At 41.9% G+C, this 60948-nt stretch overlaps 3 protein-coding genes across 4 annotated transcripts; 2 read left to right on the forward strand and 1 right to left on the reverse strand.

Moving 5' to 3' along the window:
- Positions 1 to 13206: 13206 nt before the first annotated feature.
- On the forward strand, positions 13207 to 13764 carry LOC139044963 (tripartite motif-containing protein 75-like). The gene has a single exon (XM_070506559.1). The coding sequence runs from the start codon at positions 13207 to 13209 to the stop codon at positions 13762 to 13764; it is 558 nt and encodes a 185-aa protein (XP_070362660.1).
- A 486-nt stretch (positions 13765 to 14250) lies between these two features.
- Positions 14251 to 14887, forward strand: LOC139044962 (tripartite motif-containing protein 75-like). Its single transcript, XM_070506558.1, is given in 2 exon segments — positions 14251 to 14564; positions 14566 to 14887. Coding segments are annotated over 2 exon segments (615 nt in total). The 3' UTR covers positions 14867 to 14887.
- A 14532-nt stretch (positions 14888 to 29419) lies between these two features.
- TMEM192 (transmembrane protein 192) lies at positions 29420 to 60534 on the reverse strand. 2 transcript variants are annotated; one of them, XM_014851452.3, is made up of 6 exons: positions 60402 to 60534; positions 52774 to 52920; positions 47868 to 48132; positions 41499 to 41633; positions 34772 to 34874; positions 29420 to 34460 (listed from the first exon to the last, which is right to left on the reverse strand). In XM_014851452.3, exons 1-6 carry the CDS (start codon positions 60426 to 60428, stop codon positions 34322 to 34324), a joined length of 816 nt encoding a protein of 271 aa, XP_014706938.3. In that variant the 5' UTR covers positions 60429 to 60534; the 3' UTR covers positions 29420 to 34321. The 2 variants fall into 2 exon arrangements, with proteins under 2 accessions (XP_014706938.3, XP_014706939.3); XM_014851453.3 differs by lacking the exon at positions 41499 to 41633 and having other exon boundaries at positions 31720 to 34460.
- Between the last annotated feature and the right edge of the window lie 414 nt (positions 60535 to 60948).

Genomic DNA, 60948 nt, shown 5'->3' on the forward strand with positions numbered 1-60948 from the left:
ACGTGGCCTTAAGGGCTAGAAGCCAAGTTCAAGTTTGGTCAAGTCTCCGAGTGCAAGTATTTGAATGGAGTGTTCACGCCAAGAGTTTTTGCAATTCTCACCATATAGAAAAAAATGTCTGGACACACATCCTTCAAAACATGAGTATTTCTGGGTGATGGAAGTATGCTTCACTTTTGTGTGTCTCTGTTTAGGTATTTTTAAACTATGATATTATTGTAGCAATAATATCAAGTCCAGATACTTTCTTTTTATTTATGAAGCACCTTACATACATTCTTATTTCTTCCTGGACGTGCTTATTTTTTTAATTATAAGAAATTTCAAACATATACATCAGTAAAGAGACTAGGACAATAAACTCCCATAAATCTCTCATTTTCAACAGTTATCCCCATGTGGCCAATCTTGTTTTACCTGCCACGCTGGTCCTGCTTCCCTCCCTTCACTTAGATTATTTTGAAGCTAATCATATCATTTGAAGACGTCATGTCATTTATTCCAAAGATACTGTACTTCAGTATCTATCTCTAAAAGATGTCTTTTTAAAAATAACAATAATATGACAATCACCCTTAAAAAGTTAAATGTAATTCCGAGATCATCAAATATCCCTTCTATTTCCAAATTTCCCAGGCTGTCTCATATGTTTTCGTTTTTATAGTTGATTTATATAAATCAGGGTCCAAACAAGATCTACTCATTGACGTATTTTTTTACTTAATATTCGTAAGTAATTCCAGGGAGAAATGTGATCAAGTATGTGTCCATGCTCTCATATTACAGATGAGAAAAACAAGATTCAAGGAGATTATAAGTAACTTGCCCTGGGTCGACGAGCTGCTATTTGGCAGGGCATGACTGCAATCATTTAGAATCTGAAAACGATATTAGTGACCTGTAGTGAGACACAGGTCGGGGAATCTTCAACAGACAGATGGTGGTGTAAGTCTGGAGCGGGGGCGGCGGGGGGGGGGGGGGGGGGGGGGACACCACACAGGGAGTAGGTGTGGCCTGAGGAGATGACAAGGACATATCCCTCTGCTCTTCTCTAAGGCTCATTACTTGCCACTTCCCGCTATTTATTTGTTCTTTCCCCAGAAAATATTAAATATTAAGTATACTCTATTAGAATCCCCACATTTATTATATTGTAACTTTATTAGAGTTCATAGAATTGAAAACATTCAAATTCATTCTTAAGACAGTAAAGCTCATCTTGTCTGGTATTAAAACCCCTTGAGGGGAAAAACTCCCGCAGGCCTGATCATTTTCCTTAATCTATACTTGGGCCATAAAACTAAACCAAGGTAGCCAACAGGTGGGAGGGGACAGAACTGAGATCCAATTACCCACCCTCAGAGATGCAAATTAAGCCCCCAAATCCATTCTTTCACTTTGATTTCATGCTCTAGACTAATTACCTTTAAGAATTATAATCACTATTTCTCTTTCACATCTCCCACCAGAGGCGTCCTGGCTTTTACCCCCACCACTCCACCAAAATTGCCCCCACTAATTCATCAGTTATCTGGTATCTGAGTCCACTGAATATTTTCTAAGTTCCTTTAATGTTGTCTTGATTCCTCAGGTATGTGATGGTGCCAACCACCTCTGACTGCTTTTCAATCTCTTGGCAGATGGCTCTTCCTCTGCCTGCCCCTTAGGACACCTTGCTTCCTAAGGATCTGCCCTTGGCCCGTGGTCCCCACATTTCTGCCTCCACAAGATCCACATGAAGACAAGCACAGTCCCCAAAGTCACATTCTTCTATGACGACACTGTGATTCTGAAGGAGCAGGGGTAGCATTAGAGTCAGGAAACCCAAGGCAGGGGTACCCAGGTGTCCCCCATGAGAGTGTGTCAGCAACTGTGGACATTGTTCGAAGGGAAGACAACAGGAATTGCTAAGGGATTGGATGGGGAGTAAAGGTATGAGAGAAATCAGAAATGCCTCCTACGTTTTTGCCTTAGCTATTAGGAGAATGGAGTGTCCCTGGATTGAGAGGGGGAAGACTGGGGGAGGAGTAAGAGTTATAGAGAAATCGAGATTTCTCTTTTGGACTGGTGAATCTGGAGATGCCGGTTGAAAATGCAGGTGGAGGCCTCCATTAGATGTTGCATACAGAAAACTGATGGTCAGGAAAGAGGCCGGGCTGGAGAAAAACTTTGAGCCCTCAGCACAAATGTGTCTTAAATAGAGCTAAGAAGGGATGAGCCCCCCCTAGGGAGAACAGTTAAAGAAAGAAAAGAGGGCTCTCCAGAAAACTCCTAAGAAAATACAAATTAACAAATAGAGAAATTCTTAAACTCACTGGTAATCAGAGAAAAGAGGGTTAAATTGAGATATATTGCCTATCAGATTAACAAAAGTTAAAATGCCCCTTAATAATCAGTTGGCAAGGATTGTGAGGGAATCATACACCATCAGTGGAATGTTAATAGACACGGACTTTCTTTTTATACTTTAAAAAAATGGAGGCATAGTAGGAGGACAAAATGAACTTGATTTTTTTTTAACAGCAAGTTCAATCTTATAAATAAGACTTGTTCAAGTGTGTCATTTTGTGGACACGTAGTGTTGCTACCAGAGAGAATTCTTCCTCCTTAAGACTTGATTTAATCTTGTTCCTCAGTCAGACCACGTTATCATCATTTCATGCAAAACCACTCTTGTTTTTCAAAAAATTTCCCCCTGCTTTCTTGATCCTCTCTCCCATTCTTCCACCCTTGAGCACGCACTTGAAAGCTTTCCACTTTTCTTTGAGAATAGATGTATTCTTGTAAAATATTAAGTACTACTTCGTGTGTGTAAGTCTGCTTGATTTACTAATATGTTCATTTTATCTGTATATACCATGGAGGAACTCATTTAATTTATCTGATGTTGAGCTTTGTTTTTTAGTTACTGGTATTCACTTTAAAAAAACAGTATTATATTTGCTTTTACTGTACCACATGAATGGTATTAATACCTTATTTTTCAGTAACTTGTTTTTTTTTTTTTTTTCCTGAGGAAGATTAGCCCTGAGCTAACATCTGCTGCCAATCCTCCTCTTTTTGCTGAGGAAGCCTGGCCCTGAGCTAACATCTGTGCCCATCTTCCTCTACTTTATATGTGGGAACGCCTACCACAGCATGGCTTGCGAAGCAGTGCCATGTCCACACCCAGGATCCGAACCGGCGAACCTCGGGCCACCGAGAAGAAGAACATGTGAACTTAACCTCTGTGCCACCAGGCTGGCCCCTCAGTAATTGGTTTTTATCTTGCAATTTACTGATATTCACCAATACTAATATCATTATACTGTATTCACATGAATACAAAAATATGTTTTCAGCTACAAAATCTTTTTTCCCCTCAATTTAATCTTTTTAAAATCTTGTCATGAAAATTTAAAAGCTTATACAAAGTGGAGAGAATAGCATAATGAACCTTCATGCAACCATCACTCAGAGTCATTATATTACAACTGAAGAATCACTTTCGAATTATGTTCTATGTATATCAGATAAAAAAGACTTAGATTGTTTCTCAAGAATTGCCTTATAAAATCAGTTTGCATCTGTGAAGCAGTGCTTGTTTCATATCCACACCCTCAGTGCTAACCTTCTGTAGGGAAGCTTTTTCAACAGGTGACCCACCTGGCAGGCTCTGAGTTGAAATTTCTTTCATTTTCTGGACGTAAAAAATATGCAAATGAAAACAGAAACTGTCTTACAGGGAGTCTGCCCCGTGGTGTAGGGGTTAAGTTAGCACGCTCCGCTTCCGTGGACCAGGGTTCACAGGTTCAGATCCTGGGCATAGACCTATACACCACTCATTAAGCTACACTGTGGCAGTGTCCCACATACAAAGCAGAGGAACGTGGGCACAGATGTTAGCTCAGGGCTAATCTTCCCCAGCAAGAAGAGGAAGATTGTGTGGGGACCTGGAATTGGCCACCCCAAAATATGTCTCTTTGGCTCAGGATAATTTAAGGCTGATTGCTTTTGATAAACTGGGACAGGGAAGGATGCTCTGAGGAATGGAACTTGCCCTTCGTTAGGACACATTTACATTTGTAAGGTAAATCTCTATCTGTAAAAGGTGCCTCCCTCTCTGTACCAGGAAGAAGAAAGGAGATGACCTTCTCTCTAGAAACTCTTAATCAATACCAAAGGCAAGGACTTAAATCTGCATTTTCTTGTGCCTGTTTCTGGTAACGTGCTGTAGCTGACTTCCCTCCCCTCCCAACGTTGTCATTTCTTTAAGGATTAAGCATCTTTCCTTAGGGAAGGAACTGATTGCTGAGCTCACCTGTGACCACCCGGCTCAAGACAATATAGACTTGCCTCCGGCTACGCCCTCTGAGACAGCAGACCACTACCTGCTGTGTCCATCAAGCGCTGTGCCAACAGGGCAATCTTGTGACTATTGTGGGAGGGACATTTCAATCACATGTGAAACACCCTGTTTGGGGGTATATAACCACTATGTGCACCCCACTTCTTCGGTGCCCTTTCTTCCTTCAGGAAGAAAGGCCCCCGGCCATGGTTCCTCATAAAGCTTTGTTTAATTTTCTCTTGCTATTCTGTCTCATGTGAATTTAATTCGTTCTCTGGCCAGACGAACCCGCATTTGGGAAGAGGAAATGTCTTCCTCCCCTACATTGGTAATGGATGTTAACTCAGAGGCCAATCTTCCTCACCCACCCCCAAACAAAAAAACCTGTCTTAGTTATTATGAGGGAGACTCCAAAGTTCTTACATCAAGGCCAAGGACACTTAACTGCTTGTTTTAGTTACTACAGGAAAAACTTCCAGCCTTCTCTGGCCCCTGCCCCTCCCACATCCAAGAAGAAAGTGTCTTTGCTGGGGGGAGTCCTCTCAGCCACACCCTCCCCCATTGGCTTGTTTAGGTCCAATGTGCGCCTCCTTGCCCGGATAAAGGATCTGTCGCAGAGGGCCCTGCTCCAGCTAGGCGGGAAGATGTGAGGATGTGTGTGCAGGTGGCTGGAGCTCGGTAAGAGCCATGGTGTCCTGCATAGGTACTTGGTGCCCTGTGAGAGATGGCGCCTCACCAGGGAATCCAAACTCAGTTTGCCTTATTTCAAAACAATCCCGGGTGTTATGGTTCCCAGTCCCTCAAAGAGCCTTGTTCAGAGAGGTTAAGCAGTTTGTCCAAAGCCACAGAGCTTGTAAGGGAGCACCAGGAATCTAATTCAACAAATATTTAATGGGTTCCTATTAGGTGCCAGGCCCTGAACTGGTGCTTAAGGATCAATTATAAGGAAAAGGAATACAATCCTATAGTTTCCATGGTTAGTGTGGAAGACAGATCTCAACCTCCAAGAAAATCACCACAGTGATTAAGTTTTACAAGGGAGAGGTGTGTGTGATTCTGAGCCTTGAACTTGGATCATGAGGCCGGGGAGATGTGGGAGATCTGAAGGAAGAGGAGGAGTTAAGGAAGGAGATTGATGGCCGGGCCAGAGTTTTGCTGGACTCCAGGTCAGCTTTGGGGTCAATTGCCTTGGGGTCAATTATATCTCAATTAAAAAAAGAAAAGAATGTTAGAGCAGGCTGCTTTGAGAACAAGGTAAATCAGTGTATGGAAATCACACCCATTTTGTAATGCATGGAGAGAAGTGTTTACAAACAGCTGAAATTCAGATATTTCTACACCTGCCCCCCAAATGCCCTGGGACCATAGGGAGATCCGGCCTGGAGAAAGAAAAAGAAGAACTGGGGCTAATGGGAGCCTAGAGTGGGCATGGTGCCAGATGAAGGCACAGGCCATGAGGAGTCTTATGGGCTCGGTGAAGGATTTGGGGAAACCTGGGCAAATTCTGAATCCCGCACCTGTGTAAGCAGATGCAGGAATGGTGGGGCCCTTGGTGGACACGTGTGGCCAGGTCACATGGTCAACAAGTTTTTGATAAATTTGGTGTAAAATGTATTTGGTAAAACCTCACCTGACATGAACCTTTTTATATTCTTAATTATCCCATTTGGTTTGAATACACATGAATTCTGCTCCATAAATATGGCTGTGTTTGATTAGGAAGTGTTTCCCCAGACCCTTTTGGGGACATTAACGTAATACATGATCTAGGTACCATAGTCATTTTCTAAAATACAAAATTCTGACTATTGTGGTCCACTGGTCTAGGGGGAGAGAAAATAGCTGGGACCCGAGTGAAGGATGAGTGGAGAGTGGGAAGTTACCCATTTTTTTCAATCTCCAATATATTGTTCTCATCTTTCTATATCAGTACATTTGGTGCTATCATGTTTCTTTAAAATTTGCTTGATATTCTCTTAAGGAGAATGTGTGCAACACGTACATAATGTAGTTTATTCAGCCAATGCTGACAGGAGATAATCTCCAATGTTTCCACTTTTTTGAAGTTCAAACCAGAGCTGAAGAGAACATGTTTGTATATATCTTTGAATATTTGTTCAAGTTATATGCATGTTAAAAACAAAATTCAACCGAGTAAATATTAAAGATCCTATTGGTTTTACTTGACGATTCACGAATCGGGCAGCATCCAATCTAGCAGAGAGAAAGAAGCTCCGAGGGGCTGTACCAATGAAAGACCTTTCTAGGCAGAAGGGAGAGGGAACAAGGAAGTCACATCAGGCAAAAAAGCAGGTTGGCTATTGCAAGGTCACTTTCCTTGAGGGGATGGCAGGGGTCTACCAGCAGATCCCCTAGCTAGTGCTGATCAGGCGATTCCTGATTGACTGGTTTAAGAGCCCATTTCTGGGAGAGCAGAAACTGCAATTAAGTCTCAGTTTGGTAACATGAGGCTTAGGTTAAGCGACTCCAATTTGGGCCAGTTTTCTTGTTTTTAATGTGTTTTTTGGAATTAATATTAGTGGAATTACAAGGGCAAAGCAAAGATTTTTCATAATTTTTTTGATGGATATTTCAGTGTTGCTTTCCTAAAAAAAGGATCTGCTTCACTTGTCTACAGTCCCAAACCCAACACAGGATATTATCAATATTTTCAATCTTACCAACACAATAAGTGTAGTAAAAGTGGCAAGCTGATTTTTGAATTTGTAATTCTTAGATTATTAAGTTTTTCATTTTTCCATAACTGTTTCTTCTATGCTTTTTCTACACTGGGAGTTCAGTTTTTCTGTTTTACTTTCTTACCTTGTAGATATTCTTTTAGAGATAATGATATTCTACTAGTAAATACTGAAAATATTTGTCCTGGTTTTGTTTAGATTCAATTTGTCTGTTTTAAATGTTATTTATCTCCTGCATCTCACTTCACAGATAGCTAGGCTTTTGGGGCACATTCAGCTGTTGAAGGGGAGCAGAATATGCCACCCCAAAATGTGCCTCTTTGACATAAGGATTATTTGGGGCTGATTATATTTGAAAGGCTGCAGATGCAGGAGAAATTCTGAAAACAGAGTAGAAGTTGCCATTTGTTGAGGGAAATTTACATTTATAAGGGAAATCTCCATTTGTAAGAGTGTCTTCCTCTCTGTAACAGAAAGAGGAGGATGTCTACATCTCTAGAAACTCTTGCTAATGGGTAAGACAGGGACTTAAGTCTGCATAACAACCTTACCCTGGTTTACTCTGCTTTACCTGGTAACCTCCCATAATTGCCAGCATCCCTCCTGCCCCCACCCCCACATCTTCTTTTGTCTTTGGCTGGAGATGGTATTCAAGGTGCTGACTTGAGCCATTTCCAGGAGTTAACTCCATTTTCCTGGGTACCTCCCATGTATACAGAAGATATACATGCTATTAAACTTCTGTTTTTCTCTTGTTAATCTCTCTTTTTACTACAGAGATATCTCAGCCAAGAACCTGGGAGGATAGAGGGAAATTATATTTCCTCCTCTATACTGTAGAGGAGTAAGGATGAAAAAAGCAACCAAATTTGGTAAATGTGAATTCTGAGCCATCTGAAATATTTTTGTTTCAAGCCTCAAAATTGTGGGGGATTGGAATTAGCCACTCCAAAATGTGTCTCTTTGGCAAGAGGATTATTTTGAGCTGGTTACTTTTAAAAATTGCAGACATGAGAGACACTCTGAAAAGTAGAAGTTACCCTTTTCTAAGAGACATTTACATTTGTGAGGGAAATCTCCATCTGTAAAGGTGTCTCCCTCTCTGTACCAGGAAGAAGGGAGGTTGACCTTATCTCTAGAAACTCTTATTAGTGCAGAAGACAAGGACTTAAATCTACCTAATAACCTTACTCTTGTTTATGGTACTTTTCTGGTAATCTCCCATAACTGACTCCCCCCACCCCCAACATCCTCTTTTGTAGCTGAAGATGGTATTTAAGGTGAGAACCTCTGCCATTTTGGCTAGTTGCTCAGTTTTCCTGAGTCTCTCCCATGTACACAGGTTATAAAGCTTTGTTTGATTTTCTCCTGTTATTCTGTCTCATGTCAATTTAATTTGTAGTCCAACCAGAAGGACCTGGAGTGGGTAGAGGAAATATCTTCCTCCCCTACGAAATTGATGGGGGTTTCCTTAAGTTCTTTTATATTCTCAAAAGACAAAACTTTACAGTGATATGATTATCCTCACTTACCTGATTCTAAGAGTTTGGGATTGTAGCAGGGGAAAAAATTTCCTTTCTCCCTTTCTAGGTTCTGTGGCTAGTCTAAGAATTAAATGACATAGAATAGATTAACAGGAGGAAATAAAACCATTTTAATCACATATTGACACATACGAGTTTCACGAAGATATGAGACTGGAAAGGCAGCCAGAGAATTGAGACTTCTATACCATCGTGAGTTAAGGAAAGGGAGGGGGTCTGGGGCTTCTGGGTTGGGGGAGGCATTTCACAGGAAGGTGAGAGGAGGAAATTTTTGGTAAACAAAGGTCGCCCGCTTGAGCAGATGAATCTCTTAGGTGACAAAGTGATCTCTGGTAACAGCTCTCTTCCTGCTACAGGCCCCCTTTCTAATGTACATTTCCTTTGTGATTGTAGATTTTCCCCCCCAAAATGGGGACATTTATTTTTTTTTAGGCAGTTAATGGGGAGGAAAAGGGCTTTTCCTGAGTCTCTTGAATGTTGCTTTCCTTCAGCACAAAATAATCCACATGCCCAAATAGCATATTTTGGGGTGACACATTCTTTGTTTTTTTTTAATGTGATTGCCACAGAGGGAAAGACTTTTTTTGTAATTGAGGTCATATTGGTTTATAATATTGCGTAATTTCAGGTGTACATTATTATGTCTCAGTTTCTGTATAGACTACATTGTGCTCACCACCAATAGTCTCTTTTTCATCTGTCACCATATATGTGTGCCCCTTTACCCCTTTGATCTGAGCCCCCACCCCCTTTCCCTCTGGTAACCACTAATCTGTTCTCTTTATCCATGTGTTTGTGTATCTTCCACATGTGAGTGAAATCATAGAGTGTTTGTCTTTCTCTGTCTGGCATATCTCGCTTAACATAATACCCTCAAGGTCCATCCATGTTGTTGCAAACGGGACCATTTTGTCCTTTCTTATGACTGAGTAGTATTCCATTGTGTGTGTGTGTGTGTGTGTGTATGTATCTTTTTTTAATTGAGTTCATAATGGTTAACATCAATGTGAGATTTCAGTTGTACATTTTTTCTTGACTGTCACCACATAAGTGCTCCCCTTCACCCCTGTGCCCGCCCTCCACCCCTTTCCCCTGGTAACTACTGAACTGTTTTCTTTGTCTATGTACTTGTTGATATTCCACATATGAGTGAAATCATCTGGTGTTTGTCTTTCTCAGACTGGCTTATTTCACTTAGCATAATTCCCTCTAGGTCCATCCATGTTATTGCAAATGAGATGAATTTGTCTTTTTTTCTGGCTGAGTAGTATTCCATTATATACATATACCTCATCTTCTTTATCCAATCATCACTCAATGAGCACTTGGGTTGCTTTATGTCTTGGCTATTGTGAATAGTGCTGTGATGAACATAGGGGTGCATATGTTATTTTGAGTTGTTGATTTCAAATTGTTTGGGTATCCCACCCATTAGTGGGATAGCTGGGTCATATGGTAGTTCTATTTTTAGTTTTTTTGAGGAATCTCCATACTGTTTTCCATAATGGCTGCACCAGTTTGCACTCCCACCAGCAGTGTATGAGGGTTTCCTTTTCTCCATACCCTCTCCAACATTTGTTATTTTTAGTCTTAGTGATTATAGCCATTTTAACAGGCATAAGGTGGTATCTTAGTGTAGTTTTGATTTGCGTTTCCCTGATGATTAGTGATGTTGAACATCTTTTCATGTGTTTATTGGCCATCTGTATATCTTCTTTGGAAAAATGTCTGTTCATCTCCTCTGCCCATTTTTCGATTGGGTTATTTGTTTTTTTATTGTTCAGTTGTGTGAGTTCCTTATATATTATGGAGATTAACCCCTTGTCAGATATATGATTTGCAAATATTTTCTCCCAGTTGGTGGGTGGTCTCTTTGTTTCGATCCTAGTTTCTTTTGCCTTGCAGAAGCTCTTTATGAAGCTCCCACTTGTTTATTTTTTCTTTTGTTTCCCTGGTCTGAGATGACATGGTATTTGAAAAGATCCTTTTTAGTTTGATGTCAGAGAGTGTACTACTGATATGATCTTCCAGGAGTTTGATAGTTTCAGGACATATCTTCAAGTCTTTGATACATTGTGAGTTTATTTTTGTGTATGGCGTGAGATAGTGGTCTACCTTCATTCTTTTGCATGTGGCTGTCCAGTTTTCCCAACACCATTTATTGAAGAGACTATCTTTTCTCCATTGTATGTTCTTGGCACCTTTGTTGAAGATTAGCTATCCATAGATGTGTGCTTTTATTTCTGGGCTTTCAGTTCTGTTCCATTGATCTGTGTGCCTGTTTTTGTACCAGTACCATGTTGTTTTGATTACTATAGCTTTGTAGTACATTTTGAAGTCAGGGATTGTGATACTTCCAGCTTTGTTCTTTTTTCTCAGGATTGCCTTAGCAATTAGGGGTCTTTGGTTGCCCCATATGAATTTTAGTATTCTTTGCTCTATTTCCATGAAGAATATCATTGAGGATTCTGAGGGGGATTGCACTGAATCTATAGATTGCTTTGGGTAGTATGGACATTTTGACTATGTTTAGTTTTCCAATCCATGAGCAAGGAATCTCTTTCCATCTCTTTAAGTCATTATCAATTTCTCTCAGTAATGTCTTATAGTTTTCATTGTATAAGTCCTTCACCTCCTTGTATACCATATCTTCTTTATCCATTTATCCGATGTTGGGCACTTGGGTTGCTTCCGTGACTTGGTTATTGTGAATAATGCTGCAATGAGCATAGGGGCGAATAGATCTCTTTGTATTGTTGATTTCATGTTCTTTGGATAAATATTCAGTAGTGGAATAGCTGGATCATAGAGTATTTCTATTTTTAACTTTTTGAGAAATCTCCATACTGTTTTCAATAGTGGCTGCATCAATTTGCATTCCCACCAGCAGTGTATGAGGGTTCCTTTTTCTCCATATCCCCTCCAACATTTGTGATTTTTTGTGTTGGTAATTATAGCCATTCTGACAGGTGTGAGGTGATATCTCATTATAGTTTTGATTTGTGTTTCCTTGATAATTAGTGACATTGAACATCTTTTCGTGTGTCTGTTGGCCCTCTGTATATCTTCTTTGGAAAAATGTTTGTTCATATCCTCTGCCTATTTTTTGATCGGGTTGTTTTGTTGTTTTGAGTTGCATGAGCTCTTTATATATTATGGATATTAACCCCTTGTAAGATATATGATTTGCAAATATTATCTCCCAGTTGGTTGTCTTTTCATTTTGCTCCTGGTTTCCTTTGCCTTGCAGAAGCTTTTTAGTCTGATGTAGTCCCACTTGTTTATTTTTCCTTCTATTTCCCATGCCTGAGCAGACATGGTATTCAAAAAGATGCTGCTAAGACCAATGTCAAAGAGCATACTGTCTATATTCTCTTCTAGGAGTTTTATGGTTTCAGGTCTTACATTCAAATCTTTAATCCATTTTGAGTTAATTTTTGTGTATGATATAAGATAATGGTCTACTTTCATTCTTTTACATGCGGCTGTCTAGTTTTCCCAGAACCATTTATTGAAGAGACTTTGTTTTCTCCATTGTATGTTCTTGGTTCCTTTCTCAAAGATTAGCTGTCCATAGATGTGTGGGGTTTTTTGTTTGTTTGTTTTAAACATTTTGTTTTTCCTTTTTCTCCCCAAAGCCCCCCGGTATATAGTTGTACACCTTTAGTTGTGGGTCCTTCTAGTTGTGGCATGTGGGATGCTGCCTCAGCATGGCTCGGTGAGTGGTGCCACGTCTGCACCCAGGATCTGAACCAGCAAAACCCTGGGCTTCCAAAGTAGAGTGCACAAACTTAACCATTCGGCCACAGGGCCGGCCCTAGATGTGTGGTTTTATTTCTGGACTTTCAATTCTGTTCCACTGATCTGTGTGCTGTTCTTGTACCAGTACCATGCTGTTTTGATGACTATCACTTTGTAGTACATTTTGAAGTCAGGGATTGTGATGCCTCCAGCTTTGTTCTTTTTGCTCAGGATTGCTTTGGCTGGGGTGACATGTTCTGAACCCCTTCACGATGTAACATCAATTCCCCCAAGTTATATGGATAGTTGACCAAGGCAGTGTTCTAATTTGAGTGTGGTACCTCTGTCTGTCCCAGAGGACATCCTCTATGTCCTCTATGCCCATTCCACAGCCCCAGTTGGGGTGAACGGCATGTGGGGATTTTGGCACGAGGTGGGTGGGAGAAGATAGGGCACAATAATAAAGGCATGGGAATGAAAGAGAGAGGCTGGGAGAGGATAATCTGTGTTTGACTAGAATGTGGTAGTGGGTAGAACCACCTGAAATAAACCCAGAGTTCTTTTTTTTTTAAGGAATAAATATCTTCTCATCAACAGCAACCAATGATTTGAGGCAATAACAGTTCTCCTAACCAACAAGGCTGCTTAGCTTGGCTTCATTTTCTCTGAGCTTCTGCAGGCTGGATGAGTGATTGTCCAGCTGAGCTGGGACTAGCTGCAGGCCATGGGAAAGGGCTCTTCTTGGCAGCTGGAAATAAAAGGTCTGAAGACTCATGGGACTTTATGGGCTTCCAGCAAAGTGAGGACTGAGATTTTAGGGTGTATCCATTTCTCACTGCAGAGCCCAGCCTCCTGAAGAAAACCCGCCTCAGTCCAGTCCTTCATTCACAGTGCAATGGCGGTCGAAGCAGCCCTGGCAGGACTCCAGGCAGAAGCCAACTGTCCCATCTGTCTGGATTATCTGAGAGACCCTGTCACCATCGAATGTGGCCACAACTTCTGTCGATCTTGCATCCAACAGTCCTGGGAAGACCGCTGGGACATGTTCCCTTGCCCCGTCTGCCGTCACCCGTGCCAACAGAGGCACTTCAGGAGCAACGCCCAGCTGGGAAGGATGATCGACGTCACCAAGCTCCTCCACATCACCAGGAGCAAGAAGAAGAGGCAGGAAGAGAGGCGCTTGTGCGAGAAGCACAACCAGCTCCTGACCCTCTTCTGTGAGGAGGACCTGGAGGTGTTGTGTGCCCTGTGCACTCAGCCCCCTGACCACCAGGGCCACCAGGTGAGGCCCCTGGAGGAGGCCGCCTCTCATCACAGGCAGAGACTCAGCAGTTACATCGAGCCCCTGAAGAAGCAGGTGGCAGATGTTCAGAAATTAATAAGCATTCAAAGCAAAAAAACCCTTAGAACTGGGAGAGAAGATGGAAAACCAAAGGCAGGGATTATTCTCTGAATTTGAATGCCTGAAGCAGTCCTTAGAACGTGATCAAGAGGTAGTTCTCTCAAAGGTAGCTGATGAAGAGAAGGACATTCAATAGAAACTCAGTGCAAACATAACCGCATTTTCAGACCACATTTCCACCCTCAAAGGTCTACTAAGCAAAGTAGTAGAGAACAGTGTGATGTCTGAAGTATAATTGCTCTCACAAATTAAGAATTTCTACCAGGGGGCCGGCCCGGTGGTGCAGCGGTTAAGTGCGCATGTTCCACTTAGGCGGCCCGGGTTTTGCCAGTTCGGATCCAGGGTGTGGACATGGCACCGCTTGTCAAGCCATGCTGTGGTAGGCATCCCACATATAAAGTAGAGGAAGATGGGCACAGATGTTAGCTCAGGGCCAGTCTTCCTCAGCAAAAAGGGGAGGATTGGCAGCAGATGTTAGCTCAGGGCTAATCTTCCTCAGAAAAAAAAAAGAATTTCTCCCAGAAGTCTGAGGATGAGATGAGCCCGTCAATCTTTTCCATTCAGCTAAGGAGAAAAGGCTGCAGTTTCCCTCTCCAGCATTCTGCTTTGCAGAAAATTATAGAGAAATTCAGAGTAAATATAATTCTAGATCCTGAAACAGCACACCCTCACCTGATGGTCTCTGAGGATAAAAAATGTGTGACTTACAAAGAGAAAACAAAACCTGATTTTCCAAAAAGATTTACAGTCAACACAGTTGTCCTTGGTTTTCCATTTTTTCATTCTGGAAGGCATTTCTGGGAGGTAGAAGCGAGGGACAAATCTGAATTGGCTCTCGGGGTTTGCAAAGACTCTTCCCACAAAGGCAAGGAGACCTCCATCAGCCCGGCAGAGATGCTGGAAGATTCAACTGCAGGGAGATAGTTACGCTGCACCAGGAGCTGTTCCACCCCCTCTACTGTTAGAAGTGAAACTCGGAAGCATTGGCATTTTCCTGGGCTACCAGCTGGGTGAGATCTCATTTTACAACATGACTGAGAAATCGCACATCTATACTTTCACTGACACTTTTACTGGACCTCTGAGGCCTTATGTCCACATAGGATCTGAATCAAAACCTCTCAGAATCTGTACAGGAACAGACTGTGAATGAAAACTCCCTGCTAGGCTAGATCGTTTTTTTTTTTTTAAGATTGGCACCTGAGCTAACAACTGTTGCCAATCTTTTTTTTTTTTTTTTTGAGGAAGATTAGCCCTGAGCTAACTACTGCCAATCTTCCTCTTTTTTTTGCTGAGGAAGACTGGCCCTGAGCTAACATCCATGCCTATCTTCCTCTACTTTATACGTGGGACGCCTACTACAGCATGGCTTTTACCAAGCAGTGCCATGTCCACACCCAGAATCTGAACCGGCGAAACCCAGCCTGCTGAGAAGCGGAATGTTCGAACCTGACCACTGTGCCACGGGGCCGGACCCCCCCCTTTTTTTTTTTCTGCTTTTTTCCTCCCCAAATCCCCCCAGCACATAGTTGTGTATTTTTTTAGTTGTGGGTCCTCCTAGTTGTGGCATGTGGGATGCCGCCTCAACGTGGCCTGATAAGTGGTGCCATGTCCTTGCCCAGGATCCGAACCGGTGAAACCCTGGGCCACGGAAACGGAGCTCGCAAACTTAACGACTCGGCCACGGGGCCGGCCCCAGGCTAGATCATTTTAATAGTTTTGGTTTTTTTAATAATGGAAAGTGGCATATGTGAAATATAAACAAACATAGGGACAAAGAAAACAGTTCGGCGGTTACCAGAGGAAGGGGGGTGAGGGGTGGGCACGGGGGTGAAGGGGAGCACTTACGTGATGACAGACAAGAAATAATGTACAACTGAAATTTCCCAATAATGTAAACTATTATGAATCTCAATTTAAAAAAATATGTAAATTAAAAAAAATAATAATAACAATGGAAAGTGGGTAGGCTATTGTATTAAAACTCCAGTCAATCTAACCCTCCCAAGTTTTTACCCCTCAAGAAGAAAGTTTCATTTTGTTTCAACACCTATCCAGGAAACAGTGCGAACGATGCCTTTCTCCAGGAGTGCTGCAGGGGTTTGCCGGTTAGGAGGCTGGTTGAGACTGGCAGAAAGTGCAGATGGAGTTTGCAAAGGATTAAACCAAAACAGGACCGGTTGACTTTGCCTCATCTCTGTAAAGCTTGGACTATGCTGCTATTCCTGCCACGTACAAGCCGTCTACACACAGGGAGCAGACTGTAACCTTACTTTGATCAAAGGGCACAACTACAAGGGGTGGGGTGGACCACAGAGCCTAATACATCAGGGTTGGACATTTTTTTCTGTTATCTCCTACAGGCAGCACACACCACATCAGCCTTCTTAGAAACTTTCTACATAATTTTCGTTTCATCCTAAATTCTTCGCTATTTTGCATCACATTTTACAACATGGTGACTCATTATAAGATTGGAAAGTCTTATTAACAACAGACACTACAGTTCAATACCATGTCAGAGAATAAAAGATGAGTCACTGGATAGTAAAAAATACGCAAGCATGACGGCGTACCTATTTTTATTCAGAATTTTCTTACAGATAAAGCTAACATTTATCGAGCCCTAATTATATCCCAGGAGTTGGAGTATGTTCAAAACAACTCTGAGTGGTAGGCACTAGGCCATTAAAAAAGGAAAAGTCCATTGTGTACGTTTAAACCCTGGGACACTACATTAACGTCACCAGCGGGACCTGGGTCCTGCTCATTTTCCATGGTAGACTTAAACGCATTTGCAAAATGTAGATAATTCTTTGAAAGAAAGTTATGAAGATTAAATTATATATGTATATGTGTATACACCAAAGTTAACTTTCATCTCTTTCCCTATTTTGAACAAAACTTCATACCTTAGCCGTTTTTCCATCTTGACATGATGTTCATGTTATTTCCCCTTGTTTTTCTCTCCCACCAAAAATCTTTATATTTTTGAAGAAAATACAGTCAATGTATAGGTTTTTTTGGAGGATGAAAGGAAAAACTGAAAAGGACATTTCTCGTTCAGTAAATGTGAGCATGGTGGGTGCTGGGTGACGTCAGAGACCTGTCCATTGTGTTAGATGTGATAACACGATGATCCAGGAAGTGCCCTGATTCCCAGAGAGTCACAGTAAGATACATCAGGGTGAAGTTTTTTCATGATTTTCATTAAAGAACGCCAGCAAAAAAAGCGGGGGAGGGAGGGGAATAAATGAAGCCAAGTGTGACAAAATATTGATAAGTGTTGAATCTCGGTGATGGTGTGTAGACATTAACTTTATGTACTCCTCTTTGTACCTTAGTTGAAATTAAAAGAACGAGCAAAAGTCTTTCCCTTTATCTTTGTGCCCTGACCTGAGGTTGCCGAATGGACTCTGCCTTCCACACCTACAGTTTGAATGGGCCCACTTACAGTTGAATGAGCGTATTTCTCTCTCCTGTCTTGTCTAAGGAGATGTTTTTGATTAGTCATTAGATATTTTTGATTTTGGGCTAGTTTCAAATTTCTTGAGTTTTGAGAAGCTAGCTATCATTGAACTACAAATATTAACTGTCCGCTTCCTTAGAATTGAGTGCAGGGGCCAGCCCTGTGGCCGAGTCATTAAGTTCATGTGCTCAGCTTTGGCGGCCCAGGGTTTTGCCGGTTTGAATCCTGGGCGCGGACATGGCACTGCTCATTAGGCCGTGCCAAGGTGGCGTCCCACATAGCAGAACCAGAGGAACTCACAACTGGAATATGCAACTGTGTACTGTGGGGCTTTGGGGAGAAGAAGAAGAAGGGAAAAAAAGAAGATTGGCAACAGATGTTAGCTCAAGTGCCAATCTTTTTTTCTTTTTTTTGAGGAAGATTAGCCCTGAGCTAACTACTGCCAATCCTCTTCTTTTTGCTGAGGAAGACTGGCCCTGAGCTAACATCCGTGCCCATCTTCCTCTACTTTGTATGTGGGACGCCTACCACAGCATGGCTTGCCAAGCGGTGCCACATCCACACCGGGGATCCGAACTGGCCAACCCGGGGTGGACGAGAATCAGAACGTGTGTACTTAACCACCGCACCACCAGCCGGCCCGGAAGTGCAGTTTTGGGTGGCTTTTGAGAGGGTAGGTTTGGCTAAGGTATCAGAGTTGAAGCAGGATTGGGGTGCTTTGTGCAGTAAATAGGTATTGTAGACATCTCTTAAGAAATTTGGCTTTAGGGGCTGTCCAGGGGGCAGTGGTTAAGTTCGCATGTTCAGATTCTCGGCAGCCTGGGGTTCACTGGTTCAGATCCCGGGTGTGGACATGGCATCACTTGGCAAACTATGCTGTGGTAGGCGTCCCACATATAAAGTAGAGGAAGATGGGCACGGATGTTAGCTCAGGGCCAGTCTTCCTCAGCAAAAAGAGGAGGATTGGCAGCAGTTAGCTCAGGGCTAATCTTCCTCAAAAAAAAAAAGTGTGGAAAAAAAAAGAAATTTGGCTTTAAAATGCAGGAGAAAGGGCAGAAGCAGAACAGGCTCAGGTTTTTATTAGTTTTAAACAATTGGGAGATGAAGACAATGGGAAGTTTGCAGTAGAGAGGAGAGGGGATAAGCTCTATCTTAAGAGATCGGTTCTCAAAGTGACTGGAGGCCTCCAGAGATCTTGAGGTCTAAACTATTTTCATCATAGTAAGACATTACTTGACTTCTTCATTCACAAGTGTTCCACAAGTTGTCCAGAGGCAACATGACCACCACAGCAGAGGGAAGGCAGAAGCAAACAGGAGAAGCCACGTGTCTTCTATTGAGCCAAACATTAAAGACGTTTGTAAAAGTGTAAAACAATGTCACTCTTCTCACTATTTGTGTGTGATGGAAATATAGTTCTTTTTCATTGAAATATTTTCCATGTTAATATTTGATGGATTTATTTTGTTCCCCTCCCCAAAGCCCCAGTACAGAGTTGTATATCCTAGTTGTAAGTCATTCTAGATTTTGTGTGTGTATGTGAGGAAGATTGGCCCTGAACTAACATCCATTGCCAATCTTCCTCTTTTTGCTTGAGGAAAATTGTCCCTGAGCTAACATCTGTGCCAATCTGTGCCAATCTCCCTCTACTTTGTATATGGGATGCTACCACAGCATTTTTTTTTCTGCTTTATCTCCACAAACCCCCTCGTACATAGTTGTATATCATTAGTTGCAGGTCCTTCTAGTTGTGGCATGTGGGACGCCGCCTCAACGTGGCCTGATGAGCAGTGCCATGTCCGCGCCCAGGATCCGAACCCTGGGCCGCCGCAGTTGAGTGCGCGAACTTAACCATTCGGCCACAGAGCCAGCCCCCCACAGCATGGTTTGATGAGCAGTATGTAGGTCGCACCAAACCTGTGAACTCTGGGCCACCAAAGTTGAGCGTGCAAACTTAACCACTATGCCTCCAAGCCAGCCTCCATTCTAGTTCTTCTGTGTGGGAAGCCACCACAGCACGGCTTGACGAGCAGTGTGGAGGTCCGTGCCCAGAATCCAAAGCGGTGAACCTGGGCCAATGAAACAGAGTGCACAAACTCAACCACCTGGCCATGGGACTGGCCCCAGTTTATTATTTTTAAGTGACAAATATTTTCAAGTGACAAACTTTGTTAGTTGTAATTTCTCATTACAACTATTAATAAATATTATCCATATACACAAAAGCTCTTTTAGGGTCCTCATTAATTTTTAAGGATGTTGTAGGGGAGGAAAAATAACTTTCCCTCTACCCTTGAGGTTCTTGGTTGAAACCCTACTAGTAATAAAAGATTAACATAAGAAAAGAAAGTTTAATTGCATACATATGTGTGTACATACGGGAGCCCCACAGATAGATTCAAAAAGGAGCCAAAAGATTCGGATTTATACATTGTTCTAAGCTAAAGAAAGGAATAGGGGTCTGGGGTTTCAAAATGGGGGGAGGCAGTTCATGAAGGCGAGATGAGGAAAAGGTTGATAAGCAAGGTTGCTGGGCATGCAGAGAGCTCTCTCAGGCGAGGTTAGCTCTGGTAATAGCTCTCTGCCTAGTTCAGACCCCCTTTCTAATGTAAATATCCCTCACAAAAGAGTAACTTCCAAGCTGTTTTCAGAGCTTCTCCTGTGTCTGGAATTTTTCAAAATAATCAGCACAAAATAATCCTTATGCCACCCCAAAATGTGCCTCTTTGTCATAAGGATTATCTTGAGCTGGTTATTTTGTTACAAAAGTTATCCTTTTGTGAGAGACATTTACAACTATAAGGGAAATCTCCATTTGTAAGGGTGTTTCCCTCTGTGCACCAGGAAGAGCAAATGACTAAGTCTCTAGAAAATTCTATTAATGGAGAAGGCACGGACTTCAATCTGTATAACAACCTTACCCTTCTTTACTGTGCTTTTCCTGGTGACCTCCATAACTGGCTCCCTTCCCAATATCTTTTGTCTTTAGCTGGAGATGGTATTTAAGGTGGTGGTTTGGGCCATTTCAGGGATTTACTCAGTTTTCCTGGGTATCTCCCATGTATACGGGAGATACATATAACAAGTTTATCCATGTTATTAAACTTCTGTTTGTTTTTCTCGGGTTAATATGTTATTACAGGGGATGGGGGTAGGAGGGAGAACCTAGAAAAACCCAGAAGGGTAGGGGGAAAGTTATTTTTCCTCCCCTATGTGGGGGATTGGAATTGGCCAGCTGAAGACATGTCTCTTTGGCAGGAGGATTATTTTGGGCTGCTTACTATTAAAAACTGCAGACATGAGAGAAACTGCGAAAAGTAGAAGTTACCCTTTGTTAAGAGACATTTACATTGTAAAGGAAATCTCCATCTGTAAAGGTGTCTCCCTCTCTGCACCAGGAAGAAGGGGGGATGACCTTATCTCTAGAAACTCTCATCAATGTGGAAGGCAAGGACTTAAGTCTGCATAATAACCTGACCCTCGTTTACTGTACTTGTCTGGTAATCTCCCATAACTGACTCCCCCCACCCCCAAAATCCTCCTTTGTAGCTGATGATGGTATTTAAGATGAGAACCTCTGCTATTTTGGCGAGTTACTGAGTTTGCCTGAATCTCTCCCATGTATACATGTTATAAAGCTTTGTTTAATTTTCTCCTGTTATTCTGTCTCTTGTCAATTTAATTCATCGTCTGGCCAGAAGGACCTAGAGTGGGTTGAGGAAATGTCTTCCTCCCCTACAACTACAAGTGTAAGGGGTCCTGAGATTAAAAAGTGAGAACTGGGCCAGCCCAGTGGTGCAGTGGTTAAGTTTACATGTTCTGCTTCGGTGGCCCAGGGTTCGCCAGTTCGGATCCCGGGTGTGAACCTATGCACCACTTGTCAAGCCATGCTGTGGCAGGCGTCACACACATAAAGTAGAGGAAGATGGGCATGGTTGTTAGCCCAGGGCCAATCTTCCTCAGCAAAAAGAGGAGGATTGGCAGCAGATGTCAGCTCAGAGCTAATCTTCCTAAAAAATAAATAAATAAAAAGTGAGAACCACTGCCTTAAAGTTTAGAAGGAAAGAGGATGGAGTTCAGATCACAAGAGGAATGTTTAGCCTTTGAGGTGAAGAGGTAACTCCTTAACTTAAAAAGAAGGTGAAGAGGATGGATGATACGAGATTAGGGTCTTCTAATTCATTATAAGAGGTGGAGGGCTTTCCCCACCTGATAGACTCTATTCTTTAATCTACTTATTTATATATTTATCTACATATTTATTCACTTAAAAATTTTCTTCTTGGTATAGGGCCAGCCCTGGTGGCCTGGTGGTTAAGTTCGGTGCCGTCTGCTTCAGGCGGCCCAGGTTCCTGGGTGCGGACCTACGTCATTGTCCGTCAGTGGTCATGCCATGTGGCAGCTCACATACAAAAAGAGGCAGATTGGCAACAGACGTTAGCTCAGAGCCAGGCTTCCTCAGCAAAAGGAGGAGGATTGGCAGCAGGTGTTAGCTTGGGGCTAACCTTCCTCAAAAAAAAAAAAATCCCTATGAAGTCCCAGACAGCTCCTGAGTGGCTCATGCAAGAGGCAGATCCAAACATATAAAGAACTCTTAACAATCAACAATAAGCAAACAAATCAATAAAAAATGAATAAGTGATTAGACATTTAATCACAGAAGAGAATCAGATGGCAAATAAGCTCATGAAAAAATGCTCAACCTCCTAGCCATTGGTGAACTGCAAATGAAAAACACAGTAAGAGGCTACTACATACCTATTAGAATAGCTAAAATTTTAAAAAAGTGACAATGTCAAGTGCTGGTCAGTATGCAGAGAAACTGGAACTCATATGTTGCTGGTAGGAATGCCAAGCGGTACAGTTACTTTGGAAAACAGTTTGGCAGTTTCCTTTAAAGTTAAAGGTACACTCACCATATGACTCAGCAACCCCACTCCTAGGTACTCACTCAAATAAAATGAAAACTTCACTGGAGTGAAGGTCACACAAAAACTTTTATGCAAATGTTTATAACAGATCTATTTATCATAACTCCAAACTGAAGCAACCCAAATGTCCTTCAACTGGGAAATGGATAAACCAACTGGCACATCTGTGGAATACTATTCAGCAATGAAAAGGAATGAACTATTGGTACTGACCACATGGATGGGTCTCCAATGTATTACACTGAGTGAAAGAGGACAGACTTAAAAGGCTGCATACTGTAAGACTCCATTTATACGACATTCTGGAAAAGACAAGACTGTACAGATAGAGAACAGATCAATCCGTACCAGCAGGTAAGAGCTGGGGGAGGGTAGACTACAAAGGGGATGCAGAACGAGGATATTTTGGGAGAAAGGGCTGATGAAACTGTGATCTCAATTGCTCTAATAGTGTCCTACTGCTGCTATAACACAAATTTGTGGCTTAAGACAACAAAATTGGGGCTGGCCTGGTGGCATAGTGGTTAAGTTTGCGCTGTCTGCTTCAGCAGCTCAGATCCTGGGCATGGACCTATGCACCGCTTATCAAGCCATGCTGTGGCAGGCATCCCATGTATAAAATAGAGAAAGATGGGCACAGATGTTAGCTTAGGGCCAGTCTTCCTCAGCAAAAAGAGGAGGATTGGCAGCAGATGGTAGCTCAGGGTTAATCTTCCTCAAAAAAAAAAGTTATCTTACAGTTCAGAGGTCGATTGTCCTAAAATCAAAGTGTTGGCAGGGCCACATTCCTTCTAGAGGCTCTAGGAAGGAAATGGATTATTTCCTTCTTGCCTTTTCTAGCCTGTACAGGCCACCTTGGCTCATGGTCCCTTCCTCCATCTTCAAGGCCAGCAGTGTAGCTTCTTCAAATGTGACTTCCACTTCCCTGGTCATATCTCCTTCACTGACTCTGACTCTTCTGCCTTCCTCTATCCCTTATAAGGACACTTGTGATTACACTGGACCCACCCAAGCACTTTGAGATGATCTCCCCATCTTTCATGGTACTTAATCACACCTGCAAAATCCCTTTTGCCATGTAAGGTAACATACTCACAGGTTCTTGGGGTTAGACACGAAAATCTTTGGGGCGGGGGTGCGCATTATCTTGTCCACCACAGCCTGTCCTCGGGCCCCACATACAAAGATTCGCATCTGCCCCACATGCAAAATACATGATTCACCTCATCCAAACCTCCCCCAAGTCTCACCCTATCACTATAGTGGAACTGGTTACGTAACGTGATCTGCACATTGTTCACAAGTCATGGAACTGCATCTCCACAGTGAATTTTGCTGAATATAAATGTTAAAACTGGGTATAGAAAAAGAGGAAACAGCAAAGGAGACTGAGGAGAAATCACCAGTAAGGTGGGAAGAAAACAAAAGATAGCGGTGACCTGGAAACCAAGTAAAGAAAGCAAATCAAGGAGGGTGTGATAAACTTGGATGCTGCTGAGATCCAGGACAACGAGGGGTGAGAACTGGCTTAGCAACCTGGAGGCCTCTAGTGACCTTGACAACAGTAGTTTCTGTGGAGCAGTGGAGGAAAAAGGCAGATAGAAATGTGGGTTCAAGAGAGAATCGGAGGAGAGGGTAGCTAGAGACAGTTAACACAGACCAGTGCTATTCAGGCAGCCAGTCCTTGACTATCTGTTACTGGCCCTCCAGGAGATAAGGCGTTTGCACCAGAATGTAGACCAACACATCGCTTCCTTTACTGGGAAATCTTATTATGAGAAAAAAGTCAGCCGGATCTCAACGAGGCTTAGTGACAGAGTTGATTTACTTCTGGCTCAAGACTTGCCTTATCTTCCCATGGACTGGTGGCAGTTTGCCGAGCTGCACCAGGCCAGAGACCACACCTTGGGTGGGACTGGCAGCCTCCGGAAGTGCTTTGTTACTTTACAATCTCCACATTTTCTTTACAGTTGCTTCCTCTCCTTTCATTGTGAGTTTATACCTTAAAAAAATTCTTTACTATGATTTTAGTGGGGTTTAAGGAAGAAACAGTAGTAAATTTGTATATTCGATCCACCACCATCTTGTCTGGCAAATATCCTTTTCTTTGTATGTATGGCATATATTATTACTTAAAAAGCAGTTGTACTAAATATGAATTGTTACTTACATTTTTTATTTAATATATGTTGAACATTTATTAATTAGAAAATAATACACGGTCACTGTAAAAGTTTTAAATAATAGAGAAATAGAATAAAAAGCCCCAAATCCTTCAATTTTATTTTCTTCTCCTTGTTCAACACTTCCACCTTTCATTCTCCCACTCCATAGTCACGTACTCTTTCCAGAGTGAACTACTGTTTGTTTCATACGCTTCTGGACTTCCTTCTATCAATTTTACACGCACATACACACACACACACCATTTTTAACTTAAGTGAGATGTCATGAAATTACACAAATATATTCAACAATCTTTTTTCACTTAATATTAGAGGCATTATTTCATGTTGGTATATATATATATAAATATCTACATCAGTTTCTAAAATGCTGCATCGTGTTTCATGCCATGAATCTGCCATAACTTCTTTAAGGATTCACCTCCTGAATCTATATGCTATTCCATGTGCTTAATATGAACCAATAATGGAGTAAACCTTCACTCATAACTTTTCACGCATCAATACTTTTGTAGGAAAGATTGTTGGAGTCAAAATTATTGGGTCAAATTACCAATTATATGCCCACTGGCACATATCCACATGTCTATCTGTGCACACTCCTCCCAAACTGGATATAACTAATCTCTTCACTCCTGCTACTCTGGCTCGCAAAAACACCCGGTTTAACTTGTATTTCCCTGATGGATAATAAAGTGGCACATCTTCTCATATACTTTTTGGCCACTGTGCTTCATTTATGAGCTGCATGTATTTATCCTTTGCTTATTGATTTTTTTTTTTTGGAAGATTAGCCCTGAGCTAACATCTGCGCCAATCCTCCTCTTTTTGCTGAGGAAGACTGGCCCTGAGCTAACATCCGCACCCATCTTTTTCCACTTTATACGTGGGATGCCTGCCACAGCATGCCAGCGGACCCCGGGCTGCCAAAGCGGAATGTGTGAACTTACCCGCTGCACCACCAGGCTGGCCCCCTATCCTTTGCTTATTTTCCTTTGCTTTTTTAAATCTCAAATTTAAAACAGTCAAGTTTCAAAATTCAAAAGGTAGAAAGGGATATACAATGAAGTCTCACTCCCACCCGTCTCCTAGCCACTCATTCCCCTTCTCAGAGGCAGCCAAAGAAAGAGACTAGCTTTTATAGTTTCAGTTTTTATAGTACAGTGCATATAGAAGGAAACGCATATATAAGGAAAATGTACACATATCTTCTCTTTTTACCCAAACGATAGCATGCTCTCCAGTCTGTACCCTGTTTTTACTTTTTTTAAAACATATTTGGAGCTTATTTCTTCTCAGTAAAAAGAAAGCTGCCTCATTCTTTTTGATGGTGTTATTTAACCAATCCTCCACAGATGGACATTGAATTTGCATTCCGATTTGGGCTATTACAAAGAATCATGTAATTAATGCTTTAGCATAAGTGGGAATATATCCCTAGGATAAATTCCTGGAAGTGGAATTGCTGGGTCAAAGGACATACCCATTGGTGATTTTGACAGATGTTTCTAAATTTGCCTTCCACAGGGGTCACCAATTTACATGTCCCAATAGGACACACGAGAGAGTGCTGGTTTACACAAACCCTTGCTCACAGGGAGTGGCAACACTTCCACATATCTGGTTTGCTATCTCACTGTAGGTCAACTGGCATCTCTCTTACTATGACTGAGGTTTATCATCTCAAAGGCCTATGAAGCATTTGCATTTCCTTTCCTGTGAACTCTGTCCATATATTTGGCCCTTTTGCTGGCAGTTTGTTCTTTTTCTTAGGATTTGTAGGAACGTTTATATTAGAGAATTCTGCTCTTGTCTGTGTAAGGGAAAACACACTTCCTCCTGTTTCTTCTCTACTCTCAATTCTCTACTACAACACTACTTCACTTCTGGCATCAGATATGTGGGTTTTCCACACGTACAACAATTCCGCAACATCAAGTGGGTGTCCTACAATTTAACTCAATTCTGAAACCATCTACCTGGAGATAGTGTCAGATCCCACAGGTTAAGGGTTCAGTCCTACAAGACTGCCACCCTCGCCCACACACACATTTCTGAAGCCAACTGCAAGTCCTGTTTGTTACCTGTGATTCCCAGGACCCCTTCCTTGGGTTCGATTAATTTCCTAGAGCGGCTCACAGAACTCAGGAAAACGTTTTACTTACTAAATTACCAGTTTATTATAAAGGGATGTAACAGGAACAGCCAGATGGAAGAGAAGCATAAGGCAAGGTATGGGGAAGGGATGCAGAGCTTCCATGCCTCCTCTGGGCACGCCAGCCTCTCCCCATCTCCAGATGTTCACCAGGAACACCTGGAGGCTCTCCAAACCCCATCCTTTGGGGTTTCTATGGAGGCTTCATCACACAGGCATGACTGATTGGACCACTGTCCATGGCTAACTGCTTCAACCTCCAGCCTCCTCCTCTCTCCCCTCCCTGGGGATGGTGGAAGAGGGGCTGTATGTTCCAACACTCTCATCGTATGGCTGGTTCTCCTGGCAACCAACCCCATCCTTAAGGACTTTTCCAAAAGTCACCTCATTAACAGAAACTCGAGTGTGGTTGAAAGGGGCTTACTATGAACAACTCTCCTTTTGGTGTTATGGCTCTGGAGCTATTTCAGGAATTGATGACAAAAGACCAAACATTACATCAAAAGATGCTCCCATTGCTCGTATCACTTAGGAAATTCCAAGGGTTTTAGGAGCTCTGTGCCAAATACATATTTATTATAAATCACAATATCACAGTCTGTGAAATGAATTGTAAATATTTTTTACCCAGTTTCTTATTTGTTTTATAACTTTTGTCTTCTTCATCTTATAACTGTGCTTGCCAAGGGGAAATTTTGATTTTTATGTAGTTAAATATACCAGGCTTTTCATTTATGGCTTCTGTGTAATCTTAGAAAGAGTTCCCTCACTGAAATGATTTTAAAAACCTCTCCTATTGTTTATTCTAATACTTTAATAGTCTTATTTTAAACAGTGAAATCTTTGAATCAGCTAGGGTTTAGGAGAGATGCACTGTCAGGGAGAGATATAACCTAAGTTTTTTCCCCTTGATGCTGTGCCCAGTTGTCTTAAAACCATTTACGGAATGAGCTAACTTTTCTGTGATTTGAAATGTCACCTTTTTTATACCAAATTCCTATATATAGTTTGGTTTATTTCTGTATTTCCTATTTTGTTTCATTGAGCTGATTATTCATGAACATTATCTCACTGTTTTAATTATTACTGTTATTACAATATGCCTAACACCTTATAGCATTATTCCTTTCATAGGTCGATTAACTGAGGGAGAACCGCCAGCTTTGTGATGTAAGTTTCTAGTCGAGGACATGTCAAGCCTTTTGAAGTCTTCTTTCGCATCCTTCAGTAGTGTTTTTAACTTTTCTTCAGAAAGATCTGGGTATTTCATCTTTTTTGTTGTTATAAATGAGGCCTTTTCTTCAATTCTATCTTCTAACTGGCAGTGGTTTGTATTAAGCAACGGATTTTTATATACTAACTTTGCACCCAGCCACCTCACTGAATTCTCTTATTTCTGTATTTTTTGTAAGAGTTTTTCCAGTAGGTTCCTCTGGAGTTATTTGTGGACTCAATCATATTATCTGCAAATAACAGTAACTCTGTCATTCCCTTGTCAATCTAGATAGCTCCACATTCTTTTTCTAATGCTTTGTTGGAACCTCCAGAACAGTAAGGGGGGACACACACATCTTGTTCCCGATGTTAATGGGAACATGTCTGATGTTTCCTACTAACTGTGTTTTCTGTTGCATTCTTTCTTTTGAAAAGAAATTCTTACATATGAATGCTTGACTCTGATATTGGAAATATTCTCCCATACTATTAGGGTTAGTCTTAATTTTGTGTATGGTACTGAACATCTATGTCAGTATATAGAGACACACATTCTTTTTTTTATTTTTAAAGATTGGCACCTGAGCTAACAACTGTTGCCAATCTTCTTTTATTTATTTTTAAAAATTTTTCTCTCCAAAGCCCCCTTGTACACAGTTGTATATTTTTAGTTGTGGGTCCTTCCAGTTGTGGCATGTGGGACCTGATGAGCAGTGCCATGCCCGTGCCCAGGATCCGAACCAGTGAAACCCTGGGCTGCCGAAGCAGAGTGCTGGAACTTAACTACTCGGCCACGGGGCTGGACTCTACACACATTCTTTTTTTTTGAGGAAGATTAGCCCTGAGCTAACTACTGCAAATCCTCCTCCTTTTGCTGAGGAAGACTGGCCCTGAGCTAACATCCATGCCCATCTTCCTCTACTTTATACGTGGGACGCCTACCACAGCATGGCTTTTGCCAAGCAGTGCCATGTCCGCACCCAGGATCCAAACTGGTGAACCCCACGCCACAGAGAAGCCGAACGTGTGAATTTAACCGCTGTGCCACCTGGCCGGCCCCTACGCACATTCTTTTTAATCACCTGAAACTACTCCACTGTTTGTATTATTAAATCCATTTATCATATTGAAATATTTGCCCCTCCCTCATTTTTCACTATTATAATCATTACCGCCATGATTCTCTTATGTCTTTGGGTAGCTGTGTATTATGCCAGAGAATGCTTTCATTTTTTTACTTTTAAATCTTTGCTACATCTGAAATTGATATTATATTCTAGTCAGGGGAGAAAGAAATAAAGCCAGTCAATTATATAATATGGTGAGTGGTAAGTGCAATGGAGAACAAATTAAATAGGGTAAGGGAGATGGAAAGTGCCAAGTGTGCGGAAGGCTGACGTTGTAAACAGTGGTCAGAGCAGACCTCACTGAGAAAGTAACATTTGAACAAAGACTTGAAGGAGATAAAGGATATGTGGGAAGTGATCATTCCAGGCAGCGGGAAAAGCAAGTACAAAGGTCCTGAGGTGGGATGTGTCTCACAATCCAAAAAATAACATTGTGACTGAAGCAAAGTAAGCAAAGGAAGAGTGAGAAGAGATGAAATAGGGGTGAGAGGTGGAGCAGATTTTCTAGAGCCCTGGAGGTCACTGTCAGGACTTGGCTTTTCACAAAGATAAGGAACCATTAGAGTAACATGATTTGATGTACGTTTTAGAAGGATCTCTTTGGCTGCTGTGTTAAACATTGATGCTTTTTGTTTTTGGGTTTTTTTTTTTTTTTGCTGAGGAAGATTAGCTCTGAGCTAACATCTATGCCAATCTTCCTCTACTTTATATGTGGGTCCACCACAGCATGGCTGACGAGTAGTGTAGGTCTGCACCCAGGATCTGAACCTGCAAATCTGGGCCACTGAAATGGAGCATGCTGAACTTAACCACTATACCATGGGGCCAGCTCCTAGACATTGATGTTTTTTATATGTGTGTGTCAGGGGGAGGTAGGGGTGACTAGAAGCTGAAAGACCACTTAAGAGACTATCACCATAATTCATGTGAAGATGACGGATTCTGGATCTATTTTAAAGGAAAAGCTAGCAGGATTTGCTGATAAGATGGTATGTGAGTGTGAGAGGAAAGGAGCTACCACAGTGGAGATGGAGAAGGCTATGGAAGATAGCTCAGCTCTGGATGTATTATGTTTGAGATGTTTTTAGACAACCAAGTAGAGATCTAGAGGGGACAGCCGGGTAAATGAGTTTGGAGTTCAAGGAGAAGACCTGGCTGGAGATGCACATTTGGGAGTGGACAGCTTGTAGACTGTATTAAAGCCATGAGACTGTGTGAGATCACCAAGGGAGTGAGTGTGGATGGAGAAGAGAGAGGCCCAGGGTTGAGCCCTGGAGCACACTAACATTAAGAAGAAAAGGAACCCGCAAAGGATACAAAACAAGAAGCCAGTGAGGGTGGAGGAAAACCAAGAGACAGTAGTGAACTGGGAGCCCACATGAAGAAATTAATCAAGGAGGGAGTGATCACCGGAGATGAACGCTGCTGATCAGTGAAGAGAGAGGAAACTACGCACTCACCTCTCCCTTAAGCAATATGGAAGGAAGGTAACTGGTAACCTTGACAAGACCAGTTTCAGTGCAGCAGGAGGGTAAAAAGCTAAACTGGATTAGAGAGCCCAGGAGGAGAAGAACCAGAGACAGGCTTCCCTGGTTTACAAATAAACCATTCTCCTTAGGAAACCTAGGGAATGTTTTGAGATTTTTGTGATTTGTGATTGTCATATATTCAAGGTTTGTTTCCTCAAGAATTCAAGATCTAGCAGACGGGAGTTTTGTACTCAAGACTTTAAAAAGCCTCTGATCAGGCTGTGAGATCATTAAAGTAACAGTCTTTTCTGTAAAAATGATAGGGAAAGGAGAACATAAAGGTCATTTCATTTGCCATTTGATTTTCTGAGTGGTTATAATACATAAGTTAATTTTTTCCATAAGTCACATTAACATAAGAGTTCTCTATGAGGTTGAACTTACAGAAGAAGAATCAAATTTATTAAGCCCAGTCGTTGGTTTATTTGTCTCTTGCGTTCACTTCCATTCTCCCTCTACTCCCCCCACCCCCTGCTTCCCTGCACCGTAAGAATGTAGATTCTATGAGAACATGAACCTTCTCTGTCTTATTGACTCCTGTATTCCCAGCACCTACAACACTCTCTAGCACATGGTCAGCTCTCCATTAAATGTTAAATGTTACATGAAATGAAATGAATGTGTATGGAGACATTTTTCGTTGTTAGAACTGGGGGTTGCTCTGGGCATCCTAGTAGCCAGAAATACTGCTAAACATCCTAAAATTCACAGGACAGCCCCCCATAACAGATTATCTGACCCAAAGTGTCAATAGTGCCAGGGTTGGGGAACCGTGCCTTAGAAGAAAAAAAGAGAAAGAATTAACTTAAGTCCTCTAAGACTTTGGTTTGAATGCCTGGAAGAAGAAAAAAGGCCTCCAGCAGAAGCCTGGGTATATTAAAATTCACTCGAGCCCCTGCTGGCTCTCACACGACAGAGGACATCTGATATGGCTTCAGGGACTCATTTGTGTGAACATCTTCACCAGCGCTGAAGTGTTCGAAGAGCCATGGAAAAGAACTCAAAACCAACCAGGAAGTGTGTGCAACACATATGAACTGAGGACTGTCCCTATATATTAAGGAAGACTAAGTTTAAGAAAAAGAATAGCCTAGGAGAATAATAAGCAAAACGCTTGAATATGCACATCACAAAAGATTTATAAAGGCCAAAGAATATGGGAAAAAAGGCTCAACCTCATTAATATTCAAAGAAATGCAATTTGAAACAATGACTGACTTTTTTTAATCCATCAGATGGGCTAGGATTAAAAAGACTCACAACACCCTCAGTCGATAAGGGCATGGGACAACAAGCAGTATAAATTAGTGCAATCTCTTGGTGATGGGATTTCAAATAATTTTTTCCTTTATATTTTTCAATATTGCCATTAAAAAATAACGAGCTTTTAACTTAATAAGTCATGATGCTATCTTCATTTGAAATAAAATCCCAAAATTAACAATATAGATATATATACATATACACACATATTTACTTTTAAAAAAATGTTACTATGCCCGCCTGAGTTCAGGGCCGTACCTTTGTGCCACCCACCTTTCCCCCACATTGCGCTACAGTCTGAGCTCTGCCACTTCCTTGCTTGAAACTCCTCAGTGGCTCCCCCTCCAGTGCAGGCCCTTCAGCACAGACAGCGTCAAGGCCCTCCAAGATCTGACACTGTCCACCTCTCCTCCACGTCCTGCCTCACACTTTTGGTTCAAGCTGTCTACCATGCTTATGTCCGGTTTGGAGCTGTTTACCTTCTTTCCTCATTAATTTGCGTGGAAATCCTGCAGCCCCCTTCCTCCCTAGGGCACTGTGCAACCTGGAGCTCCTACAGCACCTTGGTCTGACTGCCATTATTTCACTTAGCACAGAGCCTAGAAATCTTAGTCCTCTCCCTCCTTAGAATGGAAACTATAAACCAGGTTCTGTCTTACTAATTTTTGTATCCACTGTGCTAGCATAGTACCTGACTGATGAATAGAAAGCTTAACATTTAAATTGTTTTATTCATTTTTCTTTTTTGCTAGTTCTAATACTTACTTTCATTTTCTTTTATTGTTTGACTTGTTCAATATTGAGTTTAGAAAAGAGTACTGGTGGGGCCGGCCAGGTGATGCAGCGGTTAAGTTCACATGATCCGCTTCTGGCGGCCCGGGGTTTGCCCATTCGGATCCCGGGCGCGGACATGGCACCACTTGGCACGCCATGCTGTGGTAGGCGTCCCACATATAAAGTAGTGGAAGACGGGCACGGATGTTAGCTCAGGGCCAGTCTTCCTCAGCAAAAAGAGGAGGATCGGAAGCAGTTAGCTCAGGGCTAATCTTCCTCAAAAAAAAAAAAAAAGAGTACTGGAGGTTATACAGACACCACATCACAACTATACTTTTCTCTATAAACCAAAGTTCACCCCACAAACCTTAGAAACTAAGGTCCAAATTGAATTTAAAAATAAATAAGAATTAATTATCGGCCACCAGTGCTTTCCTCTTGAAACAGAAAACGGCTGAAGGGAAAGTTTATAGGCTCTTCCAGAACATAGACACAGATTTCTGGAAAGCAATAGCTTTGAAATGTACTCATTAAAAAAGAAGGGAGGGAGGGAGGAAAAGTCAGGAAACTTGAATACAATCTGAATTATAAAAATACAATTTTGGGTATGGTTTGTGACTGTTGTCATCTTGGGGATTCAATGGTATTACCTGTAGAGGACACACCATCGCCTTTATTTTAGTAGAAAACTTCCAGAATGCCCCAGCAATGGCTGTAGCTAATGTTTGCCCTCCATAACAGTGGATGTGACCAAGTGAATAACATCCCTTGCTAAACAGTTGTGTCTAGCTCAAGAGTTTTCAAATCACATATTGACCATTCAGCTAAAGACCAAATACAATTAGCAGCATACATTCTCACAAGATCCCCTCCCCTCGTCATGTTAAGCTTTCAACCAAAAGTCTTTCTAAGGCAGCATGTGAAGGTGCCAATAGCAAATTGATCACTTAAAGGGGCAACCAGGAAAACTGGAGAAATAATGCCATTTACTCATAGAATGTTGCACTGTATCTGGAGAATTAGACATGTTTAATATCTGCATATAAGTTGATATGACAGTTTATTTCCACCGTAATTTTTAAATATAATCGAAGACTAAAAAAGGTGTCCCTTTTTTTCTTTTTAGACAAACTTAAAGCCTCAAAAGATCCCTTTCCTATAACTGAACTTACAGATCCAGTGAGGTTTAGTCAATACTGAAATACAGGGCAACTTTTTGAAGAAGGGTGAAAATAAAGAGAAAGTTTAAAGTCTTCTCTAAGTATTTCAGTTGTTGCCAATGGAAAGTGCTGCTGATGTAACAAGCAGCACTGGTCAGTCTAACGCTGGTCCGAGTCATTTCCATCTCTTATTTCTGGAGAATGGGAAGCTGTAGGAGTTTGCATAGTAAATCACCGAGTGACACCCTGTCCTAAGTGAGGGAATTCTTTATAAAAGCTACACGGGCCAGGCTGTCCTCTGACACCACACAAGCATATAAAACACATGACAAGGCTCCATGGGAAAAAACATTAACCACAAGAAATAATGACTTCTCTCCTCAGTTTAAAAGTGGGAAGATCTTATTTGATCACAGCCCTGTTTTAAATAGATTGTCATGTCAGACTTCCTCGAGCAATAGCCAAATTGTTAGAGGGTTCAAATGTCATGTGAAAGAAGTGTTGGCCAAGGAGATGTTTAAATGATACTTTTGATGTTAGGATAAACCAAGAGTTAAATAATTTCAAAATGTGCAAAACACTGTCCTTGAGTTATCAAGGCTCTACAAAGTATCTTTCAAATGATCCACAAGCCCTTACATATTAAACAGCCACATACGTGAGAACCAAATTCAGGTTTCCCGCAAAAGCTGTAAAATGCTACTTGGCAAAAGCTGCAATTCCCTATGACAGCTTGTCAGGTAGTCAGTCTTAAATTCCTCTGGCTTCCTCTGCGATCGTTGTCTGGACCTTGAGCCTCTCACATTCTACTTGGCTGAGAGCCTACGTCACAGGAAGTCAAAGCCAACAGCCGCTTACTCAACAGGGCATTGTGCCGCTTCAAGTATACTATTATGTCTCCTTGCTTCTCAACAATTTCTTCTAGGCTTGAAATAGTCCTGCAAAGAATCAAGATATTAATGATGACATATATTCCCCGATACTTGTTAGTCTCTTTGCGAATGGGTCCCTACCAGTTTTCAGTAGAGCATATTTATTTGTTACTTTTTCTCAGATGTTACAAGCCAAGGCATTATTCCAAAATGGGATTGGCTTCACCACAGCTGAAAGGAAGTAAACAAATCAAACAATTTTAAATGCACACATGCAAAGTTGTAAACTACAAGCATTAGAATGGGTTCTAGATTTCCAGGGGGAAAAAACTTTCAATTCTCTTTCTATAATCTTTTGCTCTCCACCCACAGCTTACCTGAATCCAGTTTCTGAGGTAATATTGATGGGGTGAGCATAGATTTTTTCTTCTTCAAGTACATCAGGCTGAGGTTTGGATTTATTAAATCTTCGAATTTTCACTAAAATAATAAAGTCATTATTATCAGTTTATCTAATTATGAAAATTTTTCTATTTCCATTTATTCCAACTACATTAATTGGCTATTCTTTTCAAATAAGTTAATATGCAAAAAATTGCTTCATAAAGCAAATAAACAGATTTGTTTATTGAGGTACTCAAACATTTGAAAGTGTACCATGTGCCAGGCCTGTACTGAATACTGGGAATACAGAGGTTATCATTATTATTGATAACAATAGTAACAGCTATCATTTTTTGTGCACTTAAAACACAGAGGGCACAGAGGAACTGTTTCACATGGACTGCCTCGTTCAGCTCTGAGAACCACCCCCTGAGGTGGGTGCTCTTATTTCTCCTGTTTCCTACAATCGAGTTAAGTGAAGCCCAGGGAAGTCAGAGAAGCAGCCAGGGCTCTGATCCAGGAAGCATGACTTCAACACCCCCGCTGTTGGCACTACCCTCTGAAAAGAGCCACTAGTCCAGGGGAAAATACAGACGATAAGCCCACATTCCAAGACAGTATGAAATGGACCATAAATCGAAGCTTGCACAAGGAGCTATGACAGCCCCAGAAAGCAGCCCCTTACTCAGCGGGAGCCGGGGTGGGAGGGAGGGTCAGAGAGAAGGAAGTGGGTAGGGCCTGAGTCCAGCCTTGAGGGAAACACAGGAATTAATCACACAGACTAGGTGAGTGGAGAAGAAGGTGTTTCAGCTGCAGGAAGAGCCTGAACAAATGCTGAGGATCTTGAGGTGCGTGTACGTGTCTGAGGGTTGTGGGAGCGGGGCATCAACAAGGGGCGAGGCTGGAACATTGGGCAGGGAAGACATCATGAGTGGCTGGTGGGGCACGTCAAGGCATTTAGATTTTATCCTGAGAGCAAATGGCAGTCACTGAAAGGATCTCACCATCACCACGAAGAGTAGGGATGGGCAGCGGTCAGTTCATGGAGAGCCTTTTATGCCACACTAAGATTTCAGCTTTTCTCCCTTAGGCCATTAGAAAACTCTGAACATGGAAGTTGTTAATGATCAGTTACTCATAAACGTGATCACGCTGGCAGAAGTAAGGAATATGAATCAGAGGACAGAGGGAGGGAGACCAGTAGTATGCCTCCTGGAATTACCCATGCAAGATGGGAACGAATATCTAACCAAGGCAGTGGCAATGACAAAGGAAAGAAGACAGATTTGAGAAGCAGGTGGACTGAACAGGACCAATGGCTGATAGATGGAGAGTAAGGTGGAAGGAAGAATCCAGGATGACACCTAGGTAGGTGCACGCTGGCACTGTTAGCCGAGATGGGGAGGAGGGGGAGGATGGAGGAAGGTTTTGAAGAAGAGGAGAAAGATGCTCAGCTCAATTCTGATCTTGTTGGTACCTATGGGACACCCCGATGTTAATTATCACTAAGCAAATAAATATAAAGGTTGGGGCGGCTCTGTTCATTAGGGGGATGCCCACTGGTGTATAGATGGTAACTAAATATGGAGAATGAAAAAGGATGAGTCTGGTGAGAGAATGCTGATACCCACTCATATTTAAAAAGTAGGGAAAAATCTGCTAAAACGGAATGGAAATAAATATCCAGAGAGGCGGGAGGAGAATCAGGAAAGAGCAGTCAGTGTTCACTGCCAGAAAGGTGAAGACATGTAGAATCTGATCTGGTGAATTTGGCAATTTGGAGGCTACTGATGAACTTGGCAGTTTTGGGGGATAAGTGGTATGATGGACTGAATTGTGTTCCCCCAAAATTCATATTTGAAGCCCTAACCCCCAATGTGAGTGTCCTTGGAGATACGGACTTTAGTGAGGGAATTCAAATTAAATGAGGTAATAAGGGTGGGGCCCTGATCTGATAGAGGAAAAGGCACAGGGATGCAGCGCTTGCGCTGACCAAAGGCCATCTCGGGACACAGCAAGAAGGCGGCCATCTGCCAGCGAAGGAGAGAGGCCTCAGGAGAAACCAACTCTGTCAATACCTCTGTCTCGGACTTCCAGCTTCCAGAACGGTGAGAAAATATCTTTGTGTTGTTTCAGTCACCCAGTCTGGGTCTTTTGTGATGGCAGCCCTAGCACACTAATCCAAGTGGGCAGATAAGCAGAAACGATGAAGGCTGTCCCCAACTTCTCAGGTCTGAAGACAGACCAAGCAGGACAGCTTGCATCTCTGCATAACAGCTACTGTCCTGTCCGAATAAGTCTGGGACCAGCTGGAATGAGTAATTTCCACCAGAGAAGCCTACAAGAGGAGAAACAGCAAGGGCTGAGCCAGGTCTCAATAAAGGCAGTGACTGTCAACCCAGATGAACATGAGAATCATACGTCCAACTCCAAATGAGCCAGAATATTCAGCATGTGGGGAGGAGGAAGGAAGGGGAGCTAGACCCAGGTACCAAATGTTTAAAAAGCTCCATGTATGATTCTTTCCTTTTTCATAACAACTTTTGAGATATAATTCATGTATCATGCAATTCACCCACATAAAGTGTAGAATTCAACAGTTCAGGATATTCAAAGAGTTGTGCAAACCATCTCTACAATCTATCTTAGAACATTTCATCACCCCAAAAAGAAACCTGGAATCACTAGCAGGATTCTCCATGTGCTGCCTGCCTCCCCAGCTCTAGGCCAGCACTAATCTATTTTCTGTCTCTGTAGATGTGCCTGTTCTGGGCATTTCACATACATGGAATCCTACAACACGTAGTCTTTTGTGACTGGCTTCTTCCACTTAGCATAATGTTTTCAACGTTCATCCACGTTGTAGCATGTATTAGCACTTCATTTCATATATTCAATCCTTTTTATGGCTGAATAATATTCTATTGTAAGGATATAACACATTTTGTTTATCTACTCACCAGTTTATCCTAACATCATTTAGGTTGGTTCCACTTGGCTCTTATAAGTAACGGAACTTTGAACATTTGTGTACCTGCTTTTGTGTAGATGTGTACATGTTTCCAGTTCTCTTGGATACAGACCTAGAAGTGCAAGTGCTGAGTCATATGATAAGTCTATGTTTAACCCTTTGTGGAACTTCCAGGCTCCACATACGATTCTGGTGTACACTCTCAGCTGAGAACTAGGCTGAAGAAGCTTAAGTGAAGAGGTTAAAGAGAAATGTAAAAAGGTTAGGAGATATGCAGAGGGTTCATCAGAAAGGACCATGAAGAACCAGGCAGTACGATGCCAAAAGAAGAAAGTCAGGTAATGTAACTAGAAGCCCTTGACTTTCAGGTACGGCTAGAAAGTTAGAAATGAGAAGCACCTATGGCTTCAAAGGGCACAGGCACAAAACCTGAGGTGTTATAGCTCCCAGGTTGGAGGAGACCGAGAATGAGCCCTGGGGCTCCACCACCAACAGATCAGGGAGAACACTCAACAAAGGAGAAGATGGGACCCCAGTGAGACAGGCAGAAAACGAGGAAAGCCAGAGTCCCAGAGCATTTCAAGGAGGGAGCGATCAACCGTGTCAGCTGTCATGCAGTAAGATGAAGGCGGAGAATCAAGTATTATATGAGGGCTGCCAGAGAGTCTGAGTTGTTTATGTTCATATCTTCTCTCTCTAAAATGGTGTCTTCCACATAATAATTCCTAAATAAATGAAGAAACTTGGAACAATTCTAAGTGTCTTGAACTGGGGCACAGGAGATAATAGATACACAGTATTAAAGTAAAAGTTAAGAGGCAGAAATAAAAGACATACCCATAGTCTAACAATATAAAAACGTCCGTCTTTCAGACTCATCTTTGCAGTATTTAAAATAAATTAAATTGGATGCATTCAGGACTTTTTAGATCACAGGTCAGGCATTAACCCCAATGCAAATCACGTGGAACAAGAATCTTCCACTCTCTCCATAGTAACTCAAGGAAGGCATGCATGCAAGATCAGCAAAGCACTACAAAGACAGGTGGACCCGTGCGCCGTTTACATTTTCTTCCATCTTGTACTGAAGCTCTTACAACTTCAGGGCAGTGTTATTGGGTTCTGGAAGGCTGATAACTGAGCAGCATTTATTGACTATGTTGCTTATTTTTAAATGGACTGAAAGCTAATCAAATTTAGTAACCTGAAAATGTTTTAAATTTTACCTTCCTAGTTTTCCCGTATAGACGTAGTCAAGCAAATTAGTGCCCAAAAAGAAAAGTTCATCTTGGTGTCTAGAGATTAACCACATACTTAGAACGCAAATAAATTAGTCAAAGTCAGGTTAGAATTAGTCTATCAAATAATCATGTCTTAAAGAGTTACTTTCAACATTATCAAAACTAGCTATCTTCTAAAATCTTTTTTAGTATAGAGAAGCAAGAAAGATGCATATATCAGGAAACCAACCTTAAATTTTCTGTGACACTGAACAAAAGCCACTTTTGTCCCTGGAAGCTATGCCCTAAAGCTCTTGTCAGAGCCTACAGTACATTTAAAGGAACATTATAATTTAAAAAGTAAGCCTTGAGAATATGGAGGAAAAATAGTCACACTTGAACCTTCTAAAGAAATCCAACATTTGCAGAGACTCTACCCTATGTAAATTTATAATTATCATAATAATTATTAACCTTTCCTGTGTAAATCATCTATTTATTTTGCAAGTCTGAATTACCAATTATCAGGTTTTCTTAAAGTAGGAAGTATATTAATTTGAGATTTTAAAAGACAATTTGAATGGTGTATTTTATTCAGATAAAAAAATTAAAAATTAATGTAAATAAAGATGAAATATGGTTCTAAGTCTTTGACTACGGACCAAAGCAATTCTTTTTAATTAGGAAGACAATGGATTAAAATAAGTGATACATGCTAAAGGAAAAGGAAAATTCTTTCTGCTCAAGTCTAGGCATCATGTAACTAATATATTTCTGCCCAACTGTAAAAATTACCTCCTCTCAGGATTCTTGGACATCTGCTTCCTCCACCTCCTTCCAAACAGTCTCAGGTTTTTGTCATTTTGTTTTTAACATTACCTGTCTTATTTACAGTATAATTAACTTTAAGTGTTACAGGAAATCCTTTAAAAAATGGTACAGTAAATCCTAGAGAAATAAATCTTGGACTACATTTTAACAGTATTAATTTCCCTCTATTTACATGATGACATTCACACAATCTTTGGAATATTGTTGTCACCTCCTTCTGTGTCACAGAGCATCTTATAGGTATTACAGAAAATACTTTACTGAAGGCTTGTACCCCTTGTAGTAAATAAAAGTTGTAGATATTATAAAATAATATGAATTCTGCTGCTCAGATCTAAATTATAACCCCATTTACAGTGCTTGACAGACACGATATGAATGGAGCGGATCTCAATCAACAAGATAATTCAACGTTCGTTTCTGTCACATGGATCACTTTACTGAAGAAGTGAGCTGTTTCCTATATTCTGAAAAATTAACCTTACTTTAAAGTCTCATCCCTTTTTATGAAGTTAAGTATGTGGTGTACATTTCTTTTTTTTCATTTTCCTTTTTCTTTTGCTGAGGAAGATGCACCCTGAGCTAACATCTGTTGCCAATCTTCCTCTTTCTGTATGTGAGCTGCTGCCACAGTATGGCCACTGATGAGTGGTGTAGGTCAGCGCCTGGGAACCGAATCCAGGCCACTGAAGCAGAGCACACCAAACTTAACCACTAGGCCAGCGGGGTGGGCCCCTGTGCATTTCTTTTTTTAGAGTGAGGTGCAAATGTGATTCTCTACCTAATTTGGCTAATTGTTAGCTGATAACTACAGAAAAATTTCTAAAAGTCAATTAAGAATGCAACATTCATTCACATTCACAAACTAGTCACTCGATTCATATTCTAAATACTGTTCTCTAGGCCTTAAGGAGACTCAGCAAAAAAATCAGGAAAATGAGATGAAGCTAAGGCCCAGATGACTTCTTCCTTCTTAACTAGAATAATGATTGCTTCCAAAATGACTAGATAAAGTATGCTATTGTCACAAAACATTGGTGCTCAATGCCACAAAGTTAGCTATTATTACGGGCAGATTAAACGTGCATGTCAGCATGACAGCAGGAATGAAATCTCGATTTCTCCAGGGCTTGAATTTTTTCCTGTTCAAGTATCTTTCCTTCTATTTTTCATATTAACATATCTTAAGCTTACTTTACCACTGAGAGTTTTAAGAGACAGACAGACCAACCAACTCTCAGGGAGCTCCAGATTTAGAAAGAAGTGGGTTCTTAAATGGTTTATCCCAAAGCAAGTCTGAGCTAAATGCAGTCTTGCATGCATTACTTATTTACTTATTTTTATTTTGTTATTTTTAATTTTAAATGCCAGATTTATATTTCAGTTGTCCTTGAGGAAGCAAAAGTTTGTGGGCCTTTTTAATTTTTTTTGTTTTGTTTTTTTAATGAAAAGGCTTCACTTTAGTTGACAAATATTTGTTGATGACACAAATTTAGAACTGTGACTCACTGGTATCTTCCTGATGGTTTGAAATTAGAGAATTCTGGATGTGGTCAGCAGTGAGAGCTATAGACGCTAAATAGGTTCTCAGCTACGCAGACAAATTTCCTTGTCGCAAAGCTAACGGGGTAGGCTTCAGGTGGGGATGAAACAAGCAGTTAAAGGTCTTTATAAGAACAGCCTAGTTGTAATTCTCACCTGTGTAAGTGAGCAGACACATCAGGGAACAGACCAGTTCCAGGGCCAGGACGGCCAGAATGAGGTCAAGATACAGTCTGCTGGGTTCGGGGAAGGAATGCTGCATGCACAGGATGAGGAGAAGGGCTGTGCTGCCTGAGAAGGAGAAATGCCAACACGGTGTTAGCCAGAACCCAGTGCCAACAGCCATGAGGGCCTGCACACACCCAGACACACTTTATACTCAGCAGAGAAGGAAATTAAAGGATAAAAAACAAAAACTACTCATCTTTTGAGGGGGAAAAAAACCCACATCTAAGAGTTAATGATGCCCCATAATACAAATATACATATAAGAATCTGGACTTTCTTAAAAACTAAGGAACGATTTTTTGCTTTACGGAATGATGGATAATGACATTCCTTTGGGTCTTTTGTGCATTTAAAAAATGAGGCAGTTCTTAGAAATTCGCATCATCCCAGTTCTTCAGGATCCAGAGGCACGTGAGGGCCTAGCAGCCGGTTCTGGTCACATCGTACAACAGCAGCAGAGCTGCTCCAAGGTTAACGCTGCAATGATCGAGGCCACCCGGACACACTGCTACCCTTGGACAGATGACCCAACGCCTCTGCTTCTCGACTTGCTCATTTGAAAAATGGGGATAATAGCACCTTCCTCACAGTGCTGTTGTGAGGAGCCAATGAGTTAATATGTATGAAATGAGTTAATATGAATGGTGCCTGGGCCTATCAGTATTCAATAAATATGAGCTATTTCCATCCTGCTCAGCATATCCATTACTGATTTCTGAAGGCTATTTTAACCTCGTTCTGCACTTTTATTCTAAAGAATGTCAAGGAAAAGTTTAGGGGCAGAAGTGATTCCTATAGCATCTTATCTTCGAATTTCCTAAAACTTATTTAACATATTTATCTAAGTCTGGTCATAGTGGTGGGGTATGCTTATCTGACTTATCTTCTATTTCTTGGTACAAAATGGATAACTGTAAGCCAAAGAGCCATGTTTAAATGATCTATCAGAAGTCACTCTACGCAAAGCTGTGTTCTAACAAGCCCAAACCCCTCCCCTTACACTCACAAATGTCACAGTGTTCTAGTATACTGACGGATTGCTAAATTTGTAAGTTAGTTTTGTGGACAAATACAATTTTATAAGATTTAAGGGGAAAAAAACTAGGAAAATAAACCTCTGTATAGAAAGTGAAGATAGAGTTTTCAGAGGATTGTGTGTGTGTGTGAGGAAGACTAGCCCTGAGCTAACATCTGTTGCCAATCTCCCTCTTTTTGCTTGAGGAAGATTGTCCTTGAGCTAACATCTGTGCCAATCTTCTTCTACTCTATGTGGGACGCCACCACAGTGTGACTTGACATGTGGTGCTGGCTCCACACCAAGGATCCGAACCTGCAAACCCCGGGCTGCCGAACTGGAGCACGCAAACGTAACCACTACGCCACCAGGCCGGCTCCCAGAGGATTTCTGATGTACGGGGCAATGCCTATGTGTCAGCAGTCTGTGGGTCACAGGGTGTAACTCGAGTTCTAGGGAGATGAAGTCTGCAGCCCGGTGGGAGAGGCATACTGAAATAAAACATTCCCCTAATGGGTCATGCCGCGGCCATTATACAAGTACCCTCGTTGAGGCAGCCCTGCCCAGGACAACGTCTTAGTTCAGACTGGGATCACCTGGCCACTGGCTTACTGCAGCAGCCTCCCCATCAGTTTTGCTCTAGCCAAACGCACTCTCCAGCTAGAGCCCGCGGATCTTTCTAAATCTCACAATTCTCAACAAGCTCCTCCGGTTCGATGGCTCCCCTCCAGCATCCCTCATGGTCTGGCCCTGGCCTAGCTCTCCAGCCTCCTCCTTCACCGTTTACCACTCCCAGCTCACTCCTGCTGGGTGTTGCCCTGCTTACTCTCTCGGGGCCCAACAAATACCCGCTACATGGCAACAATACATGGTCAGGTGTGGGGTGTTTTCTATTAATGGTTTTATAACCATAGGCATAAGCCTAACTGTTTCTTGTTTTATTCCATTTGCCACTGAAAAAGGATTCTAAAAGTTAATGGAATACTTACTATTCATTAAAAACACAGGGATAAAAAAAAAAAAACACGGGGAGAGGGCCGGCCCAGTGGCACAGCGGTTAAGTGAGCATGTTCCACTTTGCCGGCCCGGGGTTCAGCAGTTCTGATCCCGGCTGCGGACACGGCACCACATAGCAAGTCATGCTGTGGCAGGCGTCCCACATGTAAAGTAGAGGAAGATGGGCACGGATGTTAGCTCAGGGCCAGCGTTCCTCAGCAAAAAGAGGAGGATTGGCAGCAGCTAGCTCAGGGCTAATCTCCCTCAAAAAAAAAAAAAAAAACTCAAGGAGGAACCAGGTCCCTGTGGGCAGGGGAGGCAGCAGTCATGCCTGAGCGCAGACAGCCAGGAGGCCGGGCTCAAGGGTAGGACCTGCCACTTCTTAGGAACTAAAGCCATCACCTCACCCTGAGCCCCACACTCCTCCTTTATAAAACTGGGGAATAACACTTTTCACACAAACCCTGTTGTAGAAGGAAATGAACTAACAATGCCTAAGTAGTGTTGGGGCCCAAAATATCCCACAATGGCATACTGATTATTTTCTATTAAAGCTACTTGAGAAACAAAAAGGGCTTTCTGACCCTCCTGTCTCTCTTCCCCCAAGGGCAGGAAACAAATTTCTCAGTGAAAGGTGCTCTTCCTGCATCCTTATCACCAGAGCAAGGGGATTCTGGTGGCCGAGAAGCCTGCTAAACCAACTTTGCTAATTTACTACCTCAACCTAAACTCTACTTAAATCCCTCACTTATTACCCACCTCAAATCTAAGTTTCTTTGTCCTGTCATTCCTCACAAATTTATTGTTTCTTTCTGTAAAAGATATGTAATATATATACTGCCTGTGTTCACCCTCTGAGCATCATTTCTCTATGATCTCTAATTCGTATGTATTAAAGTGGGTTTTTCTCCTACTAATCTGGTCCCGCGTCAAGTTTATTATTGGTCCAGCTATAAGAACCTAAGAAGGGTAGAGAGGGGATTTTCCTCCTGCCCCAACAGTAAGTATTCAATAAATGGCAAGTATCAGCACCATCATTATAGTAATTCTAGTTTTACAGAATCTATTGCAATTCCAGGCGCATGCCATCCAGCTCCTCCTCCAAGAAAGGCACCTTCCCCCGGCCCCAGGCCCTAAGTGGGAGCTAAGGGTGTACAGAACACAATCTCTCTGACCGAGGGTCCTAGAATTCCTACTCGGACTCACTTTTATAAGTATTCCTTGCAAAATTTACAGTCCAGAGTAACCCCCTCTAGCTGCACTTTTGCATGTCCTCAGTCTCTGGATGCACCCTTTCAGAGTGCAGAGAGAAACCTGTCTGGGCCCATCTGACAGGCTGAAAATTGAAGCTTTTCAGTAAAGGGCCAAGTTTGCATTTCAATGGAAAAAAACCACTAACAACTAAATATGAAACTTGTTACACAACTAATAATATTTTATAGAGTTCAAGATGTATTTGGATCTCAGGAAAGAGAACAGATAAATCAGATAAATAATTTTGACTTATCTGGAAGGAAAGCAAAGCCCCTTTGCCCATCTCCACAAAATAAATAAATTTATTTTTCTCTCTCTAGAGAATAATAAAAAGTATCAGAATGAAGTTAATCAATATTGAGCAATACTAGCACGAGCAATAAAAAGCACAGTTAGGGGCTGGCCCAGTGGCACAGCGGTTAAGTGCGCATGTTCCACTTCGGCGGCCTGGGGTTCACTGGTTCGGATTCTGGGCGTGGACATGGCACTGCTTGGCAAGCCATGCTGTGGTAGGCATCCCACATATAAAGTAGAGGAAGATGGGCGCAGATGTTAGCTCAGGGCTAGTCTTCCTCAGCAAAAACAGGAGGATTAGCAGCAGTTAGCTCAGGGCTAATCTTCCTCAAAAAAAAAAAAAAAAAGCATGGTTACAGCCTTTTGATTAGCTGGAAGTCTTATATCCTCAAAGATTTACCTTCTTTTTCTTCAAATAAGAAAAAAAACTTCAAGGAAATAGAAACAAGGTGAACGCCTGCCCCAATCTCTTTGATTTTCTGGGTCCTTTTATGAGCAACATAAAAGTGATGCCATCTGTGAGTAAACTAAGGGTCCAATTGTTTAGACACTGATTATGATTAGTGTCACACGTTTAGCAAGAATGTGAAAGTCAGAGGAAAGGTAAAGATCAGACAATCTCTTGGTGGGCCTCAAAAATTCTATTTCCAGACCATCACTTGAGAAACAGCATAATTTTGGGCACAGCACATATAAGGTCTTTCAGTAGTCAAAAATAAGTTTCTGCTTTTATCTCTGTCGGGGGAGGAAAGGTTACAGGTGACATCTTCTGGCCAAAAAGGAGCACTACACATCAGCAGTTGAACAGATAAACCAAGCCCTTCCTCAGGGAGCAGTAAGTGTCGCCCCTTCAAGATGAGTCAAGATCAGCCATCTCTGTAAAATGCTGCCTTCTCTGCTATAACATGGCCTTCAGCTTCCACTGAGACCACTGAGTGGATGAACTCGCAGCTTGCCCTTTAAGAAAATGCCCTAACAGAACACAGAAGAAAAATAAAAGTTAAATGCTGTAGAGCTATTTTTCTGGGGAAGAAATTAATTTCTAATCTGGTTTCAAAATGTTTCAAGATTTCTTCTGGGCTCAGATTAAAAAAGAGGGTCTTTTAAAAAGGTAGTAACTTTGACACTAAGGCAAAAATACCTAAAGAAGTTCAATTTAATTCCATCAAACCTTTAAAATATCTGCAACAATAAAGGCAGGCAAGTGTAGGGGATGAAGACATTTCCTCTACCCTCTCTGGGTTCTTCCAGCCAGAAAATGAATTAAATTCACGTGAGACAGAATAACAGGAGAAAACTAAACAAAGTTTTATGACATGTATACATGGGAGAGGCTCAGGAAAACTGAGCAACTAGCCAAAATGGCTGAAGCCACCACCCTAAATACCTCCCTCCGCTAAAGACAAAGGAGGATGCAGGGGAGTCAGTTACAGGAGATTACCAGACAAGTGCAGTAAACAAGAGTAAAATGACTATGCAGATTTAGGTCCTTTCCTTCCACACTGATAACAGTTTCTAGAGATAAGGTCATCCCCCTTCTTCCTCTACAGAGCGGAGACACATTTGCAGATGGAGATTTCCTTTACAATGTAAATGTTTCTTAACAAAGGGTAAGTAAACTCTGCTTTTCAGAGTTTCTTTGCTGTCTGCAGTTTTTAAAAGTAACCAGCCCAAAATAATCCTCATGCCAAAGAGACATTTCTTGGGGTGGCCAATTCCAGTCCCCCATACAGGCATTCACACACTCTAAGTCCTGTATGGACTTTCCGATCTTGCCTTCATAGATTGTTCTGGAAGGTTTCCATTTTGGGGAATGCGTCATATTACGTAACAGTCTCTCTCAATGCAAGAAAAACACTGAGCTTCATGGAAATAAAACAATTCCCTCTTCTTATCCTACAAGTGCAGCATTTATATCTCCTTGAGATGAAAGCCTCTGATATGAAAAGGGGGGGAAATTCTACATTTCACACAGGGGCACCAAGTTCATAAAGAAGGGGAACAGAAAATGCTACCCCAAAATATACCTTTTGGGCTGAGGATTATTTAACTGATTATTTTGAAGAAGCAGCAGACACAGGAAAAGCTCTGAAAACTGAGTAGAAGTTTCCCTTTTGTAAGAGACATTTATACTTACAAGGGAAATCTCCATTTGTGAGGGTGTCTCCTCCTCTGTACCAGGAAGAGAAGGATGACTCTAAATCTCTAGAAACTCTCAGCAATAGAGAAGGCAAGCAGCTAAATTGCAAAACAACCTTACCCTTGTTTACTGTGCTTTTCCTGGTAATCTCCCATAACTGCCCCACACACAACATCTTCTTTTGTCTTTACCTTGAATGGTATTTAAGGTGGGGGTTTGGGCCATTTTGGTGAGTTACTCAGTTTTCCTAGGGCTCTCCCATGTAGACAGGAGGTACACATGTTATTAAACTTGCTTGTTTTTCTCCTGTTAATCTTTCTTTATTACAAAGGGGTCTCGGCCAAGAACCTAGAAGGGTGGAGGGAGATGTTTTTTCTCCCCTACAACAACAAACACAGGTTTCAAAGGAAAATAAGGCTGCATATACTGTAAAAAAAGCTTCAAGACATTAAGGTGATCCAAATTTTAGTGGTCAAAACATACCTCATTATTACAAAAATGAGAGAACATCTTTGATTATAAAGTCAAACTTCTTTCTGTTGTCATTTTTGCCACTCAAGCAAGCCACCGACGAGCAGAGCAAGACAACTGGGCTTACCCATAGAGTGTATCATCAATGCCAGTCTTTTAAGATGCCTCGTCGATCGGTAGATCATGTTATAGCCTCGGCTCCTGACCTTGCTGTGGTGATACTGGATGTAGCGTTCAAGAAGGAAATGCAGAATCCACAAAATGACTTTTCCAAGGATTATGACCGTCTGAACTTTCAGTGGGTTGGTATAGTTTCCTGGACACTTGTCCTCAATTGGATTAGGGTAAGAACAAAGTACACCTGTTAAAAACGCTAAAATAACAAACACAACCTGGCGGAAAGGAAAGCAGTAGGATTAATAGTCGATATTTGGATTTAAGCAAGAACAATCACCATCCCAGCACATTCTTGTAAACCTATGACTCACTATCCTATTTTTTTTTTTTTAAGATTGGCACCTGAGCTAACAACTGTTGCCAATGTTTTTTTTTTTTTTTTTTCTGCTTTATCTCCCCAAACCCCCCTGTACATAGTTGTATATCTTAGTTGTGGGTCCTTCTAGTTGTGGCATGTGGGACGCTGCCTCAACGTGGCCTGACAAGCAGTGCCATGTCTGCGCCCAGGATCAGAACCCTGGGCCATCGCAGCGGAGCAAGTGAACTTAACCACTCGGCCACAGGGCCAGCCCCTATCACTATCTTATTTTTATAAATGACTTTTAAAACACATTTTTTACAAATGTTTTAAACAGAAAATTTGGAAAGTATAAAATCACAAATAAGAAAACAAAAATCACCCCAAATCCCACCTAACAGAGATGAGTACTTAACAGTAAATGTAGTTTCCTGCCCACTTCTCTTTTACTGAAAACATGAACAACAGTTAATTTAGCATGTCAAAGGTAACTAATAAGAATCATGGCTTAAAAAAGTTTATTTCTTGTTTCAGTTGTAAGAGAGCAAGAATAACTATCCAATTAGATTGACAAAAATTTAAAAGATTGGTGCCAAAATACAGGCAGACACCCTCATATATTGCTGACTGGTCTGGGAATTGCTGTTGAAAAATAATTTGGAAATATCTATCCCTCAGAAGTAAAAGCACTAGTGCCTAGGACATATGGGTACGAATATTTACTGCAGTATCCTCTATATTTGCAAAAAACTGAAAATTGCCCAAGTACATGTGTCCATCCATAGCAGACTGCTTGAATAAATTAAGGTACATCCACTCATATAATAGAATATTATATTCTGCTATAAAAGAATTAACTAAATCTCTGTGTATTAGTTTGGATTGATGTCTATGACATGTTAAGATTAAAAGAAGTAAGTTGTAGAGTCGTAGATCAAAGTGTGGTTTCCAGACCAACAGCACCAGCATCACCAGGGAACTTGTTAGAAATGCAAATTCTCAGGCCCACCCTAGACCAGCTAAATCAAAATCTTTGGGGGGTGTGGCCAAGAAATCTAGTTTAACAAGCCTGCCAGGGAGTCTGATGCACGCTGAAATTTGAGAAACACTGCTGTAGAGTAATAAATACAGTATTATCCAATTTTTTTTTTAAGAAATGGGGAAATCCTTTTATATATATGCTAATCTTTTTGTATATATTTGTATGTACTTAAGAAAAGGCAATGGAAAGAGCTACAACTGGCCCCATTTATTAACTCAGGGAGAGGGGCTGAAGCAGAGACAAGGGAAGATTATGATTTAATCTTTGTACACTTCAGTAAGACTTTGTTACAATAAGGAAGTATTATTCTGCATTTTAAAAAATCAAAGAAAAATTTAAATGCTATCATTGGCATCCATCGCCAAGCATCCAATAGCAAGCAATCTTATATAATAAATCTAGGTAAAACATATGTGATTTGTCAAAGTGATTTGTCAAGAGCAGTAATATTTGCTACAGTGACTCAAGATGCATGTCACCATGAAGCAAAAACTCAAAAAGTCAATATATTCCCTATGAAGTAATACATTGTACATTGAATCCAACTGATCCATTTCATGTAAGTAAAAAATAAAAACATTAATTTTTCTTGTTCTTTAACATAAGATTTTCTTAGTCCTAAAGTTAGGGACAATCAATCCCATAGTATCAAAGGCATGCAATTTAATATAAAAAGGTTTTTTAAAGAGGTGTATGCATGTGACATATATACATAAAGAGTATGTTATACAAAAAGTAAGAGGAAAGAAGAAAAACAGGCCAAAATCCAGGGACCAGGAGGCTACCTCTGCCATGTGGCGGTACCAGGAAGAAGTGCTTTGGTTGATATCTGGGGACCAGGAAGCCATGGCAGAACCAAACCAACCTACTAGATCCACACATGGAAAACAAATACACGGCTCTCCTCAACGTGCTCAGTTCTGAATTCGTCTCCCACAGTGCACCTCACTGGAGCAGCTGCCGAGCGAGTTCATCAACCACATTTACTGTCCTCATAAACACACAGGGAGGGGCAAGAATTTGCCCTCTTGACTTTCCATATTGCAGCAGCAAACAGCAATAACACCCAGGGCTTCAGATTGCAATAACCAAAAGGGAGGAAATGAAACAGACTTGGAGCAGAGCCATCAATAAGCCTACAACAGAACTGCTCATGTGTGTGTTTTTGTTTTCATTTAGGGGTCTTTTTTTATTGATGTTGAATTTATTTATTTTTATTGAGACATAATTGACATGTAACATTGTGTAAGTTTAAGGTGTACAACTTGCACATTTATATACTGCAATAAGATTACCACTGAAGCACTGGCTAACACCTCTATCCCGTCACATAGTATCATTTCTTTTTTGTGTTGAGAAAAATTAAGGTATCTAGTCTCTCAGCAACTTTGAAGTTTATAATAGAGTATTGCTGACTATAATCACTATGCTGTGTATCAGATCTGGACTTATTTATCTACTCATTGCAACACATACGCTTTTTAAAATCCTCAGACATTTGTAATTTTATTATCATATAAAACATGGGGCAACATTATACACATTGTTCTGGTGTAACCTGATTTCTCTGCTTAACATTATTTCCTAGGTGTGAACAAATTGATAAATTTTTGTGTCAAGATATATGGATTTATCTGTATCTTTTTTGTTTTTGTAATGGGAAAACTAATATATGCACATGGTAAAAAAAAAATTCAAATAGTATGAAAAGTAAACAATAAAATATATTAGGTGTGCCTTCCACTGAGGCCCTCAGTGCCAACTAGTGTTAAAAGGGTCTTGGGGCTGGCCCTGTGGCCAAGTGGTTAAATTCTCATGGTCTGCTTTAGTGACCCAGGGTTTATGGGGTTGGATCCTGTGCTCGGACATGCCACTGCTCATCAAGCCATGCAGAGGTGGCGTCCCACATGGCAGAGCCAGAAGGGCCTACAACTAGAATATACAACTATGTACTGGGGGGCTTTGGAGAGAAGAAGGAAAAAAAAGAAGATTGGCAACAGATGTTAGCTTAGGTGCCAATCTTGAGAAAAAAGGGTCTTTAACACTAATTAAAAGGTTCATGTAACAATTCCAAGGCCTGTGAATGCTGCGAGTGGGGTGGTGGCGGGCGGGGGGGAGAAGGGTGGGGGAAGTCGCCCACACTAACAAGCAATGCTTCAACATCAGCTGGGTGTCCTACAATTGAACTCAATTCTGACACCATCTACCCAGAGACAGCATCAGACTCCAGAGGTTGCCCTCCACTTCAGATGCCAACTGCAAGCACAGCTTGTTACCTGTGCTTCTTACCAACCAGCCACAAACCAGATGTTCCCATGACCCCCTCCTTGGACTTCAGACACTAGTCACAAATCTAGGCTGTTACCTGTACTTCTGACAGGTCGCCTATAAATGAGAGGTTCCCACGACCCTGTCCTTGGGTTAGATTCCTTTGCAAGAGCAGCTCACAGAACTCAGGAAATCCATTTACTCACTAGATTACCGATTTATTACAAAGGATATTAAAGGATATGAATCAACTGCCAGATGAAGAGATACACAGGGCAAGGTCCCAAACAAAGGAGCTTCTGTCCTCATGGAATTTGGGGCTTGGCACACGGAAGGGTTCTGGTTCACCAACCTGGAAGCTCTCTGACTCCATCCTTTTGGGCATTTATGGAGGCTTCATTACACAGGCATGACTGATTAAATCACTGACCACTGGTGATTGATTCAACCTCTGGCCCTTCTCCCCTCCCTGAAATCAGGGACTGAAAGCTGGTCGGTTCCCCTGGCAACCAGCCCCCATCCTTAGGTGCTTTCCAAAAGTCATCTCATTAATATAAACCGAGTTGTGGTGGAAAGGAGCTTGCTATGAATAATAAGATACCCATTTCACCTTTATGTCTCTGAAGCATTTTCAGGAATTGAGGACAGGAGCCCAAATATTATAACAAAAGATGGTCCCATTGCTCCTATCACTCAGGAAATTCCAAGGGTTTTGGAAGCTGTAAGCCAGGAACAGTGGACAAAGACTAAACATCTATGAGAAATATATTTCGGTCATCTGAATAACCAAAGATATATATTGCTTACAAATCACAATATCACACACATACACACCAGCCCTCTTGACTCCCTTTTGCAAATAGGAACATTCTGGACACACTGCTGTAAACCTGCTTTTTTCTACTCAGCAATGTAACTGTGAAGGCTAGTCTACATTAATACATACACATCCACCCCACTTCCCTTTTAACTGTGGCACAGCATTCCTTCAAATGGCTGGGACAGATGAAGTGTCATGTGAGTGGTGGTGGTTTGCAGTCTCTTCATATTACAGACAACAGGCTATCATAAACAGTATCCTTACACATGTGCAGATAGGTCTACAATAAATTCTTTGAAGCAGAGATGTGAGTAAAAAGTATGCACACTTTAAATGTTGACAGATATAGCCACATTGGCCTCTGAAGAGCTTGTGTATTTTTTAAGAATATCACCTCTGGATGGATCACTTTCACCCAGCCAACTTACGTGTATTAAAGAGAGAAGATTTGCTATGATGACTGTAGGAAGAGGATGGAAGCTGCGCCTAAAATGAGCGTGTAATGAATGATGTGGGAGATGCTGGGTGTCCAGAAGGGGGTCATCTTCAACACTCTGGGTGAGATCCACAGAACCCTAGGGCGCAGAAAAAAAGAAGCAAGCTATAATTACCACTTCCTGGATTATGTTTCTAAGACAAATCCACTAAACCATAAAGCTTTAAAAACCATTACATAAGTAATGGTTACGTACCATTGGTTACCAGTTGGTGTACCAACAGCTACCATTACACAAGAGGCAGGAAAACACACTCTCTATCTGAAGCCAATTTTGAAAAAACACCATAAACCTCTAGATAACTACTGTATACAAATTGGTGGAAACAATTATTAAAACAGGCAGAGGAAATCTTAATTCACTTACCTTCAAACAAGGTAATATATAATGAGATTAAAGCAAATAATTTTCTTCAAGACCTTAAAACTCGGAGATTGACTTAACATTATTTATACTATTGATAAAATAATTACATATGGTTGTGCGGTGGATGAGAAGTGGCCACCCCAAAATGTGTCTCTTTGGCTTATTCTTTAGAACAAAAGACTCTGAAAGAAACTTTGACCTTTCCCCTAACTGCCTAAAAGCATTTAAAATAGAAGGGCCTGTTCCAGGAAGGAGCTAATACCACAAGATAACAGCAATGTAATGAAAATGTGTCTCTCAGGTCACATTGTCTATAGTTGGCCCATTTGCATTTCCATCTCCATGTAAATTGCCTTCCTCCCCCTTGAAGTCCCAAACCACTAACCCCAAACTCCTCCTTTGTCTTTAGTTGAAAATGGTATTTAAGGTGGTGGCTTCAGCCATTCTGGTGAGTTACTCAGCTTTCCTGGGTTTCTCCCGTAACATGTATACATGTTACAAAGCTTTGTTTGATTTTCTCCTGTTATTCTGTCTCATGTCACTTTAATTCATAGACCCCAGAAGGACCTAGAGGGTAGAGGAATTGTCTTCCTCCCCTACAGCTGCAACTCTTAAACTATATCTCAATGTTCTACAAAATTTTGGAAAGTTGGTGGAGGCTTTACTAAGGGGTCTTAAAACAAACTTTCAATTATGACAGAAATATTTTAGAGTACTAATAAAAACAGATAGACCCTCGAGGAGACTAGTGTGTGGATGCCAGATTCTTAGTGAAAACAACTAGATGCCATTCCCTGAAGTAGCCAGCAAAGGTTGAGCTGCAACCTCAAAGTCTAGTTAGCCATGATAAACGTATTGTCTCAACAGGAACAGTACCTTCAGGTCTCCAGTGCATACAGTGACCTCTCAATCTCAGACCCTCACTGAAACCTATTATATATAAGGCACTGTGCCTGAGATAAAAGGACATAAGACAGACTCTGTTCAAAAGGAGATTATGTTTTGATGAATAAATGAAAAGCAACAAGAAATGTTAACATATGGAGGTATATGAAGAAGCCATTTGGTTTAAAAACCAACTCAGCCTGACTGTTTTTTCCAGAATGGCCTGACATGGCCTGTCCAGCATGCACTGTACATCTGCTTTAAATATTTACAATATGCCAAAGCAAAGAATGATGCCCTTAAAGACAGGGATGTATGCCTCCCTCCCATATCAGTATTTCTTCCTTTCTTTCTTTCTTTTTTTAGTGAGGAAGACTCGCCCTGAGCTAACATCTGTTGCCAATCCTCCCTTTTTTTGCTTGAGGAAGATTTTCCCTGAGCTAATGTCTGTGCCAGTCTTCCTCTACTTTGTATGTGGGATGCCTCCACAGCATGGCTGATGAGTGGAGTAGGTCCACACCTGGGATCCAAACCTGCGAACCTGGGTCGCCAAAGTGGATGCGCAGAACTTTAACCACTCGGCCATGGGGCCGGCCCCCAGTATCTCTTTATAGATAAGCATTTCTTCCCAGAACCTAAGGGTCAAACTCACCTACTTGTAAATCTTGTAACCACTGACCTACTGTGCTCATTTTGTGACCCACTGACATGCTATGCTAGCAAAACATCTTGTGACTGTAGTCAAAGAGACATTCCTGTCATATTTGATGCATGTTCCTTGTTCTGAGACAGTATGGAAGCATCATGTCCACCTCACTTCTTCGGAGTGCTTCCTTCCTTAGGGAAGGTCATCCGCTCAGGCTATATAGCCCTCAGACTGGCTCATATAACAAACTCACCCCAATTTTGATTTATAGATTGATTACTGATTTGCATCAACAGTTTTCATTAGAGAGGTTATGAACAAAGGCTTGCAGAACTAAACAACAAGAATATACAATAGAATACAGTACCTAGAATACTACAGGGAAGTACATAATAAATTAGCAAAGGAATAGCACAGATGATGCAACAAATGTAGATTAGCTAACTGCACTAGAACAAGAGCGAAATGAACAGTCCATGGGAAAAAGGGGAAGCCTGAGAATAGGATTTGGAGACAGAGGATAAGGGTCTTGACTTTGGAAGGGGTAGAGAGTGGGACAAATGGTGTAAGTGATGGCTGTTGGGCACTCTGATTACAGAGATAATACAGTAACCTGGGGCATGACCCAGATCCAGGGTGGGCTTCTTGATTTCCAATCTCAGGCATTGAATACTGCTTTGCAGGGCTTTTTTTTTTTTTTTTTTTTTTTTACTCAATGCCTACATAGCTTCCTGTCTGTCATAACTCATGGTGCAATTCTGATTATTTCTGTTCTTTTCAAGACTCCTCTGCCTCCAGCTCTTTCTCAGTCAGCAGATGTCCCAGCCTCCACAGCTCTTGGCTCAGCTAATGTTCATGCATCCTTCTGGGCACCCAAGCATCTGGAGCATGCCACCCCTCCAGGTCTTCCCAAGCATTCTGTGTTCACCTCGTTTGATACTATTCTGTGATGGTCTTCTTACTTGCCTGTCTTCCCCACTAGACCTCAGGAGACACACTAACTCCCCACTTCTGTCTTTGTAATCCTAGCGCCCAACAGTGACTCACGGTCAGCACTCAGAGAACATGTGATGAATGACTGTTCAAAGCCTGTCCTTGCAGCGTTCCCTAACTCAGTTACGGTAGCATCAAAGACTAATCAAGGGCTCATCAGCAGAGAGCTGTGGAGAGAATCCACTCTGACCAGAGGCAGTAAGTGCTGTGGTTAAGGGAGGCCCCTAAGACAAACTGCCCTGGTTCAAATATAAGTTCTACTGCTTCTGAGCTGTGGGCAAGTACTTCATCTCTCTGTGCTTCCATTTCCTCATCTTTAAAAGGAGGATAATAATAGCACCTGCTTCATAGCTTTGTTGGGAAGATTAAATGAGAAAGCATTACTACACAGGAAAGTGCTCAGAACGCTGCCTGGCCCAGAGTAAGCAATCAGTAAGTATTAGCCACTGTTATCTCGAACTCTTGTTTTTCCCCTGCTCCCCGCAAAAGATTCATTACCATTCTAACTCCTAAATCTGTTCTTTCCTTTCTATTCTACCTCAGTCCAGGCCCTCATCATTTCTCATGGCCTTTGCTAGTACGTTCCAATCTCCAGACCTGAGCAACCTCTCTCACTAGAGTCAGAATTCTTCCAAAATGAACATTTCTGTTTCTCTCCCCAGATCTTGGGTACCTTGCCATTATCCTCAGGACAAAGTCTGAATTCTTGGTCTGCCTATCTGCCTTACGATCCATTCCCAAGCTACTTTCAGGGTTCGCCTCTCGCCATCTCCCTCCCTCCTGATGCTGACTGCTCGTTGTTCCCATCTCTCATGAAACCCCTTCAAACTCTGGGCCTCTGCTTCTTCTTCCCACCTGTCACATGCTTGTCTCAGCCAAAATGCTGCCTTCTCTGATGCCTCAACGCTGTTCCTACTCCCTTTGCATCTGACATTGTAGTTTTCATCTCTACAAGTTTGTCTTGGATCTATTTTATTTCTTCCATATGTCTCTTTAAACTTTTGAACATACAGAAAACAGTTATAATAATTTAATGTGTTTGCTATTTCTAGCATGTCATCTCTGAATCAGTTTCAACTGACTTATTATAGGTCTATTTTCCTGCCTCTTTGCATGCCTGACAATTTTTTCCACTTTATTGAGATACAATTGACATATAACGTTGTGTAAGTTTAAGGTGTACCACGAGTTGATCTGACACACTTACATATTGCAAAATGACAATCACCATGGCAGCAGCAGCATTAGCTCACACCTCCATCATGTCACATAATTACCATGGTCTGGTAATTTTAGATTGGATGCCACACATCACACAATTTACCTCGTTGGGTACTAGACATTTTTATATTCCTATAAATATTCTTGAGCTTTGTCTGGGATGCAGTTAAGTTACTTAGAAACAGTTCAATCTTTTTTGTCTTGCTTTTAAGACTTATTAGGTGGGAGCACACCATATTGGGTCTAGGGCTAATTCTTCCCCACAAGTAAGGCAAAGCCTTTCTCACTGAGTATTCTACCTAATACCCCGTGAATTATGAGGTTTCCAGTCTGGCTCATGTAATCGGCACTATTCCTGGCCCCATGTGAGCATCAAGTACTGTTCCTTCTAATCCTTTCGAGTGGGTCCTTTCTAGACCTCGGGAAGTTTCTTTATAGGCACACAGAACAGGACTCTGCCGAATACATGAGGACTCCGCACATCTTCAGAGTTCTCCCTCGGTGCGGCTCTCTCCTCTGGGGGTTCTCTGTCCTGTGAACTCTAGTTGCCTCAGTCTCCCCAGACTTAGCTCCATCTCCTCAACTCAGAGTCCGCTGAAGCTCTGCCTGGGTCCTCTTCCTCTGTCACAGTTTACAAACTCTCTCAAGGCAGTAAGCTGGGGCAATCACAGGGTTCACATCATTTGTGTCCCATCTCTCAGAGAGCACTATGCTTCATTGCCTGATGTCTAATATCTGAAGAAGTGTTGTTTCATATATTATATACAGTTTTTTGTTGTTTTAGGCAGAAGAATAAATCTAGTCCCTGTTACTTCATGTTGGCTGGTAAAGAACACGCACTCTTACACATCTCTATTGTAACTCAGAATACTAAGCACAAGGTACCAAAGTGGTTGGAATAAGGTGTGCTCCACAAGGGCAGGGCTCTCTATTATACTATGTTCTTTGTACCTTTAGCACTGGATATATGGCAGGTGCTCACTGTGTGCGTGAAGTGAATGAAAGACTGCCCAATATCTTGAACACTTGAGACCCGGGAATTTAAACAAAGCTAGCATTGAAACCTCAACTGTTAAGACAATGGTCTACTTTATTTATCTCCCACTTCCTCCTCATGCCCCTTCTCATCCAGCCTCAATGACCTTTCTGGAGTGCTCCACAAATATCCCCTTATTTTTTTCACAATCAACTCATCTTTCAAGGTCCCAACCAAGACTTACATTCTCTATAAAACTTGTCCTGCCAAGTGTTTTCTTTCTACTTTAAAACTCCCATAAAACGTACTGCCCATAATATAAATTTGGAATATTTCTTATGCTGCCTTGTGTTACTTCCTTTTTTGTGTATGCCTTTGGTTTTTCCTGACTACACTGAAGAGGTTGGAGACTATAATATGGTTTCTTCTCTGTTTCACCTATTAGATAGTCAGTAAACACTACATATTTGGTGGCTATATCAAATACACGGCCCAACGGATCCTATAGGAAACGTAGTATAACCACACACACAGCACCCTGTCATTCTCTGCAACTCACATCTGCAAGTGAAAGGTGGAATGGAGAAGACTCCTTAATCCAAATAATTTCTTCATTTCCACTATTAATAATACATTACTACCCAAAAAAAGATAACCGCTGTTTTTGCTCACATGGTATCTCTTCCCTCTTCTTTCACGACAATAACTCTATTTCCTTTGGGGACCCACCATCTGCCTCTCTGCATTTAGTCTCAATGAGAACGTCCTTCAATACTCTTCACCCTCCTCTGGCCTAGGGGTGTCAAGGAACCAAATAGGGTTGGGCCAATCCAACTCTCTGCAAGCAGCACAGCAAAGGGAGACCACCGTTGAGGCAGATTCATTCCAGGGCAGGCCCTGAAAGGACTCCTGTCACTTAGTTCCCTTGCTCAGGGCCTTTCAGAGGCCAAGATGTTAGTCAACCCTATATCCTTTCAAATAAATCCCATTCTTCCTTATATCAGCCAGAGTCGGCTTCACTGCTTGCAAACAATGAACCCTGACTAAAAAGCTTTTGCCCCTTTTAACTCATTTAAGTGTCTGGGCCTATGACATGGCCCATAATTTTTAGCTTTCTACTGAATGGTAGAAATTATATCCACAAAATACCAAAAGCAGGCAACTTCCTAAGTAATTGTTGGTGAACCACTAATCTCCAATTGTTTGGTGAAACAGATTTCTAGGGTTGTACTCATCCTTACACTAAAGGCTACAGATTGAAAAACCTGGGGCAGCTTTACACCAACCAAGAAGCAATGCCGTATGCATTTTTTTAAGTCTCTCATTTTCCTCTTAGATGTTCACTTTTTCCATAAATTGTCAACCCATGAATCTCACTCAAAAATTCAGAAACAATGAATTTAAAAATATATATATATGAGTCTCAAACCTACTTCCAGGTCTTAAAGTTAGTTTCCATTTTCTCAACTGAAAAAAAATTTTTTTTAGTCTTATTGTTAGAAGTTGTTTGGTCTTAGTCAAGATAATTTAACTACGCTCACTGCACAAGAATCTAAGCTCTTGTAAGGCTTGAACGATGTTGCATGTGTCTTGCCTGATTTACCTCATTCACTGATAGGATCATAGAAATATTCCTATTAATTTATTAATCCAAATTAGTGCTTTAATGTAAGCGTCAAATTCGCATTTCACAGGGCAAAAATTTTATTATGTGTCAATGGGGCAACCCAGTTATTTCTGGGCACAAATACATGTTTCCCCTAAAAATGTTTTAATATACTTAAGCAAAGACTTTTGCAATTACGCTATCACTCCGTACTATATACACTGTAAACCAGGCCACTAGTTTTTTTAGGAATCTGGTTTGGATCCATCTAAATAAGGAGATTTAAAAATCCTTTCATTCCTTCCATGTCTAGATTCAAAACATCACGACATTGTTTTTCTCCAACGTGGGTTTCCGGGTGATGACAGCGACAGGTCTGCCCGTGGGACGCCGGCGGCCGGCCTGTGTGTCGCAGCCGCTCCAGGTCCACAGCCCTCCAGGGCAAAGGTAGGGGACCCACGAGGAGGGGAGATTCGCCCCCGCACCCCAGGAGCGTCCGCGCGGAGCCCAGCGGCCCGGCGCCCAGGGACGCGCCCCGAGCAAGGGCTGTCAGGCCAGGCGCGTCACGTGAAGCTCCCAGTTCCGGGATCAAAGACGCGCGCTGCACGTGCGCTGGGCGCCCGTCTGGGAACCCCGCGCCCGCGCGCCCCCAGCCCCGCAGCCCACGCCGGCCACCCCCCGGGAAAATAAGCCCGGAGCCGGCGCGTCGCGGAACCCCCGCCGCCCCGGCGCCTTTTCCCTCGGCGCCCCCTCCCGCCCCGCCGCGCCGGTTAAGGGTGGCTTGCCCCCGCAGTCTCCGCCCAGCGCGCCCAGCACAGGAAGAAGCGGATTTCGGGGCCAGCCGCCCGCCACTTCCGCGCACTCACGTCCTCCATCCTGCCCCCCGCCGCCATTTCCCGACGCCCGAGGCCGAAGCAGCGGCCAGCGCGGCCTCTCCACCTGCGCCGCCGGCCCAGGAAAATCGCCACCTTTTGGGACCTGCCCGCCCCCACTCCGGACACACCCCCTGCCGCGCTCGCCCCGCCTCCTCGCTCTCGATTGGCCCAGGCGGAGGGAGGGGCGTGTCCCGCTCTAATGACCGAAAGTGTGGGCCGCAGCCGCGGCTGCAGCTGGGACCTCAGTTTCTGGGGATTCCCTACGTCTCCGCCCGGGTCCGCTGTTGGCCGGAGACTTGAGCCTTCAAGCATGCGTTCCAAGTCCAAGAATTTAACTATTTTCGCCTGTCACTTGCTTCTTTTTAAAACATTAACTTTCTTCCGTCTTGCTTAGTGTTTATTTACACCTAGGTAGAAGCAGCTGTAGAATCCTAGGGTTCCCATTTATGGCTTGAAACTCTAGTGGGATACGAGGGTCCCGCTCCAGAGGGGCACGATAGAATAAAGATTCCAATTTCGATGACATATTTACAGATTT

This window comes from Equus asinus, chromosome 3 (assembly GCF_041296235.1).
Source record: "Equus asinus isolate D_3611 breed Donkey chromosome 3, EquAss-T2T_v2, whole genome shotgun sequence".
Classification (NCBI taxonomy): domain Eukaryota; kingdom Metazoa; phylum Chordata; class Mammalia; order Perissodactyla; family Equidae; genus Equus; species Equus asinus.

What these genes read in the sequence shown, in the direction of transcription:
- LOC139044963 (XM_070506559.1), top strand. Translation starts at nt 13,207, where the DNA reads ATGGCGGTCGAAGCAGCCCTGGCAGGACTCCAGGCAGAAGCCAACTGT.
- TMEM192 (XM_014851452.3), bottom strand. Translation starts at nt 60,428, where the DNA reads ATGGCGGCGGGGGGCAGGATGGAGGAC. An exon ending in CGGGGGGCAGGATGGAGGAC is followed by an intron (nt 52,921 to 60,401) that starts GTGAGTGCGCGG and finishes TCTGCGCCCTAG; the next exon opens with GGTTCTGTGGATCTCACCCA. An exon ending in GTGTCTGCTCACTTACACAG is followed by an intron (nt 34,875 to 41,498) that starts GTGAGAATTACA and finishes TTATTATTTTAG; the next exon opens with TGAAAATTCGAAGATTTAAT.